A 72,089-nucleotide genomic window follows, 5' to 3' on the forward strand; every position below is an offset into this window, starting at 1 on the left:
ATAATCAGAAATATGGGGTGAGTAGCTTCTCAGAATCATCTTTTTTGAGTTAAAATAAGTTGTTAGAATCAGAAGCTGTTTGAAATAAGTTTGATCAAACAATCCAAAATAACTTTTCTAGAGCTAGAAGCTATAAGTTGGCTTAAAAAAAGTCCAAACAAACACCCCCAATATACATTTGCAATCCACTTGTTATTATGAAGGCCATGCTTCTCTACAAGGTTCTTCCTCTCTAATTCAAACATTTCTTGTGTACATTGCATTGACATGCATTTTTCAAAGCTATGAAGAAATCCCTCTATGTGGACATTAGAAAGGGCATTAATTTTAAGATGCCACTTACAAAATTGATGTCGAACAGTAGGCATAACTGTTTTGATTACTCTACGCATGGCCTTATCCCCGTCAGTGATTACAGACAAAGGCATTTTGTGATCCATTTTATCAAGAAATGTTTCTAACACCCATATGTATGCCTCTACTATCTTGGAAGCCAACAGTGCACACCCAAAAATAGTCACTTGAAAGTGGTTGCTCACACCTTGTAGTATCACAAAAAGTTCGTTGTACACATTTGTCCGATACGTAGTATCAAACATCAACACATTTCCAAAACACAAATAATTTGTTCAAGATCCATAGTCAGTCCAAAACAAATTATTTAATTGATTTTCTTCTCTACATCATATTTATAATAAAACCTTGGATCTTGCTCTGCTTTACCACATAAGTAAGCCAAAGCACATTCCACGTTACCATTGACAACTTGTGCTCTACGTTCAATCCCAAAATGGTTGTATATGTCTTTTTGTATGAACCCAACATTCTCATAGCCACTTGCTTGTTGTGCAACAAAGTCGATAATGTGACTTGTTCTCATACCAATACGATGCATTGCATTTCCTTGTGCCTTGTCAACACTCATAACATTCCAGTGTGAGCAAAGAAATTGAACACCAAGAGGCCCTAGCATGGAATGATTGCGCTCTTTGAAAAATTCATTCACTTCATATTTGGAAGTACTCCGATTGTTTTTGATACGAAAACAAGCATGACAACCAACTCTAGTTAATTATTTTGGTTCTCTTTTACGTTCTTCAACCCAAAGATGGATTGTCCATATCCTTCTTTTAAGCATACCCACTTCCTTGATATAACCATATTACTCTTGTTCTTATACAACTGATCCCTTCAAATACTAAAGCCTTTCACCTTAGCATACGAATTATAAAATCTTTCTCCATTTTCTTCCGAATCAAATGTTATTTCAAACACATCTTTTTCAGTTAATTCATCTAGACGCTTAACATCTCTATCAGTTGGAATATCATTAGAATTGACGATATCATCTTCATTACGAATATTATACTTACCATCATTAGTATCATATAATGTTATTCTTGTTTTGCTCAATGTTGTCTTCCATCTGCAATAAGCATAAACAAATTAATTAGGAAATAGCACATAAAAAATGGTAAGCACAATACTAGGTGGTAAAATAGTAAGTGGTAAGTTGAGTCACAAAGAGTTGCAAATAGAATGACAAGGAATTGTAAGTGTTGTGTTTTTGAATGGTAATTAAACTCCACTTACTATTCAATGAGCCTCCACTTACTATTTTATTATAACTTGCTTACTATTCAATTAAACCACTTACTACTTAATAATACTCCACTTACTACTTAATAATACTCAACTTACTACCCAATCAAATTTCGCTTACTACTTAATGATACTGAACTTACCACTATCTCACTTACTACTTAATGAGACTCCATTTACTATTTGTTAATACTCTATTACTGGTCATTAATTGTGTATTTGCTACTTCAACAAACTTGACTTACAACTCAATTAAACATGATTACTACTCAATAAGACCCTATTACTATTGATTCTTAAGTAGAATAATAAGTAGAATAAGAACAAATTATAAGTACGGTCACAATGAATGTTCAGTAATAAATAGAAATATGAATTTTAAATTATCAAACAAGACCTATGAATTTTAAATAAAATGTACAAATATAATAATTGATTAGAATTAACTTAGTACTCAATAAGACACCACTTCATTTTACTTAATTTACTACTCAATTAAATATGACTTACTACTTAATGAGACTCTACTTACTAATTTCATTAGACTTTACTTACTAGTTAATGTTACTTAACTTACTACTCATTGACACTCCATTGATTACTCCATCAAACTTGACTTACAACTTAAGCAAACATGACTTACTACTATATTAAACCCCACTTACTACTTCATTAGATTTTGTTTACTACTATATTAAATCCCACTTACTACTTAATGAGACTTTGCTTATTGCTCCATCAAATTTGACTTACTATTTCATCTGACTTCACTTACTACTTAATGAGACTCTGCTTATTGCTCCATCAAATTGATACATTAATATAAATTGCTGAATATATGTAAATTGAAATATTATTAAAAATAATTAAAATGATACATTAATATAAATTGATGACTATATGTAAATTGATAAATTAATATAAATTGATACATTATATAAAGAATAATAATGATACATTAATATAAATTAATAATGATACATTAATATAAAGAATAATAATGGTACATTAATATAAAGAAAAAATGAAATATTACTAAAAATAATTAAAATGAATAATAATAATAATAATAATAATAATAATAATAATAATAATAATAATAATAATAATAATAATAAAAAATTGGAAAAATTGATACATTAATATAAATTGATAAATTGATGACAAATTGATGAATATATGAAAATAATATGTAATGAAATCACAACATTAATATAAATTAGAACATGAATATTAATTTTAATGAATTAATATATTTAAAAAAATTAACAAAGAAAGAAGAGAAGAAGAAAAAAATTAAAAAAGAAAAGAAAATAAGGTGAAAAAGAAAAGAAAATAAAATAAAATAAAATGAAAAAGAAAAAAAAATGTATTATAAATGAAATCACAAATTTTATACCTTATAAGAGAAAAAATGACAATTATACAGCAAAAAACTATTTTACAGCTTATTTACCAAACACTACTTTGCTGCTTAAATTCATAATCCCACTGCTGCACCAAATAGGTTACCAGCTTATGCTCACAGCTGTAAGTTATAATCTATTAAACTATAATCTATAATCACTTTCCCACAGTTCTACCAAACGGGGCCAATACAATTTCAAAAGCCTAATTGATGTATAGAGTTTATTTCACTGCTTATTAGTAATATTCTTTGTCTGATTAGTTTTTTTTTTTAATTTGAAACTTATAATATTTATAGTGTCAATTATATAATGGTGTAAGATATTCATGTGCTCTTAAGAAATATCATAATTTTATTGATGTTTTTAAAAAAAAAAAGTGTTAATTATAATTGATATTAATAAAATATTTGACTACAATAATGCTAAAGACAAGAAAATAATATGTGATTTAAATTTATTTTATATGTAAATCTCACTATACAAGAACTAAATTTAGACCACATATTATTTTTTTCTTGATTTTTTTGTGTCTGAATTATTGGTCTAACTATAAGGAGCAGTTGAAAAATATTACGATAAGTAAAAAAATCAATAAGAGATTTCAAGGGACAACAAAAAAATTATTAGAATTTTGAAGAGATCAAACTAAATTTACTTAAAATTTAGAGGTAATATACTAATTATATTGTAAATACTCAAAATTATATAGGGGTATAAATAAAATTTTCTATATTTTGGGGAGAGGGGTTGGGGCCACTCCCGCTTCCTTAACAATTCCGCCCTTGACTCTTTCGGAATTATTAACTGAGACTGTAATGCCCTCAAATTTATAAACAATAAATTAAATAAGATAAATATATCCAACACATGATCTTATTTCGATCAACCAACTTCCTCGATTAGTATATCATTTCATAGAAGAAGTATACCAAAAAAAAAAAGTGTTCACATGCAATACATATTTACTCTCCCAAAAAAGATGAATCCATAGCATGTGTAACTATATAAAAGTGAAAGAAAAGAACAACATAATAGATGCCCTGAGGCTACAAATTTCAAGGCTTAAGCCTGATTACACAAAAAGACTGTCAAACCCAAATATATTAAGCCCTTGGCTTGCAATAACATCATACAAAAAGAGAGAGCCTCTTGCCCTCAATACATTCCACACCTTCAACTAGCCGGAATCACGACATCATTTTCTACACAAATCCACTAGGGTTGAGCACAAAGCCTAGTAGAAATATCTTAACAAAGTATATATGTTTTAAGCAATCTAATATAAATGAATGCAACGTCATGTCATGTTCAAATGTCAAAGTTTTCCATTTCTTTCGAAATCCATGCAATATTTCATTCAAGGTTCATTATCTTTATGAAAGTCAAGATTTAAACAATAGGGTGGTAAATATGACTCAAGTAATTTCCCAAGGCTAGTGTATGCAAGTAGGCGTATCAAACACTACCAAATCCTACCTTACTAGCTACTAACTAGAGGGCTTAGGCACCCATATACGCTTGTTTTTGGTCTTACACCAAGGACACTCAGACCAACTTAATTTTCAATTTACATTGCATAACTAGATTTACCAAACATATTTACCCCCAAAATGTTTTTAATAACAACAGTTGTTTTCTTAAAACAATGAATTTATTTCCAAGTCAAGATCGCAAGTAAACAATATTTCAAGATAATGCAAATGAATGAAATGAGAAATAATTACATATAAATATCTTCTTTGAATAATATCTCCATAATTCTCGCATTTATTCAAGTAAAGCTTCCATGGTTCAATAATTCTCAAAATCATAGTAAGGTACGAATTCATATGACATGTGACATTTCCTCATATTCACATTCAACGTCCATTCATCAATTTTCCAAATTTCCAAACATACACATCACATATTACTATAATTGTTCAACCAAAATTCTCATTCCTTTCATGAGTGCCTCAACAGCATAACATCCTAGGGAGGCTTTCTTCAATTTCTCAAGAGATTTAACATCAATTTCATGAATATTACACCAATTTCACTTTTTTCCAAATTTCCCAAAATCTAGGGTTTGATCAAAAGAGGGTTTTTCCTTTATTTTCAAAATAACTACAAGCATGCATCCCCAAACGGTTCATAGTTCACAAAATAATTTATCTTGGACCAAATCATGAGAAAGAAATTATTTCTCTAACATTTTTCTGGGTTTAACATCTCATAACCCAAACCCAAACTAGAAATTGTAGTGAAATGAACAAGATATGCTAAAACCGTATATATAACTCAAAGAATATCCCTACCTCAAGACTTTGAGAAGAAAAGTTGAAAAGCTCCAAAATTAATGGTGTTAAAATCCGTTCTCCACCATACACAACGTAGCCCTTGACGAGCTCTCCAAAATTAAAGAAGACACTAAGATCAAAATCTCAATCAATAATGAGAGATCAAGGAGTAAATGAAGTAGGTGGAGAGTCTTCTAGAGAGAGAGAAGAGAAAAGAGAGTAAGAGTTAATGTAGATAGAAAGTGTGAAGTGAAAAGCGATAGAAAAGTGTGTAAGACTCAATTTTTGAAGTGATTCGATACAATTTTCGGAGCAGACTGCGGACAGACCACTCGAGTGACCAAACTTGCGCTCGAGCGAACAATACCCACTTCCAGAATCTCCACTCCCTTTTGTAAAAGACCGTTCAAGCGATGAAAGCTTCGCTAGAGCAAAGAATGCATGCTCCTAGAAGTTCAGACTACAAAACGAGATACTGGAATGTCACGCCCCAATTTTTAATTACTCGGAATCATTACCAAAATCCTTTAATTTAGGTCCTTTTTTTTTTAAAACAAATATTTGTTACCCTTGAGTAATAGAAACATAATAGTACATGTTCTCTCTCATGATAAGTACAACAATAATAATAATACATGCCAAGCTCCCGCTACGGAGTTACGAATAAATAACTACGAACAGAAATGTATAATGAGATTACACATAAGAGATACATGAACTTCCTAATCCTCCAACCAATCAATCTGAATTCTCTTCTTGTAAAAAAATGAAACAACAAAGGGTGAGCACAATTTCCCAGTAGGAATCTCATAGCTCTAAAACAATAACCATCCTATAGATAGAAATGATAATGCATGCAGGGTGATACCATATAGTAAAGTAATGTTTTGTAATTTTAAAATATCATACGTAGAGTACCTTTTTCTCAAAATTTAATTGAACATTTAAAGAAAACCTTCAACTATCAAAAACTATCCCTTTTTATCAGAAAATCATAAATCCTTTTTGAAAACAACTATATTTAAGGAACAACATCATTTTAAATTTATTAACCCATTCCAAAATATTCCTCATTTAATTTCCATCTTAGCATTCCTCTTTTTATTCCCATTCTCCCCTTTTTCTAGCTACATTTATTATAACATCATAACCTCAAGTTCAAGTTCCCTTAATACTCCAAAACATCACATACATGCTATTTCCACCAATCTATTCATATTTGCTGTAACTCCTCAATGTAGAAACCCAAATCTCCTTTATAAACAATTATTATTATCCTACACTCAGCTCCTACTTGTCTAACAACTACATCACATCCACACTTGTATTATCAATTATGATTCAACAAATCACAAGGATAATAAATCCTTTTAATTCAATTGCTCAATTAATCACAAAACAAAACTCTTAGGTGCTGTTTGGTAACACTTACGTTTTCAGTTTTCTGTTTATATTTACAAAAATTTTAAAAACTCAAATAAAAACTTGTTTGATAAAATTTTTTATTTATAAATCAGTAGTCTTAGTTTATAAATTTGGCCAAAAAATGAAAACACAAAAAATGTGTTTCCATTTTGAGTTTTCAGTTTTTTTTTTTTTTTACCACCTAGCACTAGTCACCACCCGCCACCATTTTCCACCACCGTCTTCCGCCACCCACCACCCACCCCCAACCACCACTAGCCCACCACCCACCTGCCCCCCACTCGCCACCACCACCCACCCATCGCCGCCGCCGCCACCACCACCCGCCACCCACCTGCCACCACCACCCACTACCACTACCACCACCCACTCGCTACCACCTACCACCCACCACCGTCACCCACCCACCCACCACCCACCACCACCACCCGCCATCCGCAACCCACCCGCCACCACCACTATCACCCACCCACCCATCCACCCACCACCACCACCCGCTACCTACCCGCCACCACCACCCACCAACCACCGCCACCTGCCATCCGCCACCCATCTGCCACCCACCACCCGCCGCCACCACCACCCACTCGCTACCACCCACCACCCGCCACCGTTGCCCACTTACCCACCACCCACCGTCACCAATTTCCACCACCGTCTTCCGCCGCCACTTGCCACCACTTGCCATTTCTCACTCTTTTTTATATTTTTAAATTTTTTTAAACATTTTGTCAATTACCAAACGTGTTTGTAATTTATGTTTTTTTAAAAATAAACAAAAATCAGTTTATAAATTTTTTGTAAATATAAACTGAAAACGTAAACGTTACCAAACACGCCCTTAACTTTTCCTTATAGATACAAACAACCCGGTGAGTTCTTTATCACCAACCCCTTATCCAATTACCATTTCATTATCCATTCTTTTCAAATAATTTCTATATGTATTCCTATTCCATACCAATTTACACATCAAATGGTAACTTCACAAGTTCATCACAAGTCACATATCTCATCACTGACCTCAACATACTTCACAACACATTCCACCGTTTGCAGGCTTGATACGGCGGGATAGCGGGCACCCAATTCATAGCACATTCCACCTTTTGCCGGCTATTATACGGTGGGAAGTGAACTCCCAAAAATCATTTTCTCAAAAACCATATCTTTTTTTGAAAACCATTTTCAACTTTTTAAAACTATCCCCCACATTTGCCGGTTATTATACGGCAGGACATGGGCACCCAAAACATTTTTGAAAACCATCCGTTTTTACACTTTTGCTGGCTACAATACGGCAGAACTGTGTGGACACCCAAAAATTATTTTTCCACTTTTGCCGAATACAATACAGCAGGACTGTGTGGACACCCAAAAACATTTTTTCTACATTCATCCAGTGATAAGCCTAGACAGGGCAATTGGGCACCTTGAATTCAAACCACCTCCTACATTTACCGGCTATTAGATGAACGGTCGTGGGCACTGAAAAAACTATTTTTCAATTTTTAAAACCATCCCCCACACTTACCGACTATGATATGAATGGTCGTAGGCACCGAAAAACCATTTTTCAACTACCCACGCGTGTACCAACCACAACATAACACAACTCAACTCCACACAACACAACTCAACCAAACTCAACACAACCCAACTCAACTCAACACAACATTACCCAATACAATTCACATAACACACAACAAAATTCAACACTACCATTTCAACACAAAGCTCATATCATCCATACCATTAATAATTTCTTTTCCCCCAAGTTTAGTTTCATACTATAACATAATTAAAAACATCAACATTAAGAGTTCAATTGCAACTTTTACCTAAAATTTTCAAACTCTTTAACATTTCAATTAAACTTGTACATGTGTAATTTAAAACCTCAATTTCATGATTCTACTATTAATTGAAGTAAAACCATTAACCATCTTCGTGAGCCAAACTAGGATTTTTAAGAGAAATTAAGGCCTTTCACAATAACACATTTTATTCCAACCTTTCTAGTACTCTTACACCCAAACTCATGACCCAAGATCATAACCCAATAAGTAAACCCAACTCTCTTCAAACCCTAACCCCCAATCTCGTGATTCATCCCAATATGCATAAAAATAAAAACTTTTGTATTTATATAAAGAAAATACTACAAATCTATCTATAAACGAGGGTATTGAAAGAGAACTAGAAACCCCTACCTCTTGAAGCAAGAAATGAACCCAAAATTCACCAGCGACGAAACCACGAACTATTCGGATCAAAATGAAGCCCTTAACGAGATCTACACTCTTTCTCAAAGGACCAAGGTGAAAAGATTACTCTAGGTGAGTAGATCTAGAGATTTAAGTGAAAAAGTTTAAGTTTTAGAGAGAGAGAAGAGAACTCACGGTTTGAGAGAGAGGAAAGAGGAGAAAAAGTGAAATGAATATATGTTTGGAGCTTATTTATAGTAGCAAGGTAATAATAGAGTTTTAAAGGTAACAACTTTTTGACAAGAACAAACGCGAACAAACAAATCCAACAAGTTTAAATCGATTTATACTCCTCCAAAACTAAGATATAACAACACCAAAGATTCCCAAAATAAAAAAAAGATTCAAATACACTTTTCAAAAGTTTTAAAGGGTACAAGTGTTACAGGAAGGTCGATTTCACCGCTCGAGCGGCCAAAAGACCGCTCGAGCGGTCTCAACTTGAAGGTGAGACAAAGTAACTACAAAATATTAGCCAACCCACCCGGTTTCTCTCCCACCCCCAAAAGTACAAGATGACATCTTGGAACACACTAAGATGTGCCTACCGGAACAACCACAAGGAAAAATGGATAACAACACAAGACTCAAAAGGTTTAACAATGATGAAGACAACACAAAGAGACCGAGATTACCAATTAATGCACTCAATTTGCTTTAAAGGGTTCAGGACATCACAGAGACTCTTGGGCTAAAGCTGAACCATTTAAAATACATGGATTGTGTTGAGGGGATTCTCCACCTGGGTCATTACTAGGTGTTCATGGGTTGGTTTGGTTTGGATTGACAGTAAATTTGAAATTAATCCAATCATGATTGGTTTCAGGTTTTTGGATGCAGAACTAAATCAATTATGTACTAAAACCAACCCAAACCAACTGAATGTAGCTCGGGTTGAACCACAGTTTCAATATACAAAAAACAAATAAATCAATCAATAACAAATAATTAAAATAAATAAGTCTTTCATATTTAAACATAACATAAATAAAGAATAAAATATTATTTAATACATGTCAACAATCGTGAATAGTATAGCAAAATATAACTTAAACTTAAACACAACCAATACAAATTAAAATCCAACAAGATTTATTTATAATTTGTAAGAAATTATTAAATGTAACTAAGTCCATATAATAGACTAATTAGGTAAATACATGTTAATATAAATAAAATTTTCTGTTCCCTGTTTGTCTAAACCTAGAACCAACCAATGCTATCAGGTTAATGATTTAAACACCTGAAACCAAAACAATATACTCAAACACTGAACCAAACCAACCCAACAGCATCGAGTTGGTACGACTCTTTGATTTACTACACCTTAGTTATTGCTAACCTGCCTGACCCAAACCAGATTTGACTTTGGGAGCTAGCAGTTACACTGATTGTACCCTCATGACCATCATTCTACAAGACCAAATAGGTGGCCTCCAAGTTCTTCACCAGAATCAGTGGCTTGATGTGCCTCCCACCCCTGGTGCTCTTGTGGTCAACATTGCAGATCTTCTGGAGGCATATATCCATTCCTTTCAAACTTGATTATGTATTTCAATGGTCCCATTGCATTTATAATGAAGGCAATATTTGAATAGGAGTAGTTTTAAAAGAAGAATGGAAATATGATTTCAATTTTTCATGATTCTATATTTACAATTAGATAAAATAGGAACGTGATTTCTGATTACATACTCTACTTATAAATACCTAAAACTCATAATAATTTTTTTTTCTTAAATTTAGTAATTATACATGTCTGTGGCATACAGTTTTTTGACCATTGAGAGCTCATTTTGACCTTATAAAAAATTTATTTAGATATTTAATAATGTTCAATTGACGATAGCAACCTTTGGGTGTGCAATGTAATTGGTATTGACAAAAAAAGAGTTTTTAGTATTATGGAACCATGCGATCAAATGGATCCAATTTTACCACCGGGGCGGCAACAGTGGCGTAGAAAGACACTAACTTTCTACACGGTTGAGTAAGACTCGATTCCTGGGGACACAATTAGCGTCCTATTTATTTGTTTAAACTAACCATACTGTACTCTGTTTGTAACTCTGTCTCTTGTGTTGAGAGTTGGTGCATTCCTCCTTTATTGTGACGGTGGATTCCTTCCTTTTAAGTTGGAATAACTGTGGCCATAATACTGGGTTGTAGGAGTTATAATGATGCCTCCAAAGAATACCGCTTTTTTTGAGTTAAAAAAAAAAAAGGACCTAATTTTAATTTTGGGACCATGAATAAATGTTTTAATTATCTTTATTATATCCGAGTCTGGTGAATTTTAACCGTCTCGGACTTCATTCGAACTTTGGAGAGTTTTTGTCTGAGTGGAATGAGAGACTCCCCTGTTTACCTAGGTCTCTCGTCCTTCTCTTTTTCTCCCTCATTTCTGCCGAAACAGCAGGGAGACCAGCCCTCTCTTTCTCACTTTCGTTTCTCTCTCTGTCTCTCTCTCAAATACGTTATATGCATTTCATATTAGCTCATATGTGGGCATTTCAAGGTTGAATGTCGTGAAGTCGAAGAAGGGACTTTTGATCTCCTCAACGAGGGTTGCCTAAACATGCAAACGGATTCAAGATTGGAGCACTTTGGATTTTCGGGTTTGTGTATTCTTGGAGGTTTGAGGTAGGAATCATGACTAGCACCTCTTAATATGTGTTTATATGTGATTTTTAGTTTGATTTCATATAGAAAATTATATGTTCTTGAGGAAAATCAAACCAAGCTTTTGAGGTTTGCAGACTACTTGTTACATGTTAAACTTTTGTTCAAATCTAGTTTGTATGACGTGTATATTGATGCTTGGAATAGAAACATTTGATGTATTTGAAGAACCCATGTGTAGATTAATTATCTTCTAATTTAAGTGCTTGAAATTGGAAGAAATGATATGAATTGATTTAAGTTTGAAATCTTGCATGCAAAGTGCTTGAGTAAATGCCTAGATAAGGTGTCTTGCTGGTTTTGGGTCATGTGAGTGCAAACTTGATAGCTAAGTGTATGGTGCATTATAGGTGTTTGATGAAATGCCTAGGAGGATTTGTTTTGGTTGGAATTGGGTTATTGTGTACAATTTAGATGTTGTGTCTAAGGTTATGTTTAGGGTATTTGTTGGAATGCCTAGCATTGACTAAGTGTCTAGAAGTGAGTCATTGGGTGTAAATTAGGTGATGAGGTCATTGTTGTATAGAGTGTATTCACTATGTGCCTAAGAGAGGTAAATTCTAGTGAGATGTCTAGGTGATGTGTTATGTCCCTTTATTGTCAATTCCGGATACAAAACTTTGTGTTGTTAATTTTTCTGTGTTTTTGTTCTTCCTGCTCGAGCGGGGACATTGGCGCTCGAGCGGAGTTTGTGGTCTCTCAGTATTTTGACAGGTCTGTAAAAGTACTGGAGTGTGTGATTTTGCGCTCGAGCGGACCACTGTGTTGTCACACGCGTATTTTGTTGAAGCCGCTCGAGCGGGATGTTGGGCGCTCAAGCGGAGATCGCGGACTCAGGTTGCCTATTTATACCTGTTTAGGTTGATTTTAGGTTTTACTTTCCTAGATCTTATTCAAGAGTCCTAGGGTTTTGTTTGAAGTTTTCTTCTGAGGTTTTTGTGAGTTTTCCTTGATGTTTTGAGAAGAGTTCTTCGCTCATGATCTAAGATGTATACATCAAGGAGTTTGTTACTTTAAATTCAAGAGAGAGTTCTGTTCGGCGGATTCCAAAGATTCAAGCGTAGAGTTTCAAAAGGCGTTTGATTCTGTACGTAGCCGTTAATTCGACAAGTGAAATTGTGGATTCAACTTCAGGATTGATCAGTTCAAGACGAAGGGGTGGTGAAAGAGTTACAGAAGATTCGAAAACAAATTGATTGAGTTGGGTAATTTTTGTGTTATCTTTGTAATCTTTCTTTCTTCAGTAGTGGATTGATTAGTGGCGGTTCGCCCATGGTTTTTTATTACAATTGAAGGTTCTTCAATTGTGGTTTTTCCACGTAAAAATCATTTGTGTCGATTTATTGTTTATTCCGAAAAACAAACAATCTAAATCACTCTCGTAAGTGCTTGTTGATTTAGATTGAGTGTTTTGGATATTTGGGATTTGGAATATCTTAATCTTGATCTAATCACGAATCACTTAGGATTTTCAATTGGTATCAGAGCAGGTCACTCTTTTTTTTAAAAAATATAGGAGCGTGATTTTGTGTGACTAGTGATATTGATTCTATTTGTGAAGGTAACTCGACCCATAGACCTCCTTTACTTGATGGTACAAACTATTCTTATTGGAAAGCTCGTATGAGAGCGTTTTTAAAATCCATCGATGAGAAAGTTTGGCACAGCGTAATCTATGGGTGGAGTGAACCTACTGTCACCATTGATGGTGTTGATATTCCTAAACCCCTTGATAAATGGGACACAATTGATTACCAAAACTCGAGTTGGAACAGCAAGGCTCTCAACTCCCTGTTTTGCTCCGTCACACCTGAAGAGTTTCGTCGTATCTGCACGTGTGAGATAGCAAAAGAGGCTTGGGACATTCTTGAAACGATCCACGAAGGTACAACTTCGGTCAAAAGGTCAAAACTTCAACGTCTCACCTCCGCCTTTGAAACCCTTTTTATGCGCAATGATGAGATGTTTGATGATTTCTATGCAAAACTTAGTGATATCGTGAATTTCTATTTCACACTCGGGGAAAAAATCCCAGAAGCTAAAGTTGTTGGAAAAATTTTGAGGTCCTTACCCGAGAGGTTCCAATCAAAAGTGACAGCCATTGAGGAGGCACAGATTGTTGATACCCTCAAGCTTGATCAATTGGTTAGACACTTGCAGACTTATGAAGCCCACCAGATTTCAAAGAAAAAACAAAAAGACAGTGTGGCTTTCTCTAGTGCTCATGAGACTGCAAAAACTCCGGAAACTGAATTTGATTTAGAGTCTGAGATGACGGGTATGTTTACTAAACAGTTTAAAAAAAATTTGAAGAAAAAGTAGCCTAATTTCAGAGACCCTATGTCAAAAGACAAGAGTAATGAAAAACCCAAAACTTTTCCACCAAAATTTGCTCCAAAAACTGAAAAGAAGATTGTAAAGGGGCAAGGGATCAAGTGCTATGAATGTCAAGGGTTCGGTCATATTGCCCTTGGGTGCCCTTCGAAAAAGAATCGAAAGAAAGTCTACACTGTGACCTGGGATGATGAAAGCGGGTCGGAGCAAGAACCCAATGAACCTGAATCCGGTGAAGACGGGGATAGTGCTTTCATGGCATTTTGGTCCACTGTATCTCAACCGCTCACAAAACCAGCAGAATTAGCTCGAGGTCAGAACCTGCATAATGCTCCCACCTTTGATGGAAGCAACTACTTGTATTGGAAGATCAGAATGAGGGCGTATCTGAGAGCTTTCGATTCAGAAGGCTGGCAAGCCATTGAAGAGGATGTCGAAAGTGTTGACAATCCAAGCAATCAGAGAGGTTTGTCTACTATTCGTGGAGCAATTTCTGCTGAAGAACAGCAACGGGTTGTTCAATGCACAAAGGCTAAAGAGGCATGGGAAATTCTGAGCCAATTCCATGAAAGAGGAGATTCACCTTCACCACCATCCAGCAACTTTTCTGCCTTAGTTGCTCGTCTGGATGAAGTCAAGAAGAATGAGGAGCAAAAAGATGATGATGAAACATCTACATCTGAAGACAATGATGAGATTACCGATGATGATCTACAGCAAACTTACGAAAAGCTTTATGATGAATCTCTGAATCTGTCTAAAATCAATGACAAACTCACTCTCAAGCTCAAAGCATGCGAAAGTGAGAATGTCAAACTGAAAGGAGAGCTTGTAGCAACAAAGCAGAATATCATCAAGATCTCAAGTAACAGGCATGACTTATGTGGAAAACTTCTATCTTATGAAACTGAAAGGAATGAACTTCTGAAGGTGTATTCCACATATGAAGAGAAGCTTGAAAGCCTTGAGATGTCACAAGCTACATTGGAAGAGATAGTCTGTCAGAAAGATGAAGAACTCCGTGTTGCTAGAGCCACAATTGCCATGTGGAACAAAGGTTCCAAATCTCTAGAAGACATCCTCGGGTCTCAACAAATGGGTTGTGACAAAAGTGGGCTAGGCTATGGTACGACAGCTCACAAGGGACAGGCCTCTACCTCACAGAACCTGAAGACTCAAGCAAAGGGAAAGTTGAAGGTAGACCAGGAAGATTCCTCTCTTCATCTACCGAAAGTGGGTAAGATCAACAAAAGAGAGGTAAAACCTATTTTTATTTATCATCACTGTGGTAGGTATGGCCACATTCGTCCTTATTGCTATGAATTGTTTGGTAAGGTGTCTCAAAAGGGTAGTAATTCGAATACTTTTTGGGTTAGGAGACAACCTTACATGTCTAGGCGGAATACCAAGATTCATGAGGGTGTTCACAATGCCAAGACTTTGACCAAGACCAAAAAGATTTGGGTGAGGAAAGATGATTTGACTTGTTTAGTTGTTCACACTGCCCTAAAAGCACGTGACTCACACATGTGATATCTTGATAGTGGCTGTTCTCGTCACATGTCCAGTAACAAATTCTACTTCACCTCCCTTGAAAAATATGAAGGAGGAATTGTTACCTTTGGAGATGGCGGCACTTCTAGAGTCATTGGTAAAGGCTCTATAAGTGCTGCTGGTCTTCCCAAGCTCGAAAATGCACTTCTTGTTGATGGTCTGAAAGCAAATCTTTTGAGTATTAGTCAAATGTGTGATTCCCATCATGAAGTATTGTTTTCAAAAAATAAATGTGAAATTTTGGATAAAAAGGGAAATACTGTCTTGCGTGGGGTTCGCACATCTGATAATTGCTATGGGATTGTTACTACTAATGATCTCACTTGTCACTCTGCCATCATGAGTAACATTGATTTGTGGCATCAAAGATTAGGTCACATGAACTTCAAAGACCTAACTAAGATAGCCAACAAAGAGCTTGTGAGAGGAGTACCTAAACTGGGTAAGAATCTAAACCATGTGTGTGGACCATGTCAACTTGGGAAACAAACCCGTGCCCCTCATAAGAAGGTGAACAGCTTTACAACCAAACGGCCTCTTGAATTAGTTCACATGGACTTAATGGGACCTACTCGCACTGAAAGCATCGGAGGTAAAAGATACATTTTTTTAACTGTTGATGACTTTACTCGATTTTCGTGGGTAAATTTTTTAAGGGAAAAATCTGATACGTTTGATGCTTTCCAGGCCTTAGTCCTTAAAATTCAAAATGAACAGGGTGTTTCCATTGGGCGTATCGTTAGAATCCGAACTGATCATGGTCGTGAGTTTGAAAATAGTTCGTTTTCGGATTTTTGTGATATGCATGGAATTAAGCATGAATTTTCTGCACCTATTACTCCACAACAAAATGGAGTGGTTGAGAGGAAGAACAGAGTTCAAGAAATGGCTAGGGTCATGCTCCTTAGTAAGAAACTTCCTCCAAAGTTTTGGGCTGAAGCCCTAAATACTGCTGTCTATGTCATAAATCGCGTGTATTTAAGGCCCGGCACTTTACAAACTCCATATAAATTGTGGAAGGGATTGAAACCTAATGTAAAATACTTCAAAACCTTTGGGAGTAAGTGTTACATCTTCAAAGATAGAGAGCCTTTGGGCAAATTTGACTCCCGAAGTGATGAAGGTATTTTTCTAGGGTATTCAACCACCAGTAGGGCTTTTCGAGTCTATAACTTGCGAACTTCTTCTTTAATAGAATCTGTCAATGTGGTTATAGATGATACAGGGTCACCTACTCCAGCAACAAATAAGGATGACAATGGTGAGTCTCCAATCTTGGATACTGAACCACAAAATCAAGGAGAAGCTGCGGACCAATCACAAGAAATTGTTACAGCACCATCCTCACAGGTAAGTTCAAGTCCAAAGAGTGCTCAAAGGGACATCACTCCTGTTGCTTCTGTCACCGCAAGTCCTGAGCTTAAATCATCCAGAAGGGTGAAACTAAATCATCCAGCTCAACAGGTGATTGGAAGTGTCTCGGATCGAATGAAAACCCGAAGACAGATTCGGGATGAGGTATCACATATGTGTTATGTTTCATTAATTGAACCTAAGAACTTTAAAGAGGCCTTGCTAGATGATAGTTGGGTTAATGCTATGCATGAAGAATTAGGTCAATTTGAACATAACAAAGTTTGGACTCTAGTTCCCAGACCTAGAGACATGAATGTGATAGGTACCAAGTGGATCTTTAAAAATAAATCTGATGAGAATGGTACTGTTGTTAGGAATAAAGCCAGGTTAGTTGCTCAAGGCTACACACAAGTAGAAGGTGTTGACTATGATGAGACGTTTGCCCCAGTTGCACGTCTCGAATCTATTCGTATTTTGCTTGGTGTTACATGTTTTCTTGGCTTTAAATTGTTTCAAATGGATGTGAAAAGTGCCTTCCTGAATGGGTATTTGAAAGAAAAGGCATATGTTGAGCAACCAAAAGGGTTTGAGGACCCTAAATGTCCAAATCATGTCTACAAGTTAGACAAGGCTTTGTATGGGATTGAAACAAGCTCCTCGGGCTTGGTATGATAGACTTACTACATTTCTTCTTGATAATGACTTTCAAAGGGGTAGTGTGGATAAGACCTTATTTGTGAAACATACTAAGTCTCATATTCTTGTTGCTCAAATTTATGTTGATGATATTGTGTTTGGATCCACTGCTGAACATCTTGTGAAATATTTTTCGGATTGCATGACACATGAGTTTGAGATGAGCATGATGGGAGAATTGTCTTATTTTTTGGGTCTTCAAATTAAACAGTCTCATTCAGGTATGTTTGTTTCTCAGTCTAAGTATGCCAAAAATCTTGTGTCAAAGTTTGGTCTTAAGTCTGCCAAACATGCTCGCACTCCCATGAGCACCAGTCTTCACCTCTCCAAAGATTCCTCTGGTATTGATGTTGATCCTACCCTTTATAGGAGTATGATAGGGAGTCTTTTGTAGCTCACAGCCAGTCGTCCTGATATTGCTTTCAGTGTAGGTGTTTGTGCCCATTACCAAGCCAGGCCTAAAGAGTCTCATCTGCTTGCTGTCAAACGCATCATTAAATATGTTAATGGGACCTTGGGGTATGGGGTTCGGTTTTCTACTGATACTACAGCTGAAATTACTGATTTTTCTGATGCCGACTGGGCAGGGTGTGTGGAAGAGTACATCCGGGGGGTGTTTTTACCTTGGGAATAATCTGGTTTCCTGGCATAGTAAAAAGCAAAATGCCATCTCTCTTTCGACTGCTGAGGCTGAGTACATTGCTGCGGGAAGTAGTTGTGCACAAATGCTGTAGATGAAGCAAATGCTTCATGATTATGGGATAGAACAGAACACTCTCACTTTTTTCTGTGATAACACAAGTGCCATAAACATTTCAAAAAATCCTGTCCAACACTCTCGCACCAAACACATTGACATTCGTCATCATTTTATTCGAGAGTTAGTGGAAGAGGGCCTTGTTGTTCTTGAGCATGTTCCCACTGAGCATCAAAAAGCTGATATTTTTACAAAACCCCTTGATCTTTTTCGGTTTGAGTTCCTTAGAAAGACCTTGGGTGTCATGCTCGATCACTAGAGTGTTACTTGTTCCTTGAGTAGGTGTAAGTGTTTTGCCTTATATGCGCTTGGATGCCATAATCTCATTGTCATTGATATCTGTTTTTCTTGCATCCAACTTTTTTATGCACACTACTCATGTTGCTTACAAGATCTCATTGTTTACTGTTCATAGCTCATTTTGAATGCCCATGCTCATTAACTTCATGATCTCATTCTGTAAACATCCTTGAGATAAATTGCTTCAGGGGTTTCCGCACAAGTGATCAAAGTTCTCTATGGACCACTAACAATGTTTCTTGTACTTTTACAGTGGAATTGACCGATACTAGTATATCATGGGTGATGTTGAGTCTCTTAACCATCTACCATCTGTTTTCACTTCCACGATTTCTCCCTCAGTTCCTTGAAGTCCGGGCATTAGGAAAAGGCTACCTTAGAGGCACCAACCAGGCCATCTTTTATGATTTCATTCTTCTCTGGTTTGGTTTCCATACTCTTGAGCATGAATGCCACCAGTGAGTGCCCACAAGAAAGAAAAAGTGACTCATTGATTGAGGGGGAGCCTCCGCATTTACTCAACAAATATCCCGTGATTCCTAGTGGTTTGACTTTTCTCTGTGTTGTTAAGTTACTCTTGGTGGAGGTCCAGCTATCCGATCACTACGAGGATTAACTCTAGCTCAGTGGACTCTCATGGATTGCACACACACACTTTATTTTGTGAGCTCTCATGCTGGATTTTGAGTTGTACATTCTCATGTAGCTTATGATCACTGATTATATTTTATCTGCTTTGCTCATGATTTCCAGTGTCATTGTTTTTTAAACATTGCAAGTTTACAGAATTCATAAATTGCGGATTATTTCATCTTAGTATTCTTTTTGGCCAAATGTGATCATCTATTTTTGTTCCAGGCCTCTCTTCTAGATGTTGAGTATCTTGTTTTTATTTTTAAAAAAAAAAAAAATCTCCGCTCGAGCGTCTTTTTTCATGCTCGAGCGTATTTTTATGACCTGCAGCATTTTGTTCTTTGCTTTACAGTTCTGAGAGAGGTATTTTTGAGCTCGAGCGTCCTTCTTCGAGCTCGAGCGGGTGTCAGCTTGCCTTGCCTCACGCTCGAGCGTTAAACTTTACGCTCGAGCGGACCTATTTTGTATAAAACTCCCTCCCTCGACTCTTCAGGTCAATTTTTTCCCTCTTCTTCAGTTTCTTAGACCTAGGGCTTGGATTGTGGTCTTTGTGTGCTCGATTCCACCTTCTTTCTTCCTCTTCCTTGCCGATTTCATCTTTGGTAAGTGTTTCCCTCTCTTCTCCTCTGTTTCTTTCTGTAATTTCGGCACATATGGGGGTTGTTTTTCGTTTTTTTTTGGGTATTCTATGTCTTGTTGTTCTTTCCCTTCTCTCACACACATTCACTGCGTCGTAATGTTGTTTCTTTGTGGCTTTTATATTTTTTTGTATGTTTTGTTGTGTCATTAGTGCTAGGGTTTATTTATTTTTTTGCTTTTGTTGGGTTTGGGTTCGAATGTGCCAGACTGTGTGTATCTACAAGTATTGCTATGGTATCTCTTTGGTTTTGTTTTGCAAGGGTTTGGTTTCTCATCAGTGATCACGAGTGTTATTTGTTCTCCTCATTGGTGTTTGACATTGCTATTATGCCCTACATTAGTCATTTTGTATATGAGTCGCATCATACTGTAAGTGTCATACTTGTTTTCATTATTCTCAATCTCATTGTTACTACTGTTACTAATGTTCTGTGTTGTGCCTGTTTTGCTTTTTGGGTTTGTTTGGTTTTTGGATTTTAGTTGTATCTCACATCATCATGTCTGCCCCTAAGCGCCGAAAGGCCACAGTGTCACGTCCTGCTTTTAACACTGCTAGGTTTTAGACAGCCAAACAGGACAAATTGTTCCATAAATCTTTTGAGGCTCGAACTGTTCACCTAGAACGGAATGTCCAGCCTAACACTTTCGAGTCCATTCATATCCGTCCATTGTTTGACCCCCTAGGTGGTGATTTGGTGTTGTCTTTTTCTGGTCGTCAGAATCTCGACTGGGTTCGAGAATTCTACTGCAATATTCAGCAAATTAGTGACATTGAGCCTTCATTCACTACTTGGGTTCGGTCCAAATCCATTTCTGTCACCCCCGATCTCATTCGCAGACTTCTTAAGTTTGATCAAGTGTTCCCTAAACATTATCCTTTTCCAGTTCCCGGCCGTCCTACCTGTGATTTCAATAATGTGGCTGAGGTGTTATGTGGTGCTTCCCGTACTTGGCCTACGGGTGCATGGATTAAACAGCTTGAACTCCTTCCGGAGTTTAGACTGCTTAATCTTATTGTTTGTGCCAACATCCTTGTGACCACTCACTCATCCGAAATTAATCAACACCAAGGATTTGTTTTGTTCTGTCTCGCCCGTCACATGTCTATTGATCTAGCCCCACTGATTATTAAACAGATGATAGGTGTTTCTGGGAATAAACAGTTAGGACTTCCTTACGGTTGCTTGATCAACCGTCTTTTGTCCGAGCTGGAGGTCCGTGTCTTAGAGGATGATGAGTTTGCCTTCCCCTCCCGACCGTTCACTAAAAAGACCGTGTCCCAAAGTCGTGCTCATGTTAAGGGGGAGTCTTCTCGGGCCGGTACTTCTGCAGGTACCAGTGCTGGACTAGCTGAGGAGGCAGAGTTTGATGCTGCCGCAGCAGGTGGTGAGGAGGATGTTGTTCCACCTCGAGCTCTTCATGATCAACTACAGCATTTCGAGGAGGCTATGACCAGGCGGTTGAACTTTCTGGATGCACGTTTTGATGCTTTTGATGGCCGCCTTGGTCAGTTGGAGCAGACTGCATTTCAGACTACCACACAGCTGGCGCACATCATTTCCTTACTTCAGATTCAGCAGCCTCCACCTCCCCCTGATGCATGATCTTTGTGTTTTCTTCTTTGTTTCCCGGCCAAAAAGGGGGAGAGTATGGTGATAGTATTTTGTTTCTTGGTGATACATGGTAATTTTTGGAGTATTTTGTTTCTTGGTGATACATGGTAATTTTTGGACATTTGTGGTACATATTTTGATATTTGGATATTTTGTTCATGTTTGGATATGTTGGATACTTTGTTGATATTCGGATAGTTTGAATATTGTAGTTGGTGGATTATCATGGTTATCTTTCTGCGTATGTTTTGATATATTCTTATATAGTTCCACAAGTTTTGTTTTTTTCTGGCTTGTTGCTAGCTTTTTCACAGGTAAATGTTAGATGAAGATTGGATGGATGGATGGATTGAGACATGGCAAGATTGTTTGATTATAGAGTTTTTTTTTCCCCCTTGTTTTTAATCTTGTCTAGTGCATGTGTTTAAGGAAAATTGTTTAGAAAGGTTTTGTCTGGGAATTGACAAAGGGGGAGATTGTTAGGTCCCTTTATTGTCAATTCCGGATACAAAACTTTGTGTTGTTAATTTTTCTGTGTTTTTGTTCTTCCCGCTCGAGCGGAGTTTGTGGTCTCTCAGTATTTTGACAGGTCTGTAAAAGTACTGGAGTGTGTGATTTTGCGCTCAAGTGGAATCTCACGCGCTCGAGCGGACCACTGTGTTGTCACACGCGTATTTTGTTGAAGCCGCTCAAGCGGGATGTTGGGCGCTCGAGTGGAGATCGCGGACTCAGGTTGCCTATTTATACCTGTTTAGGTTGATTTTAGGTTTTACTTTCCTAGATCTTATTCAAGAGTCCTAGGGTTTTGTTTGAAGTTTTATTCTGAGGTTTTTGTGAGTTTTCCTTGATGTTTTGAGAAGAGTTCTTTGCTCATGATCTAAGATACATACATCAAGGAGTTTGTTACTTTAAATTCAAGAAAGAGTTCTCTTCGGTGGATTCCGAAGATTCAAGCGTAGAGTTTCAAAAGGCGTTTGATTCTGTACGTAGTCGTTAATTCGACAAGTGAAGTTGTGGATTCAACTTCAGGATTGATCAGTTCCGAGACGAAGGCGTGGTGAAAGAGTTACAGAAGATTCGAAGATAAATTGATTGAGTTGGGTAATTTGTGTGTTGTCTTTGTAATCTTTCTTTCTTCAGTAGTGGATTGATTAGTGGCGGTTCGCCCGTGGTTTTTTATTACAATTGAAGGTTCTTCAATTGTGGTTTTTCCACATAAAAATCGTTTGTGTCGATTTATTGTTTATTCCGAAAAACAAACAATTTAAATCACTCTCGTAAGTGCTTGTTGATTTAGATTGAGTGTTTTGGATATTTGGGATTTGGAATATCTTAATCTTGATCTAATCACGAATCACTTAGGATTTTCATGATGAATTTGACCCTTTGATTCCAAGTGTGTAATATCTCTTGTTGACTAAGTGGGTGTTTGGGAAGTGGCTATTTTTTAGGTTTTTTGACTATTTGGCTATTTTAATTGGCTATTTTAATTGGCTATTTTAGTTTTTGTGTTTGGGAAGATGGGATGAATTTTTTTTGTTGTTGTTGTATTGAAAAATATGTTTGAAATGATTGTGTAATGCAAAATGACCAAAGTGTCCCTACAAAAAAAATTTAAAAAAAGGATGTAGTCAATGCTGTGGCAATTAGTACACTGCCACCGCCCAGTTTGTTTCTAATAAATGAAAAAAAGTACATGTTAGGTTCAAAAAAAGTACAGGTTGGTCTGAGGTTGGTATGAGGCGGATGTGTAACCCAAGGGTAAAATAGTCTTTTTACCTGTTAGTGGCATCCAGCTGGACAGCCTCACTGCAGCCTCAGCTACAGTAAGGCTACTTTGCTTTTTTTGACAAACAGGCTAAAACAGCCTACCCCACAACTCTCCAAACACTGCCTAAGTACCTATGGATGGTAGAACTCTAGTTCAATGGTGTAAGGTGTTGAGTTGCTTGGACTTGAATACTTGACAATTAGCACTTTGGGTACTTGAGTTGGATAAGTCAATGAATATTTGGAGTTAGAGATTTTAGAGTGTTTGGTTGTGAGCTAGGTGGGTGGTTTAGCCTTGTATGATAATGTTGGTGGTTGGGCAAAAATGATTAGGCCTTGTGGGATTAGAATGGCTTGTACATTGAAGTTGGCTTTGGGCCTAGAATGATGGTGAGGCATACTTGTTCCCTCTTTAGAACCTTTGTTGGTTGTAGCCTTTGAGACTAGGTGAGTTTGTGTAGTTCATTATATGTTTGTTTTGTTACGTCATGCACTGTGTTTCCCTTGTGGGACATGGTCGGGAGCGTGCCGGTGGGTGTTATATAGATTGGAGAGGAAGCACTATAACTCTTGATTGAGTAATTATCCTCATGCATGAGGTTGAGGATGTGGTTATATTTAGTTGTGGAAACTTGGAATAGGGTGGGATGTGTGAAATATGAAGTTGGTCATCTAGGATGAATGAGGTTTTGTGAGCCTTGGGTAGTGGGGTATGTACGTCCTAAGGGATTGAGTCCCTAAGATTGAGTCTTGGGTAATCGACCCCCTAGGAGTGTATTGAGGTTTATAACGGATTAGGAGCTTAGTGCTTGGTATTAGTTGTAATAACCTTTTGTTAGTTTAACTATGTGGCATATAGTTCACAGGATTGATTATGTGGTTAGCTTACTTGAAACTATTCTTAAATAAATTACCAAATTGAGTAGATGCCTGCTTGTTGATATATATATATATATATTATACTCCCTCTGTGAGAATATTAGGTGTTATGTATATATGATAGTATATATATCCTGTATATATTAGGGATTGAGTCAATATTCTTGTTTCCTTTTCAGTTCTAGGGTTAGATTATTATATAAACTGATGTACTCTTGTATTACAAACAATGTTTTAAAAAGCTCTAGGGTCATTGAGGCGCTAAGGTCTCCTGGAGCTTAAGCGTGAGGCGCAAGGTGAGACGTGCGCCTCATTTTGGTGAGGCGCAAGTTGTTGAAGATAACTAAAATATCAATATAGGCGATGTTTTTAACACAACAAATATTCTTATAATTTCAAAAATATATATATATATATAGAACGACATTCAATATTTCAAAAATCATGAAAAATAACATTCATTCTTACTTTGCCCTATACTATTTATCTCTTTATCAATTTATTAACGTGATTCATTTCTCTTTTTTTTTTTTTTTTTTTTTTTTTTTTTTTTTAGATAAGGAACTCACACCATATAATACCTTAGTGGTTTTAATTTTAAATCGGAACCAAATTGCCTGATAGTTTCAGTCATTGGTCTGAAACTATTATAATTTACTACATTGAAAGGAATCCCAAAGCCATATATCCATTTTGCAATCCCAGAGCTTGTGTTTAATGCCTAGAGCTTTTTTTGACATGAAAATTAGGACTCAAAGCATGTGTTTACATTTTATATTAAAGGAATTGTAATTCCATATGGTTACACACACAAAGAATAAGGATGGAGCAAAATTTAAATGAAGCGCATGAGGCGTGCACCTCACACCTAAGCCTAAGGCGTGTGCCTCAAGCGCCTCAAATGCGCCTTTCCTACTGCGCCTCGCCTCAAGTTGTTTAAGGCGCCTCGGTGCATCTCGCACCTAAGTGCGCGCTTAGGCGCGCCTTTTAAAACACAAATTACCAACTCAATTGAATATACAGATTATTCATTTAGAAAACTTACATGGTATCAGAGCCACCTTTGTTTGAACCCTAAACCCGATACTCCAGTTTAGGGCTTCCATCTCTACCTCTGATTGATCGCCAGAGTCGTACCCTGTCTACATCTTCTGTTTAGACTTTGAATCTCAAAGTCGAAGTCGACTCTCTAATTTGCCGTCATTGTCCCTAGTTCACCGTGAGTCTTTGGTTCAAGTCATCTAAGGCTCGCGGTCTCACCCGAAGTTCTCTCATCCTTGGTTCTCCGCCTCGTGATCTCTTCACGAAACTCTAGCCTTGGTTCACGCAGTTAAAGAGGTGTCTGACTTTGTCCTCCTTCTCTCGACTTCAGTCTGTCTCTCTCCTTCGGCTTCTCTTGACTTCAGTCGGCTTCTTTTGACGTCAGTCGGTGGTCTCTGAGTCTGCTTGGATACACTTAAGCCCCTATTTTAGGTGTATTATGCTACCTCTCAATTTTCTGTTTATTACGCTTCACCCCATCAATTCTCTTCTCCTTTTTTGGTTTATTACAATGTCTTACACCAAAATCCAAACCATCAAATGCAAACTCACTGATGGCAATTATGCCTATTGGGCTAGTGTTATGATTTTTTTTTTTAATCAGAAAATAGGGCTATGTTTCTGTTTCTAGTTCTGTGTCCTCGTCCATCGGACCTGAAGAAGGAAGGACATTTGACTTCCTACGATACTTGTGATTGTGATAATGCCCAAGTTTTGACCTGGTTTCATAATTTTGTGGATGATCGTATTGGAATGATATTTTCCAAATACAATACTGCCAAGGAGGTGTGAGATTATTTATTAGGTGTTTATCAACAGTCTAACTTTGTCAAGCGATATGAGTAGGAAACAGCTATTTAGAGTGCTCGTTAGCAGGATCAAACTATTCAGGATTTCTATATTGAGATGACGGGTCTCTAGGATCAGTTGGCTTTCATGAAACCATCTAGCCTTAAGGTACTAGACGCTTATGTTGAGTTTTGAGGAGCAAAATCGTTTAGTGCAGTTCTTAACGGCTCTCTCCCTAGAGTAGGAGATTATCCGTGGTGGTATCCTTTACCGCTGTCCTATTTCCTTGGTGGATGCTATTGTTCGTGAGTTCCTCTCCGAGAAAACCCATCTTAAGATGGCCAGTCAGACTCTGTCTCTCTCTGTCTTCTTGGCTTTTGCTCAACCTCCTCTGTTATTGACCCCACCTTCTCATCAGTTTCAGACCACTATGAAGCCTAAGAAAGGGCTATTAGGTCTAGATGAGTGTGCTTTTTGGCATTAAAGGCGTCATTAGAAGTATAATTGTCCCAAGAAGGAACATCAACCTGCTCTGTCTTCTCAGCCACCTCAGACACAGTTCCGAGGTCCTGTTTTGAGTACTTTCTGGCCTTCTGTTGCTTACACCGCATTTGCTCTGGCTCTAGACCCTGACTTGGCTTCCTTGAGTGCTCAAATTGCTCAGCTTCAACATATCTTGTCTAACTCTCAGCCTTCCCCATCTGCCTCTTCTCTTACCTCTCTTCATTCAGGTTTGCTTGGGTCCTTTTTAGGTATCTCTTCTTCTATTTGGCTTTTTAATTCTGGTGTCTCTTGTCATATGACTCGAAGAACCATGGCCTAAAACCATGACATGAGGTCAATTTTGTTGGAACTAGTTGGTGAGTAGTTGGATCATGTTGAGCCCATGGATAAGAATTTAATCCAAGAACCATGGCCTGAAACCATTTTAGTGAAATCTTGTTGGTAGACTCTCTTAACAAAATGAAGAAAACCTGTGTCCCATTCAGACCAATCATAAATGACCACCCTTTTTCCCCATTTCCCTTTTTTCCTTTGGTTATTCAAGTGTAGGAGAATACTAGAGATGAGAAATGAGTTTCTACTTGATAAATTACACTTAGGTTAATTTAGATTTTGCATAATTGATATCTTGAGAATTGGGGTGTGACAACCTATGAAGCATGGATGCGGGTACGGGTACGGGTACGGGTACGAGTACGAGTACGAGTACCAGTACTAGTATGATACGGGTATGTTAATATGATAAAATTCAAAAAAAAATAAGAAACGGGTACGACTTAGGCTTGGTCATTTGTAAAAAAATATTTATTTTTAATTTAGAGTTATGAAGCACGGACACGGATACGAACACAGACATGGGACACAGCAATGTCCAAAAAATAGGGACACAGACACGGTGGGGCACACAGCGAATTTTATTTTATTTATTTTTATGTGTTATGTAGATTTATATTATATTCATCCTAAATCAAAATTAACAAGTACTAACATAGTAGCATTAATTCAATAAATGTAATCACTACATTTAAACAAATTAATAGATCATCCATTCACAAAAAAAGTCATAATAAACAATAACAAGAATCAAGATGAGAAGGAAAAAAATTCAACATTCAACAATATTCTTCACAAAAGCACTAAAAAAAATATTAAAAAAAAAAAAAAAATTTAGCCCCGTCGTGTCCCTATATGGATTTACTGATTTTGGAGTGTCCATGCTTTATAGATTTAGAGTAATGCAAAAATTGATTAAATGATTTAATTTGTTAAGATTCAACCTATAATTAAGATTTAATGCTAAAACTAAAGTTATAAATCAAAATTAAATGTCAATATATTAAATAACTTATAAACCATAGTTTAATTTTAAAATCATGTTGAGCATAAAACTGGAAATAAAAAAGAAGTCTAGTGAAAGGAATTTTATCTTTGTAAATATTGTTTTAACTGAGGTACGGTGCGTACACCAAAAATTAAGAAGAAAAAAATTGAGTACGTGTTTCGTGTATGCAGAAGTACCATACGCCGGTAAGTACTCGGTATAGGTACGGTATGTTTTTTGAAGTACCCTTGTTTGACAACATAATATTAGTGCTTACCAGGTTCGAATACTTAAGACCATGGGAAGTGGCTGAGTCCACTATTTGTGTTGGATTTATGCATAGTTGACACTCAGGATATTTTACATGTGTGTGATCCATGCTAGAAAGTGTATATAGGTTGAATTTTTTGAAGTGTAGAGATTGCCTATAAGATGAAATTCTTTTTTAAGTGTTAATTGCCATAATTATATGATAACATGCTTATGTGCTCAAGTGTTTACATGCTTGCATGATTAGACTAAGTGTTGAGAATTTATGGACTTGGCATGCTTCGGTAATTGTACCTTTGTGAACACTCTTGAACGATAACTATATGAATGTTGATAGAACCCCGTTAGTTTAATGCTTTCAATTGACTAATTTTGCATATTTAGAAGGAATGAATTAGAGTATATTGATAAAATCATCTATTTTGGTTACTTTTAAGTGATGGGAGGATGATAATCAAAGAGTGTGAATTTTATCAGTTTTATTGAACTATCTTGTTTTAGGTTGTATCGAGGGTCTCTTGAAATTTAATGTTTACAAATTGGTTGAGTGAGTGTAAGGAATGGAAGGAGATTTGGAATAATTGTCCGGAATTTAGAAATCTTAGTCATAAATGGGGATTTATTGTGAACGGGAATGTTACCATACTTTAACCAAGCCAAATCAATAATTTATAATTTTAGAGATTGATTGATAGATATCTAAGAAGTATGGACACAAACACGTGACATGACACGGATAGGATAGGATAGGACACGGACACGTCAACACGTTAATTTTCAAAAAATATAGGACACGACACGTGGACACACATGAAATATATATTTATTATATGCTATATATATATAAATATATCATTCAAAGATAATAAAAAATATAATATGACACTAATTACTATAAATTTATATGGTTTTTGTTTTACTATTGTATCTTAAGTTGTTTTATTCAAACTTATAATTTGTTTCATATGTGTTTAATCGATAGACACGTGTACTTAAGCGATTGACACGTGTGTCTTCCAAGTGTCCAGGTCCTTAAAAAAATTTAAAAAATAGGACACGTTTTGAAGAGTGTTAGACACGTGTCTTAAGAGTGTTGGTGTCCAACAAGGATACGTCACCTTCTTAGAAGTGTCTGTGCTTTTTAGATATATGTTTACCATATATGAATTTTCAAAAATTGGGTTGTTTTCAGGATTGCTAAATTTTGAGGGTTAAGAGTGATACATGAGACACTAGAATCCAACTACCTTGCGGTTGGGCTATAGGCGTCATGAGTCGTGTCATCCATTATCCATGCGCTTTGTAGGGTGTGGATGGGAATGTGATGGACAGGAGCATGATGGACAAAAATGTGGTAGATTTCACCTGGTAGCGACAGTAGGACTATCTACGTCATAAGCTGTGTCACGTTGTTAGCCATGCACTCGGCAGGGTGTGGATGGAAACGTGATGGACAGGAACATAATGGACGAGAACGTGGTGGTGGATACCACCTAGGAGGGGCGGTTAGGACTATTTGCATCATTAGCCGTGCACTCTGCCGGCTGTGGACGGGAATGTTATGGAGAGAAATGTGGACTCTGCCTAGTAATGGTGGTGGGACTACCTGTGTCATTAGCCGCGTTGTGTCATTAGCCGTGCATTCTGCAGGGTGTGGACGGGAACGCAGTAGTGAACAATATATGAGATTTTGGTTACACTTCTTATTTATTGTTCTTCTCTTTTTTTCAAGGCATTCAGCTGCCACTGTTAATCTTACCCACTGATTTTGAGAAGCATATCATATGCTTGTGTGAGTGTCTTGGAACATTTCACTCTTAAATATGGCTAAACTTTTAAACATGTTTTTGGAAAGAAGTAAAAATTAAAATAAAAGAAGCAATGTATGGTTGTCCCAAATCCTCTAGTTTATAATTTTTTTGAACTGCAAAATCTCATCATTTCTTTCTTTTGATATATAACTGCCACTGTTATTCTTCGGAAGACCAAACAGTCTCAAAAGGTGTAGAAAGTCTTTTCATTATTCTTTGGTATAATAGTTGTAGGAAGGCGGTTTTTGTTTTACCAATTAATGGCCTATGATGGTAACCCTAACCATGTATATTTTTTTTATGATAAATAAGTAACCCTAACCATGTTATTTACACACATTTGCTTTTTCTTAATTAAATCATGGCATTTGATGGAAGGAACTCTTCACCATTTACAACCATCCACAAAACCTTGAACTTCATTTTTGTAAAATTTTGCAATTCATGCCTCCATTGGCGAACTTACATATCAAATTGATTTGTATCCCTAACATACTCTTAGTCGGTATCCTGAGCAAAGACCACTCTATCCTTCAAAAACGCTGAATAGTTGCTCATTGGTCCTTTTGAATATTCATATGGCACTAGAGACCACTATTTAAAAAATGTTTGTTCCTTCTATGAATAATGAAGGCAGATTATTCTAAAGAAGCAATGTCATTAGCAATTAAGAAAACCGTTTTAATTTCTTATCATCTTGGGAGAAAATAAATTTGTAACTCTGATTGGCAGTGCACTATTGCCCTCCTGGTGAGAAGGAAATGGTGGTCACAAGCAAAAGGGAAGCAATTCAGACACAAGCTGAGCCTGGATATGATCAGAGAAAAGAATTGAAGGCTTTTGATGATTCAAAAGCCGGTGTAAAGGGGCTTGTAGATGCCGGGGTTACAAAAATCCCGCGCATATTCATCCATGAGAAAAGCATGCTTCAAGAGACTGATATGTCTGTTATCTCTCAGTTTAGTGTTCCAATCATAGACTTTGAAGGCATCAACAAAGGCGCAGCTCAACGTGGCAAAATCATCAACAATGTTAGAGATGCCTGTGAAAAGTGGGGATTCTTTCAGGTGGTTAATCATGGAATCCCAATGAGTATTATGGATGAAATGATTGATGGGGTTTGCAAATTTCATGAGCAAGATACAGAGGTGAAGAAACAATTCTATTCACGCGATGTTACGAGAAAGTTTATATATAATAGCAACTTTGATTTGTATCAATCATCGGCAGCTAAATGGAGGGACACCATTGCTTGTATTATGGCTCCTTACCCTCCTGATCCTGAAGAACTGCCTATCGTGTGCAGGTATGTGATTAGTCTAATATTCACATGTTTGGCAAAAAAAAAGGTTGAAATTAGTATTTTCGCGAGACAAATTTTTGGACATGTTTATGGGGAGTTCTTTTGATTTATATCCTTTTTTTCCCCACATTTTGTGATGAGCATCGATCTTTAGTTCCGAATTGCAATTGCTTTATGGAGGTCTACATGAGGATAACCAAGCAAAAGTTAGGAGTTCTCGTTCTCAACTCATGCTTGCATTTGACTCTCCCCAAACCCTGCAGTGGCAGGCACCTTTTGCACTTGGCCATTTAATCATTCAAGGATGTTACTCATAATGCAAACTTACTGATTCTTCTCTTTTTCTTTTTTGCTAGGTAATCAATAATTCAATCAATCAGAAATAAAATGTAGAGATTTCTTCAATATTTTTGTAGAGATTTGCTAAGATGAACACAACGGCCGATTGTCATGACCATTCTGGATGTGCTTCCAGGAACTTATTCTTGCCCTTAAATCTTCCTTACTTCCGAACAATCTATGCATTTGATAAATAGCCATCCATTACCTTCAAATAATTTATCACTTCAATCGGTCTTTGTTTGTTTGTTTTTGTCTTTTTTATTTTTTAAAAAGTAAAATTTTATTTTTGAACTACTAATACTAGAAGTGCTAAAATTATTTGTGATCCTATTTTTTAAACAAAAATTGGGGCCCAAGGAGACAACCTTGTATGCCTGCCCTCAAGGCCGACCCTATACCAAGTGGAGCTTCCCAAGCAATTTTTGTTAGAATAAATTCCATTAGAGGCTTGAATCCAAGTAACTTTACTAGTACTAGAAGTGCTAGAATACTTCGATCAATGGCTGAACGATATCGCAAAGCTTGAACAATTTCCCCACAGTCAAGATGAGTCAGGAGACTTAATGAATTTGTTTAACCTGTTTTACACCTCAACTTGTCAATACAGATAACCTTTAGAGAAGCCAAGTGTCTTTGAAGCACTATCTGTGATTTATTTATGTCTACTCAAGCTGCAGAGACCAAGGTTGTTAAAATCGGAATCCTACGTTGGATCGTCGGAAGTGTTTATAGGATCGGATCGTAGAATCGGATCGTAGAATCGGATCGAGGATTGTAAGGTCCTACCGAAAAAGACAAATTACATAATAATTTAATTTAAATAATTATTTCTTATAAAGTATACACAAAATGAACTTATATTTTATTAAAAAGAAGTGAAGATATTGTGAAAAATATAATACTCCATGTAAAATGTACATATAATATTATGCAATAGAAAACTCGATGGTAAAAGTTCTGTATTTTATCAAAAAAGAAGGTGAAGAAGAAGAAGAATTCTATAACAAAATACTTTACAATGTACAATAATGCATAAAAAGTGAAGAAAAAATATTTAACAAAATTGGATATGAAAATAGATTAAGAACTCAAAAGAGTAGCTTAGTCGAATGATAAGGCTGCTTGTTAGCATCCCTGGTGGAGCGGATTCGAGTCACAAAAATAATTTCTCCAGAAATTGAGATAAAGTTACAATCATCTTACCCTCCTTAGACTCCGCTAAAGCTAAGTTTGTTTTTCCGACTATTTAATTTTCTTAAATTACCGCAATATTTGAATATTTGTTTCCTAATTTGTTTTTCTTAGTCTATTTGATTCAATACTACTTAATTTTTATTATTTATTTTGACAACATAAATTGATATTTAGACAACAAATATAAAATTTACAACAAAATATGTCATACAATACAAAACAAGGCTTGTAAATTAGATCGGATAGGATCGGATTCGGATTGAGATTCCATGATCCTATAAGATCCCACTACCAGGATCGAAAGATCCTACCTATAAGGAGTTTTTTACACGATCCGGATCGATTACACTCAAATGGATCGTAAGATCGTAGGATCGTAAGATCCGGATCGAGATTCTGATAACCATGGCAGAGACATTGATAGAGTACTCCAAGTACACGATGAGATTGGGGCTCACTCTGCTAGAATTGCTCTCAGAGGCCCTTGGCCTTAACCCTGATTACCTGAAAGACATGGATTGCGCTGAGGGGCTTTTCGTCGCGGGTCATTACTACCCTGCATGCCCTGAACCAAAATTGACTTTGGGTACTGACAACCATGCTGATAGTGGCTTCATTACTGTACTTCTACAAGACCAAGTGGGTGGCCTCCAAACCCTTCACGACAATCAATGGGTTGACGTTACCCCTCTGCCTGGAGCTCTAGTAGTAAACATTGCTGATCTACTGCAGGCAAGTCTATACACACATACTGAACTTGATGATTTGTTTGTCTTGCTATTTCTTTGCATCACCGCTATATACACCGAATTTGTCCAGCCCGAATTTGCCCGAATGAGACTCTTCCTGGTAAGAGTTTTTCATTTTGGAAACTCGCGGGAGATTCTTCCCGAGAAGAGCTCATTTGGGCTGAACAAATTCGGTAGATGAATCATTAATTTCTTTGAGAGGGAGGGTATCACTTGCCTTCATATGACTCGAATCTACTCTCTTTTAATAGTTGTGGCCCCGAGGGTGTAACTTACACTCCGTTTGTTTTGGTCGAAAATATTGGAAAACTTTTCCTATGTTTGATTGCAACCATATAAACTGGCGTGTTATGGGTGCGGGTACGGATACTGGTACGGGTACAATACGGGTACGCTGATACGACAAGATCTTAAAAAAATAGGATACGGGTACGGCTGGAGTACATTAATAAATCTTTTATTTTTTTATAATTTATAGTTTGAAATTCAATCTACAAATCAAAGTTCAAAATTAAAAGGAGAAATTACAAAACCAATAGAAAAATCATAGTTTAACAATACCAATATCAAAGCAAAGTCTATAAACTATTTTAATGCCATTAAATAAGAGAAATTACAAAATAAAGTTTCATTCCAAAAGTAAGCAAAATTTAAACTTAAAACTTTAGTTTTCACTTCCATCAATTTCATCATTGAATAATACAACTTTCATCTCTGACACATCAAGTAAAGAACTCACTAATAAATTAAACGCATCCCTACCAATGTCTCATAGTTTAGTGTACTCCTGATGTATCCATGAAGTACCCATAGAGTACCCAACTGCCAAAGAATGTATAAAAAGTATTTGGTACGTATTTCAAGTGCCCGGTACGCATGCAGCCCTATCGATACGAATAGCAGTACCCAGTAAGTATCTGGTACAAGTACGGCAATATTTTCAGAGTACTCATGCTTCATAGTGTGCTAGTGGTTATGGTAGTTATTGATGCAGACCAAATTTTAGTAATATTATATTTTTATTTTTAAATCATAAGTTAATTTGGAATATTATATTTTTATTTTTATTTAAATTATTGGTTAATTAGGAATATTTAATTTAGTATAGATTTGTTTAGTTTCTTAATTTGATTTGATACAATTTTCCTATTCTATTTGCTTTGATTATTTTCATTTCCTGTTTTATTAGTTTTTGTTCTCCAAGTAGTAGGTTTATAAATAAGGTTGTAAGCCTTAGGGCTATTCAGTTTAAGTTTATATTTGATTAATAAAAATCGAAAGTTTTTCAATGTGGTTCGTTCTTAGAGAGAGAGTATCTGTAGTTCGGATTTGTTCGTGGTTCGATCTTGTTGTTTTCTCACCTTTTCGATTTGCTTCCCTGCATAGTGGTCGTGGTAGTGGTGGTGTTGGGTGATGGTAGTGGGGCAGTGGGGAGTGGTGGCTTTAGTGTTGGTGTTGACAACGGTGGACGGTTGAAAAGGTTTTCTACGCTATTAAGCTTGTTTTACATTTTTCAATGAAAACTTTTTGTGTTGACTTTTATTTTTTGTTAAACCAAACACTAGCAAATACGAAAAACATTTTCTACTAGAACAAATGGAGCATTAAAATCTATTTGATCGTAATTTCCTAGCCCAAAAATTAGGGGAGCATAAAGCGGATAGAGTAACCAGTGATGCCAAATGTGGGAAGTGTCAATATAAAAGACTTCATTTGCAATTTTTCTTGATATTGATGCCTCAAGTTATAATTGTTTGATTTATACATGTGCTGATAAAATGCTTAAGCATGTCCATGCTTTCTATTGAAATAATTCGTTCTTTAGCATTGACGTAGTAATTGCAGCAATGAACAATGATAGAAGCCTATGTATAAACAATGATTAGTTATATGCATGTATTCTTCTTGTTATTTTTTTTTTTTTTTTGAACATAAAGCATGTAATTATTTTAGTTTTTCATGTTTTCCATTATGCAGCTCATCACAAATGACAAGTTCAAAAGCAGCAACCACAGAGTACTAGCAAAAAATGTAGGTCCAAGAATCTCTGTGGCAAGTTTTCTTAGAACACATTTTTGTGAAGGGGTTACATCAAGAGTGTATGGGCCAATCGAAGAACTGCTATGAGAAGAAAATCCCCCAATCTATAGGGAGACCGCGATTAGAGAATTCATCACGCACTATTTTAAGAAAGGGCTCGATGGAACTTCCTCACTGTCACATTTCAAGTTGTGCAAGTAGGCTATAGAGATTGGGGGGTAGGTCTTGGTTTGGTTACAGTTAATCAATTCATAGAAGAGAAACAGTTATACTTGATGTTGATGCTGAAACAAGAAAAATATTTTGAATATGATTGGAACAAGTTTCATGTTTGATAGCTGCAAAACAAATGGCTTATGCATTTTGCAAATCAAATAGTTTTCTGCATATGTTTTGGATGATGTTAGTGCTCGTACTTTTTTAGGGGGGCAAATTATATATACCCCTTCGAGATTTAGCAAATTACAAATATCCCCTGAGGTTTGAGAAGTTACAGATACCCCCTGAAGGTACTATTTACATAACAAATTATGGGGCAAATTGTTATGAAAATATAAACCTCAGGGGGCAATTTGTTATAAAAATATAAACCTCAGGGGGGTATTTGTAATTTTTGAAACCTCAGGAGTATCTGTAATTTAGTTAAATCTCGAGAGAGGTATATGTAATTTGCCCTACTTTTTAGTAGATGAATACATCAATGCTATTGGGATGAATATTACCAACATATATTATCTTCTTTTTTTTTCCCAAATATAGTTTTGACTTAATTTATAATAAATAAATAAATAAGCATGCATCTCAGGACAAATTCTATCTCGTCATGTCCAAGTTATTGGAGGAAATTAAATACCGTGTATTTGTTTAAAAAATTGATGATTATCATGACCACAACAAAAAAAAAAATGATTTATATTTTCTTGGATATTCAATATTAACAGAACTGGTTGTCGTTTGGATTATGCTAGATTTTGTATTAGAAAAGTTGTCAGTTAAAAAAGAAAAGCAAAATTGTAAGAAGTTAGTCGACAATAATATTTTTACTGAAATAATAAAGGGCAAAATTAATTTGCCATTGTCTTTAGCTGGTAATAAAGATATACTATCTTGTGTTATGAACATTAGTATCAATTTGTCCATCAATTATTATTATTATTATTTTTCATATTATCATTATTCTTTATTATTATTCATTTTAATTATTTTTAGTAATATTTTATTTTTTTATTTTTAGTAATTCATTTATTCATTTGACAAATCCTTTCATTTTTTTCAATTTATATCATTTTTTTTAGTGATATTTCATTTTTAGTAAAATTATTTCATTTTTTTATTATAAATTAATTAGTGTCAATTAATAGATTAATTAGCATCAATTAATACTAAAATTTTTAATTAGTATCAATTAATATAAAATTATTTCATTAATGGCTAAAATGCTTAATTATTATTATGATTTTTTAATTAAAAAAACACTAAAAACTTCAACCAAAAAAAAAAACAAACCGCACTAAAATCCATCACCGGAGAGAGAACCGCAGTCGATCGACGACGAACCAACGCCGGATGACGACGGATGGTCGATCGTCACACAGTCGATCGTGACTCTAGGGTTTCAGATCGAGATCGCGATCGTGATCTAAAAGAGATCTGGTTTGCCTCTCGCCAGAAATTGCGAAGCTAGGGTTTCGATCTCTAAGAGAGAGAGAGCACTGGTTCGCGAGAGAGAGAGAAAGAAAGAGAAAGAGAGAGAGAGAGCACTGGCTAGCCTCTCGCCAGAAATCGCCTCTCTCTCTCTCTCTCTCACAGAGAATGAACAGTGATACTTGGTGGTTTATATAATGACAATTTGGTAATACTTCAAATTAGTAAAGGGCATTTAAGTAATTTTGCCCCTCAATTTTGTAGCTTCCCGCTTAAGCTGATGAGTTAAGCACCCCAAAGGCCACTCAGCAAAAAAGCTCTTTTTTGGCTTAATTTAAGCTACAAAAAGTGATTTTACGTTTTACCAAAAACACCAAGACAGCTTAAAATAATCTATAAGCTGATTTAAGTTGTTTATAAGCTCTACCAAACACCACTATTGTAGCTTTCATTAAAACATAGTGGACATCTGGGGGGACAATCGGCCAGGCGATCGGACATGGAAAATGAAATTTTTTTTTCCCTCTATTTCCCTAATTTGTTGCTTGAAATCACTGTCTTCTGGGATTATAAAACCTCAACTTGAATTCTGCAAACATGATGGTAAGGTTAATGATTGACCCAAAGAACACAACATAACTCTAATATTTTGCAAACCCATGTCAAGGAACAGAGACATTGTAATAACTGACTACAATTTGATAAACAAAAACATAGAATTTATGAACAGATTGAAGGAATTGAAGGAGATAAACGCACCTAATGTGAAAAAGAACGTGAAGATGGCAGAGAATATATTCCCAATAATCACAGAAATCGCAAATCCGAAGAAGTCTCTAACCTTTTCTACCAAATTCCCAAACGAAAATGAAGGAGATGCAGAGGACGAGAAAGGCAAAGAATGAGATGGGTATCCATAAACCTCCATCGATTACAAATCAAACAAGTGGGTCGCAGGTTTGATTCAAAGATGAGTCTAGTTCAAGCAAACCCAGCAAGATTTATGCGTGTATATGTGATTCAAAGATGGGTATCCATAAACCTCCATCGATTACAAATCAAACAAGTGGGTCGCAGGTTTGATTCAAAGATGAGTCTAGTTCAAGCAAACCCAGCAAGATTTATGCGTGTATATGTGATTCAAAGATGGGTATCCATAAACCTCCATCGATTACAAATCAAACAAGTGGGTCGCAGGTTTGATTCAAAGATGAGTCTAGTTCAAGCAAACCCAGCAAGATTTATGCGTGTATATGTGAATATTCACATACCACACATACACACATACGATTATATATATATAAGAAAAAAAGGAAGAAGAGGTAAAAGAAAAGGTTTTAGAGACTTGTTGTGTAAAAAGGAATTGGGGAACAACTTGGCTGTTTTTGTTTATTTTATGTGTAATCCGGACGACCAGGGGCGTAGACACCTCATTTTTAACTCACCTGCAAGATTCAGACGCTTGGTTTAATGCACTCAATGATGAAGATGAAGAAGAAAGAGAAAGGTAATGTTAAACGGTTTATTTCACTTTTAATCCCTAAATTTTATATTATTGTTTTATTTATTTTTAAATTATTAATTACAATTTATTTATATTCAGGCACTCTAATTAAAGATTATGGTACAAATTAATAACTAATGAATTTAATTTAATTGTCAAAAGGATTATTTTGAAATTTGAACAATTTAATTATATTAATTAAACACCCATCAAATTAGTTGTAAGGTGTGATTTGTTCAAAATAGTTTTTTATTTTATTTTTTTATATATAAAAAAAATAAGAATGTTTAGTTCTGTATGGTTTAAGTTTTTAAAATTTTAGCCAAAAAAATGTTGTTTAAATTTTAAAATAATTTTTTTGTCCATCAATGAAGCCTCAACGGTTATTGATTTGTCAGTTATCTTTAATTTTTTATTATTATAAATAATCAAATTTTATTAGAAAGCATCAAGATGATACAATGAATACAGAAAGAGGCCCACAAAAGGCTAAAACTAACCAATTAAATTTTCAACAAAATCAACATTTGTAGTTAACATGTTTCATGAAAATCACAATTTAAAAATAAAGTTGAATTTTGAAAAGGAAACTAAGGGGTTGGTTGGGATGAACTAAATAAGTACACTTTTTGAATTTTTAGATAAAAAAATAGAGAAAAAAAATATGGTTGTTTGTGATAACTTTTTATGAAAAAATATGTATTAAAATATTGTATAAAATAACTAAATTACAATATTACCCCTAAATATATAAATGCATACTGGCATCCCTTGTACCATTAAGCCAGTACTATATGCTGCATATTTCAGAACTGGACAGTGCCTCCAGTCCGAGCACAACACAGGACGGTGCTGTTCGGCCCGTGAGGGCCCACCACAGGTCCCGTTTTGATAATCGAAACCGTTCAATGTGTAGAACTTGTCGAGTACTATATTTTTGTAAAAAAATCACGTTAATCAGATATCGATAGCTATCTAATCGAATTAGTTTTTTGTCAACCGTTAATTTGTCCAACATTCATTTTTTTATACAAAACTGATTTGATCATATAGTTATTGATATCTGATCAATGTATTTTTTACATACATATAGAACTCGACAAGTTCTACACATTAAACGGTGCAGATTATCAAAACGGAGCCCGTGATAGGCCCCCACTGGCCGAACAGCACCGTCTTGTGTTGTGCACCACCTGCGTAATTTGTACCATCATTTGAGACTTTTTTTTTTTAAAAGCAGACATCACTTTAGACTGTACCATTGTCATGTCATAGAAAGTTGGCTCTTTTTTTTTTTTTTTTTGTGAATAGTGATAACTTTTTGACTTTTTATTTTTATTTTTTATAACATGCCAAATCAGCCCTAAATACTACCAATGTGTTTCCAAAACTGTACGGACATATATACTGGGGGTATTACACCCCACTGATGATAAGGAAAAAATAATAATAATAATTTTATTAAAAAAATTATAAATTTAATGATTAATATTTATAAAATTTTTCATTAATTTGTAATTATTTTTTTCACATCTCACTGTGATATTTCCCCTTTTTTTTATTATCATATGTACTATATATAGAAGGGAAATTTTACCAAAATATGATTTCTAATATTGCAATGCATATATGCATTGACATTTTTTTTTTCCCTGAAGAAATGAAGTGAACTCGATTGACTTGACTATCAACCATACTTTGGTAATCAAAACCCTAATCATTGTTTTGTGGTCTGTAGAACCATTGTATCTAGAATTCTCGTTCAAACATTTCTGAAGTTATAAGCTAGTTTTATCTTCACATAAGAAGACAAATAACACTCACCAAAAAAAAGAATAAAAATTAATATCATAACTTATCACATTTTGTTTTCTTGAAGAAGTGAAGTGAACTCGATTGACTTGACTATCAACCATACTTTGGTAATCAAAACCCTGGTCATTGTTTTGTGGTCTATAGAACCACTGTATCTAGAATTCTCGTTCAAACATTTCTGAACTTATAGGCTAGTTTTATCTTCACATAAGAAGACAAATAACACTCACCAAAAAAATGAATAAAAATTAATATCATAACTTATCATATTTTTTTTTTCTTGAAGAAGTGAAGTGAAGTGAACTCGCTTGACTTGACTATCAACCATACTTTGGTAATCAAAACCCTGGTCATTGTTTTGTGGTCTATAGAACCACTGTATCTAGAATTCTCGTTCAAACATTTCTGAACTTATAGGCTAGTTTTATCTTCACATAAGAAGACAAATAACACTCACCAAAAAAAAGAATAAAAATTAATATCATAACTTATCATTTTTTTTTTCTTGAAGAAGTGAAGTAAAGTGAACTCGCTTGACTTGACTATCAACCATACTTTGGTAATCAAAACCCTGATCATTGTTTTGTGGTCTGTAGAACCACTGTATCTAGAATTCTCGTTTAAACATTTCTAAACTTATAGGCTAGTTTTATCTTCACATAAGAAGACAAATAACACTCACCAAAAAAAAGAATAAAAATTAATATCATAACTTATCATATTTTTTTTTTCTTGAAGAAGTGAAGTGAAGTGAACTCGCTTGACTTGACTATCAACCATACTTTGGTAATCAAAACCTTGATCATTGTTTTGTGGTCTGTACAACCACTGTATCTAGAATTCTTGTTCAAACATTTTTGAACTTATAGACTAGTTTTATCTTCACATAAGAAGACAAATAACACTCACCCAAAAAAAAAAAAAGAATAAAAATTAATATCATAACTTATCATATTTTTTTTTTCTTGAAGAAGTGAAGTAAAGTGAACTCGCTTGACTTGACTATCAACCATACTTTGACAATCAAAACCCTGGTCATTGTTTTGTGGTCTATAGAACCACCGTATCTAGAATTCTCGTTCAAACATTTCTGAACTTATAGGCTAGTTTTATCTTCACATAAGAAGACAAATAACACTCAACCAAAAAAAAAAGAATAAAAATTAATATAATAACTTATCATATTTTTTTTTTCTTGAAGAAGTGAAGTAAAGTGAACTCGCTTGACTTGACTATCAACCATACTTTGGTAATCAAAACCCTGATCATTGTTTTGTGGTCTGTAGAACCACTGTATCTAGAATTCTCGTTTAAACATTTCTGAACTTATAGGCTAGTTTTATCTTCACATAAGAAGACAAATAACACTCACCAAAAAAAAGAATAAAAATTAATATCATAACTTATCATTTTTTTTTTTTTCTTGAAGAAGTGAAGTGAAGTGAAGTTGCTTGATTTGACTATCAACCATACTTTGGTAATCAAAACCTTGATCATTGTTTTGTGGTCTGTAGAACCACTGTATCTAGAATTCTCGTTTAAACATTTCTGAACTTATAGGCTAGTTTTATCTTTCACATAAGAAGACAAATAACACTCACCAAAAAAAAAAGAATAAAAATTAATATCATAACTTATCATTTTTTTTTTTTTTTCCTGAAGAAGTGAAGTGAACTCGATTGACTTGACTGTCAACCATACTTTGGTAATCAAAACCTTGATCATTGTTTTGTGGTCTGTACAACCACTGTATCATATTTTTTTTTTTTCTTGAAAAAGTGAAGTGAACTCGATTGACTTGACTATCCACCATACTTTGGTAATCAAAACCCTGATCATTGTTTTGTGGTCTGTAGAACCATTGTATCTAGAATTCTCGTTCAAACATTTTTGAACTTATAGGCTAGTTTTATCTTCACATAAGAAGACAAATAACATTCACCCAAAAAAAAAAAATTAATATCATAACTTATCATTTTTTTTTTTTTTCTTGAAGAAGTGAAGTGAACTCGATTGACTTGACTATCAACCATACTTTGATAATCAAAACCCTAATCATTTTTTTGTGGTATGTAGAACCACTATATCTAGAATTCTCGTTCAAACATTTTTGAACTTACAAGCTAGTTTTATCTTCACATAAGAAGACAAATAACACTCACCAAGAATAAAAATTAATATCATAACTTATCATGTTTTTTTTTCCCTGAAGAAGTGAAGTGAACTCGATTGACTTGACTATCAACCATCCTTTGGTAATCAAAACCCTGAACATTGTTTTGTGGTCTGTAGAAGCACTGTATCTAGAATTCTCGTTCAAACATTTATGAATTTATAGGCTAGTTTTATTTTCACATAAGAAAACAAATAATACTCGCCAAAAAAAAAAAAAAGAGTAAAAATTAATATCATAACTTATCATATTTTTTTATTATATTTTATTTATAATTTTTGTACTTTTACTTAAAATCTTATGACACATAATAATTATAAATGTGTCATATCAAATAATATATAAACATTATATAAAAAAATATGATAAATATAATATTATTTAAAAAATGTGACTATAAAAAGTTTTTAATAAGGTTCTCATTATAGAATTGTGAAACCTAAGTCAATTAATAAAAATTCTCTTGTTTGAATATCACATAAAAAAATATTAACAAATTAATAAATTTTAAAAAAATTATTAATTTATTTTTAATTCAATAAAAAATTTAGAAACTCAATCAAATTTAAATAAATTTTAATTGAATTTAGGCCACGTTTGTTTGACTGATTAGGTTTGATGGGATTATTAGTAAGAGGATTGTTAGTAAAAAGATTGTTAATGTGAGGATTGTTAGTGAGGAGATTAAATAAAAGTGTGTTTGTTTTGATGATAGTGTGCGAGATAATTAGTGATGGGATTGTTAAATTATTTTTATATAAAATAAAAAAATAAATTATTTCTATATTAAAAAAAAAAAACTAAAACAAATAGGTGCACTTTGTAAAAAAAAAAATTTAAAATTATTATATAAAATAAACTCAATCCTCTCACTATTTTTCTAATCCCACTCAAAATTTACCCAAGCTAATCCCCTTACAGAAGGGGATTACTAAGCCCCCTTCATTACTAATCCTATAACATTTTGTTGCATCCAAACAAGGGTTTGGTGGGCCTCGCAAATTGGTAATCCAATCCACCCTCTCAAACCTGCCATCAAACACGACCGATTTCTTTAAACGTAAAGAAGAAGAAAAATAAAACAAAGAAAAAAAAGTTGAGATTCCCTTTTTTTTTTTTTTTGACCCCCACCACCCCTAATGTATTGAAATTAGTTAATTTTTTATTTTTTATATTTTTTTTTTCTTTCTATCACTCACTAATATGTATCTGTAGAGATTGTGAGATCAAAAAAAAAAAATCTTTATCATTCTTATAAAACAAAATGTCATCATCAACTTACAAATCGATGGGAGCACGACTATCAACCAATCAGTGATAAGTACGATGAACCCAATCTGATGAAATCATCACAAATCATATGCAATCTACCCACTTTCCTTTTCTATCCATACTTTTTTATTATTATTATTATTATTTTAAATTCAATATTTGATTCACTCAATCGATTGATATGAAAGATGGAGTTGAATTAAAATTTAGGCAAAATCATATAAATTAATCTTAATACATTTTTTGTACATAGAAGATTATCCCTCCTTTTTTCTTTTTTTTTGTTTACTATTTTTAATTTTTTTTCCAAAATAACATGTACAGTATTACCATATATACAAATGATCCTTTGGACCTTCTTTAGATTTGATTAGCTTATAGATTTGTTTATCTTTGTGATCAAAATAAATTTTGTACGGACATTTGTTACAAGTGAAACTTTTGTTTCAATTTTTTTTTTTTTTTTTTTTTGAGAGGAGTTATTAATGAAAATAAATTTATTTTAGTTTAACATGTTTTTCAATTTTAAAAGTTCAAAAATATTTCTTGAACAAAAAGTTTAATCAATGGTCAATTATCAAAGTAATCATCATTTTCACCATTCTACTACCACCGCAACTATCACTTCCGCCACCACTGTTACTATTTTCACCACCTTACTATTACCATCACTAATAATATAACTAGTACACATTAATTTTAAAAACACAACCAAATATAAACAAACAAAAAAAATTAACGAAAAATATTTCCTTGAAAAAAATTATGTACGAAAATATTTTTGTAGGAAACAAAGGGAGGCTGTGTTTGGAAGGCCTTGCTTTAGCAAAGAAGAAATAGTGTAAATAAAGCTTCTATAGGCATCTTATCAACAACAAACACTTTTTAGAGGGACAACCTCATGTGTTATTTTAAAAATATTGAATAATTATATTTTAGGAGAGATAAAAAAGAGAAAGTAGGCTTACTTAGTGCACTTTCTTAAAAATTAAAAATTGATAATTGATAATTAAAAAACAGTATACTTTCACATAAATATCCACACAAAAAAAAAAAAATGAGAAAAAAGTCTTAAAAAAATCTTCATAAATTACACCAAACAAACAAGATGAGTAAGTAAGCTTGATAATGATTTAAACGGTCATGTTGTGTTTGATTGAGAGATGTAGAAAGAAAAATAAAAAAAGTTAGGTAAAATGTAAATAAAATATATTTATATTTCACATAATTTCATACACTTTTTCTCTGTTCTTTTTTGAATCTCTCTTTAAATTTTCTAACCAAATAACAAATAAACCTTCTAGAGAAGGGGGTGGAGGTGGAGGGAGGGGCCTTGAGTATGATTGAAAATGACATATCTCTTCACTCACACAACCCATGTTGCCTTCTCTTCCATTTTCCACAGATTTATAAGGTTTTGATCATCATATTTTCTAGAGTTTATTCCTTTTGTCTGGTCTTCTACAATTATTTAATATACTTGGGGACAATGTTCAACTTTAAAGGCTATGTGATAGGTTATAAGTCACAGCATAAATGCACCAATGTTACTGTTATTCAATGGCAAACACATCTATAAAGAGTGAACCAATATTGAGTTTACTTTTTGTCAAAGTTGCTTATATTGTTGACTTTTAAATTTAAAAAAAGTGGTCACAGAAATATCATATTGAAATAAAATTTTAAAAATAAAGTGTAAGTTACCCAAAGAGAAAGTATGGAATTCTTGCAAGAATATACTGTGTACCTTGCTCTTGTTAGGAAAAAGCTTCAAAATTTTGAAAATAAACAGTTTAATGTTTTTTAATAAAATGGTTTAAATTAAAGGATTCTGAGTTATGTCAGACGTTGATTGTAAATTGTTTGTTATCCAAATTGATTGTGCGTTATGTCAAACATTCAAAGATTCTAAGGCTTCATTTGGGAATAAATTATTTTAGTAACTTTTTCACTTTTTGACTAAAATATGAGATAAAAAAACTAATATGTTTGGGATGACTTTTTGATTTTTTACGAAAAGATGTGCAAAAATTAGAGAAAAAATGAAATCTTTAACTGTTTGGTATAAATTGTTGGCTTTTGGTATTTTTAGTAACTTTTTACTTTTAAGTTAAAAAGTGATGTTGTCAAATGAAGCCTAAATTACATCTCGAAATTGTAATTTATCTGCTAAAATTTAAATAACGAGACAAATATGACTGCTAGAATTTACTTAAACGACAAATATGACTTTGGAATTGCAACTTATCACGCTTCTCATCAATCTCATAAACTACTTTGGAAGAATTACTCATCAATCTCATAAACTACTTTGGAAGAATTACATGCAAGGTAAGAGTTAGGAACAAAATTTACAAACACATTGTGAGTGCAAGTACATCCGTAATGAGACACAAGTAGGAGTTGCAGAAAAAATTTACAAACACAATGGGAGTGCACGTGTCCATGATAGGATGCAAATGAAAACTTGTAGAGACGCAAGTGTCACTTGCACTCCTCTATACGTCAATAATTTTTTTCTCCAACTCCCATCTACATATAATATATCTTTATTATTTTCTCTGTATTAATTTCTTCATTTATGATTTTAGTTATTCAATGTTTTTTGTGAAAGTTAATATTATATAGAAGTATTTTGTGTATAAATAACAGTCCTATCCCTTGATTTGAAATAAATCCAAGCTAACAGACTCAATGTTTTTGGCATATGAGATCCAACTGCTCCAACAACTTGGTGTCAACCAGATCTGCATCAATTACCCATAACATTAAGAGAAGAAAAAAAAAAAAAAAAAAAAAAACATAATGAGCAATTTCATTTTCCTTATTTTATTTCCCCTGACAAATCAACTATGCAAACACAACCTACAGAGAAATTCTAACATCATGAAAAATATGAAACTGTGCAGTTCAGTTGGAATCCGCAACTTCTAAATATAAAATAGAAGAAGGGACTGACATCTCAGTATGAAACCAAAATCTGAACAAGCGAACCACAAAGCAAGGATATCCTTCTGCCTGCCAGCGTCATGTGAACTATGAACCTCAAAGGATGAAGCAAATCAGTCATGTTAACCAAACCCACCATTTGTACCCTAAAGGAAGTTCCTCTGGAAGGTTCCAGAAGAAAAACGGGATGCCAGACCCTGTGACATGTCTCCAGCATACAGTTTTACACTTTGCCGCCCAGCTGTCAAGTCCTTCTCACGATCCCAAGGCTTCCATGGATGTTGCCCCTCCCACTCCTCTTTTGCTCGCTCTTGCTTGGATTTCTTTTTAGAACTACTGCTAGTCCGAGCAGCCTCTCTGTGCTTTTCTACCAATGATTTCGGCCGTTTCCTTTTGTTATATTCATCCACCAATGCTGCGTCTGAATTTGTAATTTTATTTTCTTGATCCGTAGAAGCAAGTGCTGCAGCCTCGTTATAGGCCTCTAAGTAACTGCCATGTGAACCTAATGAGTTCCAAGAGTCCCGGATATCCCTCAAGTGCAAAATCAATAGGGGAAAAAAAATAAACTAAACATAAATATAATACGTACTTCATCTTTGCTTTTTGGGCTCTCTCTGATGGGTTATCTGTCCAAATACTGGTATCGCCACGTCCATCTTTAGAGGTCCAGCTAAACTTTGTTGTTTGTGTAGGCACACCAGGCTGAAGACAAAAAAAAACAATAGCGACTCAAGTTACCAACAAGCAAAAGGGAGCATTAACGTTAGAATGTCCGATCAAAAAACATTTCATGGTGTTTTGTAACACAAGTTCCTTTATTTTACAGTTTGATACAAGTATACTTTCATTTTGTTTAAAATATTCTTCAGATTACAAAAAGAATAACATTGCTATCATACGAGTATACTTCTAGTTCCGTGGGGAAGAAGAAAAGTGGAAAGGAAAATGGGAGGAGGGGAGGAGAGGGGTTTGGAAAAAAGTGAAAACAGTGAACAAACAAATAAGAGGGCTTACTTTTCTTTCTGGGGGTAACGTCGTCATCCATTCATCTCTTTTTGGCGGTCCCACTTTCACGTCCATTTCCTCCTTGAGTACCTTAAACTCCTCCTGTTCCTCCTTGAGTCTGATTTTCTCATCCATCACTTTTCGCTGTAAAAGAACAATATAGTCAAAAAAAAAATCCCAAAGTCAAATACTTATTGCAAAATTTACATAGGGTAGAGAATACAGCATCCACTCAGTTATCAAGCCACTAAAGCTGTGTTTGGTTGGGGAATTTAAGAATTGATTTGAAAAGGAAAATAGAAAAGGTAGATGAAATGTGAATAAAATATACCTACATTTCACCTAATTTCACAAACCAAACACAGTATAAAAGAAAAAGCAAATGAAAGGAGTCAGTAGTTATATGAGCATAAAAGAAAAAGCAATGAAAGGAGTCAGTAGTTATATGACGTTGTGTCTTTCTCCATATTTTCTAGCAAACAAGTGGGTTTTCCATGTTAAATTTCAGTAGTTATATATACCTAAGAAACTTGTTTGAAATTAACAAAATGCTAGAGGGCCTAAAATTTCTACCAAAAACTTGTTTGAAATTAACAAAATGCTAGAGTTTTTTATAAGCAAAACTGTATTAGAATAAAAAAAGTAGTGGCATCATTGTGACAGCATCAACAAATGATAGTGTGAGAACATGGCATGAAGATTTAAATCAAAGCATAGAAAGTTCTTTTATAAGTAAAACTGTATTAGCAAAAGAGTGGCATGAATGCTGTAAAACGATCAAAGCTTACCTCAAATCCAAAATAAAAAACTAAACATCAGCATGACGATACAATTTCCCAAAGAAAAAAATGAAGGATCCAGGAAATGACTCCTTAAGCCAAAACAACATAGAAACAACAAGAATTCCTTTCAAGCAAAGAGTGTTCAAGCAATAGGGTTTTAGTGGTTAAATTGAAGGCTAATGTGGAAAGGATTAGAGTTGATTGGATAGGGTTTTAGTGGTCAAACCAGCGTCATTAGAACTAGTTACAAGTATAACTTCTTACATTTTTGGCCTTGTGTTGATTGCTCATGTATACTAAGAGAAACATTAACATCTTTTAAGAGATATTAAAAACTAAACACTTAAAAGATATTAAAAAACTAAACACTTAAAAGATATTAATGTTTCTCTTAGTATACATGAGCAATCAACACAAGGCCAAAAATTAAGAAACTAGACTTGTAACCGGTTCTAATGATGTTGATTTGACCACTAAAACCCTATCCAATCAACTCTAATCCTTTCCACATTAGCCTTCAATTTAACCACTAAAACCCTAGTACTTGAACACTCTTTGCTTGAAAGGAATTCTTGTTGTTTCTATGTTGATCCTTCATTTTTTTCTTTGGAAAATTATATCTTCATGCAGATGTTTAGTTTTTTATTTTGGATTTGAGGTAAGCTTTGATCGTACAGCGTTCATGCCACTCTTTTGCTAATACAGTTTTACTTATAAAAGAACTATCTATGCTTTGATTTAAATCTCCATCCCATGTTCTCACACTATGATTTGTTGATGCTGTCACAATGATGCCACTACTTTTTTATTCTAATACAGTTTTGCAACGATATTCGATAGCAGAAGTTAATGGATCCAAATCCTAGGCAAGTGAACAATGTTTGTAAATATGCACATTGAAAACCTAAACACAATCTAATGAATAGTGATAACTTGCTGATCCAAGTAAATTCTAATCACAAAACTCTGGTGTATAAAAATAATTCATTTGGACCATTATATGACATCACTGCCGCAAGTTATGCTAACAAGGTCCGGATTTTGCTCTTGATAATATTATCATTACAAATAAGCTGAAATACAATAATTAGGAACCTGGTCACGCTGTGAAGAAAGTTCAAAGGAGAGTATGAAGTAAAAAATATATGCTCATCAATTAGTAAAGAATAGCTGCTCATAAATAAATAATGAATAGATGGAATAGAGGTGCCAAAAGAAACAATGAACAAGAAAAACAACCAAATCCCAGCATAGTGCTAATGACATACGAGTACCATAACTCGGAAACCATTTCAAAAATCACTAGGCAAAAATGTAATATATACAGTTACTTCATAAAAGGTACAACCTAGATATAGTACAAGGACATCATCATCAGTTTGCAAACTTTGTTAAAATATGAACATGGAAAGAGAGAAGACATGTTTTTTGCCCAAATAAGTTCACGGGTGAGATTCTGACTTCAGACACCAAAATTTAAAAAAATATGTAAATCATGTTGAACGACATTGTTATAACTTACATTTTTTTGTTTGTTGCACACATAACCTGACATCAATGTCATCACACAATAATATCTTAAATTTCTAGTTCAATTGGATTTGACAGCTATACTACAAACTACATCTACCTTCAATACAGTTTTATGGTGAAGTTGAATTACCCTTACCCAAGTGTCTATAAGCATCCAACACGGTAACTCATACATTTAGAAAAGTCAATGTAATATAAATGAGAGATGTTAGAGGGATCTCAGCTACTGCTGAGATGGTGAAACACTATCATTTTCCCAAGTCCCTGTTGCTTAAGCTAGATCAGTTCATGAAAGCACAAATTTGACCAAATTGTTGGTAGCACGATTCCAATACAGATTCAAAAAGAAAAAAAACAGATTTAATTCCAAAAATTATACAGACACAGACAGATTTATGAACAGATACTCCATTTAATTCAACAGATTTAATTCCAAAAATTATACAGACACATACAGATTTATGAACTGATACTCCATTTAATTCAACAGATTTAATTCCAAAAATTAACACATACATTAAATAAATAAATAAAACATACATTCCAAACAAACACAGACAGATCTGTTGCTACAAAAAAAAAAAAAAAATTATTAACAGATCTGATATGTTGCAAAATAAATCAAAGATCGGGGCGAGAGAGAGAGAGAGAGAGGCTTACCTGTGATGTGAGGTCGATCGGTGCGATGAGAGAGTTGGTCGATCGGTGTAGATGCAAAACCAGAGAGTAAGAGACTGTGAGATGACAGAGCGAGGGAGACAGATCAGAGACAGAGAGATCTGATATGTTGGAAAAAAACCAAAGATCGGGGAGAGAGAGAGAGACATAGACAGAGACTGAGATTCAGAGAGGGGCTTTACCTGTGAGGTGTGCGATGAGGTCGATCGGTCGATCTTGCGACGAGAGAGAGACTCGATCAGTGGGTGCATGCAGTGCAGATGAAAATCGCGAGAGTGAGAGTGAGAGTGAGAGTGAGAGTGAGAGAGAGAGACAGCCCGAGAGGAGATGGAGTGAGTGAGTTTGATTAGGCTTTATTTTTTTTGAGCATCAGATTTGAGGGGGAAAAAAAAGTGGTTTTTTTGAACGGACAGATTTAAAAAAAAAAGAAAAAAAAAAGAGAAAGAGAGAGTCCCACTCGATCAGTGTTTGTTTTTGAAGGATTATGAGTGAGATTGGACCATTACTTCTATCGATTAATAATTTATTATTTGTTTTATTTTTTTGTTTCAGATTATTAGTCTCACAAATATAAGACTATTTTATATAAGGGAGAAGGTGGGATAGAAACTATGAAATTGGTATCTCATGCGATTATTTTATGAAATGTTAATTTTACCCTCTATATTATTACTTAGCAAACAATTAAAAAATGATAAAATAGTCTTTTAAACATTTATAAATTATTTTTTTAGTGTTGTTAATTTAAAATTATATGTTAAATAAAAAATTTTAATTATAAATTATAAATTAAATTTAATTATAAATAATAGATTATAAATTATGGCCTTATAAATTAAATTTTTTTAGTGTTGTTAAAAAATTAAATTTACATATTAAATTAAATTATATTTTAGTGTTATTGATTTAAAATTATATATTAAATAAAAAATATAAATTATAAATTAAATTTATTTAAAAATAATAAATTATAAATTATGGCCTTATAAATTAAATTTTTTTAGTGTTGTTGAAAATTTAATTTATATATTAAATAAAATTATTTTTTATTGTCGTTAATTTAAAATTATATATTAAATAAAAAATATAAATTATAAATTTAATTCAATTGAAAATAATAAATTAAAATAATTAAAATATTGTGCAAAAAATAAAATAAAACAAATTTTTATTTAATCTAGCTAAAAATAATTAAAATATTAAAGGTATGTTTAATATTGTTGTTACTTAGTAAATAATTGAAAAGGATAAAATAGTCATTTGAGTATTTATCCTTCTCCATAATATCCCAAACAAATATTGAATAACTAAAAATAGTCCAATTTAGACATCTAATCCCATGACTAAACAAACATAGGATACAAATTTAGTCCAACCAAATAGTCCCTGGACAATGTATCTCAGGACTACTAGTCCGATGGATTACAATCCTCCCTTATCCAGTCCGTCCAAACAAACGCACCCCGAGAGTTTTATGCGGACGGGTGTGGGTCAGCCTGCAATCTGAAAATTAGATAAAATTCAAACCACACCATACCCTAATATGTTCGCGAAACAGCCCATACATGCACGGTTCAGATCGGGTATGGCAGTTTGTTCGCGAAACAACCCATACATGCATGGTTCAGATCGGGTATGGCGGTTTGGACGGGCCGGATGACCCTATGCCCAATCTTACCATCTATTACACCCCAAAACAAATGGGGCCTTAGAGATTATAACTTATCATTGTAAACAGAAGCTGGTAATTTGTTTGGTGAAACTGTGGAATTATGAATTTAAGTAGCAGAGTAGTGTTTGGTAAATAAGTTATAAAATAGTTTTTTGCTGTATAATTGTTATTTTTGTCCTTATAAAATATAAAATTTACGATTTTATTTATAATACATTCTTTTTCTTTTTCTTTTTCTTTTTCATTTTATTTTATTTTCTTTTCCTTTTCGCCTTATTTTCTTTTCTTTTTTTTTAATTTTTTTTCTTCTCTGCTTTCTTTGTTAATTTTTTTTAAATTTATAAATTCATTAAAATTAATATTCATGTTGTAATTTATATTAATGTTGTAATTTCATTACATATTATTTTTCATATATTCATTTTAATTATTTATATCTGTATTTCTTTTCTTTATTATTATTATTAATTGTGATTTTAGTATAAACATTATCAATTGCTCATCAATTATTAAAATTAGTATCAATTATTATTATTATTATTATTATTATTTTATTTTTTATTTTTTTTCATACTATTATTATTCATTTTAATTATTTTTAGTAATATTTCATTTTTTCATTTTTAGTAATTCATTTATTCATTTGACAAATCCTTTCATTTTTTTCAATTTATATCATTTTTTTTAGTGATATTATCATTATTTCATTATTTCTCATTTATGATTTTGCTAATATAAAAAGGAAATAAAAAATAATAGAAGACTATTATATATCATGAGATTAATTTACACATATTTTAAAACCATTCAACATGTTTTAAAAAAAAGAGATGTTATATATTATTTTTCTTTTGATTTTTTTTTAAAATTTTATTCTGCTAATACAAAAGAAAAAAAAAGAAAGAAAAAGAAAAAACAAAGAAGAGGAAGACTACTAAGTCATCAATGGACGGCCAGGCTTATCCAGTCCGCAAATATTATGTTAAAATCTTATATTTTAACGGATTTTTTGAACTTTGACTAGTCTACAGATTGGTATGGACTAGACCTATTTAAAAAATTAAAACACGTCACACCTATATGTCCAAATCTTATGAGCCAAAATCAAATCGAATCGGATTACATATTTTTCATTACACTTATATTATTAACTTCTACACATTTTTTATAACATATTTTTAATATTTTCATTAGTTATTTTTCTTATTTACTTTCCAACATAATTCAAGTATTTTGATTTTTTTTTCTTATACCTTTTTCCATCTCATATAATAATAATAATAAATCAAATAATGTATAATACCTACACCTGGAGGGAAAAAAACATAAAGAAAAAAATAAAACTTTTAAACATAAGAACAAAAAAAATCAAACTAAACATTAGACTTACTCATGCGAGCTCTTATGGGCTAGGGCGGCTCGGGTTACAAATCTTTGTCCAAACCCCTAAATCATTTTTTATGGGTTGGGATGGATTGGATACTCAAGTGGGTTGGGACGAGCCACGGGACGGGTTGTTGGGTAATATCGAATTTTTTGTTCGCAGGCTATTTGGGGACCCCTAACTACTATATATCACGAGATTAATTTATACATGTTTAAGAAAATAAAAGAAATCAATGTTATATATTTGATTAATTTCATCATTTAATTATTTTATCCGAAGGTTGGCTTAATCCGTCCATTACTGCACCCCCTAGGTGATTGAGTTATTTCATATATGGAAGGACTATTAATCCGACCTTTACTTTTCTAACATGCTATTTATTTTGTTAATCCAATGACTCAGGCCTTATTTGGCAAGTGACTTTTTTAGCCAAAAAGTCAAAAAATCACTAAAAAAATCAAAAAGTCAATAACTCATACAAAAAAGTCAAAGATTCTATTTCTCTTTACTTTTTGCACATCTTTTCGTAAAAAGTCAAAAAGTCTTCTCAAACATATTAGTTTTTTTTTAGTTCATATTTTAACCAAATAGCTAAAAAGTTACTAAATTAGCCTGTTCCCAAACCAAAGAGTAAGAGACTGTGAGATGACTGAGTAAGGGAGACAGATCAGAGACAGAGAGATCTGATATGTTGGAAAAAAACCAAAGATCGGGGAGAGAGAGACATAGACAAAGACTGAGATTCAGAGAGGGGCTTTACCTATGAGGCGTGTGATGAGGTCGATCGGTCAATCTTACGACGAGAGAGAGACTCGATCAGTGGGAGCATGCAGGGCAGATGAAAATCGCGAGAGTGAGAGAGATAGACCGAAAGGAGATAGAGTGAGTGAGTTTGATTAGGGTTTTTTTTTTTTTTTTTGAACGATCAGATTTGAAGGGAAAAAAAAATGGATTTTTTTGAACGGTCAGATTTAAAAAGAAAAAAAAAAGTTTTATGCGGTCGGGTTGGGCGGATGTAGGTCAAACCACAATCCGAAAACTAAAAAAAGGTTTTTTCTTCTCTTCTTTTTTTTGTTAATTTTTTTTATTTATTAATTCATTAAAATTAATATTCATGCTGTAATTTATATTAATGTTGTGATTTTATTACATATTATTTTTCATATATTCATTTTAATTATTTATATCTGTATTTCTTTTCTTTATTATTATTATTAATTGTGATTTTAGTATCAAAATTATCAATTGCTCATCAATTATTAAAATTAGTATCAATTATTATTATTATTATTATTATTATTATTAATTTGTTCATCAATTATTAAAATTAGTATCAATTATTATTATTATTCTTTATTATTATTCATTTTAATTATTTTTAGTAATATTTTATTTTTTCATTTTTAGTAATTCATTTATTCATTTGACAAATCCTTTCATTTTTTTTCAATTTATATCATTTTTTTAGTGATATTATCATTATTTCATTATTTCTCATTTATGATTTTGCTAATATAAAAAGGAAATAAAAAATAACAGAAGACTATTATATATCATGAGATTAATTTACACATTTTTAAAACCATTCAACATGTTTTAAAAAAAAAAAGAAGAGATGTTATATATTATTTTTCTTTTGATTTTTTTTTTAAATTTTATTTTGCTAATACAAAAGAAAAAAAAAATAAAAAGAAAAAACAAAGAAGAGAAGACTACTAAGTCATCAACGGACGACCAGGCTTATCCAGTCCGCAAATATGATGTTAAAATCTCATATTTTAACGGATTTCTTGGACTTTGACTAGTCAACAGATTGGTATGGACTAGACCTATTTAAAAAATTAAAACACATCACACCTATATGTCCAAATCTTATGAGCCAAAATCAAATCGAATCGGATTACATATTTTTCATTACACTTATATTATTAACTTCTACACACTTTTTATAACATGTTTTTAATATTTTCATTAGTTATTTTTCTTATTTACTTTCCAACATAATTCAAGTATTTTGATTTTTTTTTCTTATACCTTTTTCCATTTCATATAATAATAAAAAAAATCAAGTAATGTATAATACCTACACCTGGAGGGAAAAAAACATAAAGAAAAAAATAAAACTTTTAAACATAAGAACAAAAAAAATCAAGCTAAACATTAGACTTGCTCATGCGAGCTCTTATGGGCAAGGCAGGCTCTGATTACAAATCTTTGTCCAAACCCCTAAATCATTTTTTATGGGTTGGGATGGATTGGATACTGAAATGGGTTGGGACGAGCCATGGGACTGGTTGTTGGGTAATATCGATTTTTTTGTTCGTAGACTATTTGGAGACCCCTAACTACTATATATCATGAGATTAATTTATACATGTTTACGAAAATAAAAGAAATCAATGTTATATATTTAAAGGTTAATTTCATCATTTAATTAGGTTGGCTCAATCCATCCATTACTGCACCCTCTAGATGATTGAGTTATTTCACATAGGAAGGACTATTAGTCCGACTTTTACTTTATTTTGTTAATCCAATGACTCAATCCCACCAAACAAACCGCCCCAAAGTCATCGGCCAAGCCTGTAAAATTAGTTTGGACGAACCTATTAATGATTTTTGTGCTTGTTAAAGTTCATGGCCCTAGATCAGTTAGAAGCCCAATTCAAGGTATGACGGCATAATATAAGGATGCACATGTTAGAAAGTAGTTCAGGCCCAGCACGGCTGGACTCTACTAGGGCTCTTTTTGATTATTCCACATTTGAGGAAGGTCTGCTTGAAGGGGTCCTTCCACCATAGACACCTCAAAGAGGCGTACTATATCTAAGTTATGGCAACCATAAAGTATAATAACTAAATCACATAACTAAAATAACAACACTAGATTATAACCAAAATCACTTGAACTATAACAAAAAAATTTTTAGATCATAATTAAAATAATAATTATAATAAGTCAACATCACAATAAATATAATCAAAAACCTCTCCGGTTGTTAACATAGAATGTCACATTTTTGTGCTAAGACTTGTTGAAGACATTGGGTTAGGCTTGAAGTCAACCAACTTTTTCTGTATCTTACTTAAGGGTGTAAATTGGGCATGGCCCGGCTCGGGCCGGCCCATGTCGGGCCGCCTAGGCTTTTGCCAAATTTTGGACCGAGTTGGCGTTGGTGGGTTTAGAATTGGGCTCGGGCTTGGGTCAAGTCTGGCCAGATATGAACATTTTTAAATTTTTTTTTTTAAATTTTATTGTTTTATTCTTTTATCAAAAAATATGAGAAATATATTTGTCTATTATTAAATGAAAAATGGGAAGTGATGATGTTTGAATGGGGAAGATATTTCTTTGAAAAATGTTATAAGTTTCGATTTTTTTTACCAAATAATCTCACATTTATATGAAATATTTAATTATTTATTTGATAAAAAATTTAATACTCCTAATATTAACCGGTTTCTTTTGATGGTTGACCACCCCGGGGATGCTCATCCTCCTTATGATTGACCATTGGAAATGGTCTTTCTAATCATGGCAGATTATTTTTAAATTAAAAATGAATTTTTTATATATATATAATTTTGACATAATGATTTATTAATAAAATTAATTTTTATTACATAATTAAAAATTTTTAAAAATGAGATGTAATTTTTTAAATTAAAAAATATAAATGATATTTTAAGTAAATTTCAAAAATATATTTATAATTTACTCAAATACATAATTTACAAATACATCTCTGAATTTTGTTTAAAATGCGAATTGTCCCTTATGGTTTTAAAAATTACAAATATTTTTCTGTTAGAATTTTTTATTTAATAGAATTAATTGAAAAATTAAAATTTCTAACTATTCACCTATACAATAATAAAATTATCTGAATTATTAATTGAAATAAAATTTTAACAATATTAAAAATTGTTAATTAACTTGATGATTTATTAATAAAAAGATTTATTTATTATGAAATTAAAAATCTTAAAACGTATAATGTAATTTTTAAAATTATAAAAAATAATTTATAATTTAAATAAATTTCAGATGATGATGTATTTATAATTTACTCAGATGAAAAATATGCATAGAGAAAGAAAGAGAGATTTGTGTCATGCATAGAGAGAGAAAGGGGGGACCAGGATCTATATCGTCAGTAAGGAGGTTGTGGTGTGGTCTCGGTGAGATGGGGGCGCGCGAAAACAGCGCGGGAGCTGTTTCCCGATGCAGAGTGCAGCATTAACTCTCTGTCTATAATCCCTTTCTTTTTCCCACATTTTAGCTTTTGATTTTTTTTGGGTCCCTCCATCTTCTCAAATGTTCAACTCCTTTCCTTTCCCTTTTAGATTGGATTTGACACCCACCCACTTTACTATACACGTCTGGCTTACTCTCGTTCGTCAGTCACCACCATAAAAACTAATTTATTTTTATTTTTATTTTTTATTTTTATTTTTGAACAAATTACATATACCTCTCTCGATCAGGGTTGGTTTAAGATGTTCTAAAAAAGTGTACTTTTTTATTTATTGGCTTATATGGGTTGGGTTTTGGTTGGGTTTGATGTGATTTGTTAGAGAGGTGATATGATTTAAATAAGATGATGTGACTTAAATAGGATAGTGACTTTTTGACTTTTTGTATTATTTAGTAGATGCCAAACTTTACAGATACTTTCTTGAATATTAAGAAATTACAGATACCCCCTTGAGATTTATATTTTCATAACAAATTGTCCCATGAAGTTTATATTTTCATAACAATTTATCCCTTAATTTGTTATGCAAATAGTACCTTCAGGGAGTATCTGTAATTTTTCAAATCTCAAGAGAGAATCTGTAATTTTACTAAACTTCAAGGGGGTATATGTAATTTGTCCTTATTTTTTTTGTGAACGACACAAAAAATTGATTTTTCAGCTTTTTAAAAAAAAATTAGGAGAAAGCAACAATTGAATAAAAAATACTTGGAAAAATTATAGAAAAAATAAAAATTCAAAAATTTGACTCTTAGGCCTCGTTTGGCAAGTGACTATTTTAGTCAAAAAGTTATTAAAAAAGTCAAAAAGCCAACAACTTATATCCAAAAGTCAAAGATTCTATTTTCTCTCTACTTTTTGTACATTTTTTTGTAAAAAATTAAAAAGTCATCCCAAACATACTAATTTTTTTACATCATATTTTAGCCAAAAAGTTAAAAAATTACTAAAAAAGTATGTTCCCAAACGAGGCTTTAGAGTATCTGTAATTTTGTGTCGTTCAAAGTTTATATTTTCATAACAATTTATCCCTTAATTTGTTATGCAAATAGTACCTTCAGGGAGTATCTGTAATTTTTCAAATCTCAAGAGAGTATCTGTAATTTTACTAAACTTCAAGGGGGTATATGTAATTTGTCCTTATTTTTTTTGTGAACGACACAAAAAATTGATTTTTCAGCTTTTTAAAAAAAAATTAGGAGAAAGCAACAATTGAATAAAAAATACTTGGAAAAATTATAGAAAAAATAAAAATTCAAAAATTTGACTCTTAGGCCTCGTTTGGCAAGTGACTATTTTAGTCAAAAAATTATTAAAAAAGTCAAAAAGCCAACAACTTATATCCAAAAGTCAAAGATTCTATTTTCTCTCTACTTTTTGCACATTTTTTTGTAAAAAATTAAAAAGTCATCCCAAACATACTAATTTTTTTACATCATATTTTAGCCAAAAAGTTAAAAAATTACTAAAAAAGTATGTTCCCAAACGAGGCTTTATAACAAAATAAATATTAAGTTTTTAATTTTATCAATTTCAATTTTAAACTTCTAAATTATTTTTAATTTAAACTAATTTTCTATTTTTGTTAAATAAAATAGACAACGAATGGGTAAAGTTATATGGGGTGTTTTGGCAACATAGTAAAAAGTCAGATATTTTGATTTTTTGACTTTTTTAGGTCAAATCAGCTTTCTATTTTTTTTTCACATAAAAAAGTCACAAAAAATTAAAAAATTAATTTTTTACCAATTTCTCAAAACACTACTATATAAGTAAAATGAAGTTTTTAGTGAGAAGAGCTCAGAGAGCTCTAAGTAATCAATTTAAATTTTTTAATTTTTTAATTTAAAAAATATTTAATAAATCAGACACTCAAATACTTTTCTTTTTTAAATAAAAAATGCATTTTTAAGCCTAAAATTATCCTTCTTATGATCAAACAACAGAGGAGTTTTCTAATTAAGAAAAAATAATTAATAATTAATAAATCATACATTAAAAAAGGAGTTTTCAAATTTAAAATAATTTAATAAATCACACACTCAACACTCAAAAAAAGAGTTTTTCAATTAAAAAAAATTAATAAATCAGACACTCAATCATAAAATATTTTCTATTAAAATATTTTAAATTCTTCACCATTAAGCAGAAAATGATTTATATAATTAAAATTTCGTAACATGTTCTTTTTTTTCCCCACCATAGTCATTACTACTCAACGTATATATCAAATCTCATTATTTTCACACACATTAAATGTTAATAGGGTTTCTTTAATTTTTTTAATTTTTAATTTTTTTTAATAATGAAAATACTACATTTTAATTATACATTAAGTGTCTGTTACATTTTAATTAGTTCATAATTAAATTCAAAAGTTTTATATTAAACCCTTAAATTATGCCCCCACCATAATTACCATGTCAAATTACCTCCTTAATTTATGTTTATCATACCAAAATTATTTTCAAAATTGCTTTCCTAAGATTGCATTAATGCATGATTTTGACACATTCATGCACATACATATGGAAAATAATTAATTCTAACGTAAAATTTAAATATTATTGATTCTTTAACAAATATAATAGTTATTCTAAATATCAATAAACAATTATCTAATTATTTATATCTATTATTATATAATATAAATAAAAACATTGTGGCCTTTTTGACGTTAAAAATCTCCATATAATGTTTTTATGTTTTTAAAATTTTTTAATACTTAAAATATATGTCATTTTGTGATTAGTTTAAAATCTAATTTTTAAATCCTCTTAATCATTGTCATTAATATATTACTATTATTTTCTTAAATTTTGTGATTTTAAAACGGGCAATGATATAATTACTATTTTTAGTTTCAATGATTATGGTATGAAATTTATATCTATATCAATACTTCTATCTAAAATTAAATTAAAATATTATTGGTTAATTTTTAATTCATCTTAATCATTACCAATAATATATTAGTATTGTTTTCTTAAATTTTGTGATTTTCAAAACATGCAATGATATAATTACTATTTTTATTTTCAACAATTATGGTATGAAATCTATATCTATATCTATACTTCTATCTATACTATTATATAAAAAATATTATTGGGTCAATAAATTTAAAAGTCTAATCCAATTTTTTAAAAAATACACATGTCATAAATTCATTGGTTATTTCACTTTAATTATAATTATTAATATTTTTAGTTATTATGGTAATATATTCAAATTTCATAATTATCATCTTTCAAATTATTAAATGCATGATTCTTTTATGATATTGATATGAAAAATAAATCAGAATTTTAAACTATAATAATAATAATAGAATGCTACGTCACCAAATTTAGTTTATTTCTAGTACAATAGTAAATATGAACAATAATGATACATCAACCTAATTTTGAAACAAAAATGCTAGAGGCCCCAAAAATTCTACCAAAAGTTTTACCAAATGTCTCACATGGGTGTGGGACCCACATGGGACCCACATTGTGTGGGTCCCACACCCATGTGAGACATTTGGTAAAACTTTTGGTAGAATATTTGGGGTCTCTAGCATTACTCATTTTGAAACTCTAATGATATGGGAGGAAATAACAAAAAAAAAAAAAAAACCAAAGAGTTAAAACATCTCCATCACTGTGAGGCCACACTTAGAGCTCCTATACATTTTTCAAATAGGAATCTATAAAATACATATGAATCATGACCTATCAATGGTAATTTTCAAATTTTATTATGTAGAGTTTTATTCAGTTTGCTTGTTTTCATTTTTTAAAAAATACTTTTCAAAAAAAATCTATTTTCTTATTTTTCGTATTTTTTTATTTTTACTATTTTTTTTAATATTTTAAACAATTTTTTTTACTTTTTAGACACACCTAACATAAATACACCTAAAAAGTTAAAAAAATGATAAAAAAAAATCTTTTAAAAATTCACTAAATGCAAAAAATACAAGAATTCAGTACATTTTTTGTATTTTTATGTATTTATTAATTTTTTAAAATATTTTTTCACAAATTTTTTACTTTTTAGATACATCTAACTAAGGTGCATCTAAAAAAGTAAAAAAAAAATGTTTAAAATTTAAAAAATATTCACTAAAAACAAAAGAATACGAAAATAAAAAAACTCAGTTTTCAAAAAACTTAATCCAAAAAACTCAAGCCAAACACATTGATTTTTTTTTTTTTTTTTTTTTGGGTTCGAATTTTACATTTAAATTTTTTTTTAAAAAGAAAATAATATACAAGTTCACTTTGTAGACCCATTTTTTAGACCTAATAATGTATTAGTGATATGATTAATTGATAATTAAAGAATATATGAGAGAAAATGTTGCTTTTAATATTCTAATTGATTGGCATATCATTGAGTTTTGAAATTGGGTCTAACTTCTTTTTTTTTTATGTAAAATTTAAAAATCTAAGAAATATATTGGGCACATAAAGCTATATATCTAATTTTAAATCTTTAAATGGAAAGTCCAAAACCAAATTTTATAAGCCACATGTCATTTGAAATTTGAAAATTTGGAATATTTAAAATATAAAATTTAGTAATTCTGTGGTAATTGTATTTGGTAGTATCTGATGTAACACCATAAAGACAATAATTACATATATCATGTGACGCCCATCAAATAATGTGAGGAATTACAATACATGGAACTAAAATCTGATATTAAAATATGTTCATATAATATTACACATTTTAAAAATCTACATATAAAGTGTGAAAACTATCCTTAACATAAGTTGTAATAGATTCCATTATTTAATGTTATTCGCAATTGAATAACCTATAAAGTCTAAATAATTTGGTCTAAAAAATAAAATAAAATAAAATAAGCCTAAACTAAAGTTTTTATCAATAGGCTAGGCTTTAAACACTAGAATGGCTCAATTAGAAAAGTTAAGTTTGTGAGCTAATTCATTACATTCTTTTTATATGCAAATTTGTTTTATTTATTTATTTAATAGATTAATTTTAAAAGTGACATATAATTCAAACAATAAGAATTGTTTAGTGGTACACACTGAGAAATATTATTTTATGAGAAAATTGATTCGTAAATAGTTGAAGAGGTATTAGCATAATTTATTTTTTATAATATGAAAACTAAATATATATATTAATTTTAAAATTGAGAAAGCATTCGTCTTAATGGTGAAGTCATACTAAAAGAATGGCTTTGGGGTGGGCTAAGTGCTAGATCACCCTCACTCAAGTTTCAACTTTAAATTTTCTTTTTAATGGTTGACTTAATTACAATCGATATATTTGAAGAGAGACCTTGCAGTTATGCTTAACAAGGTGAAGATTAAATTGACGGGTAACTGAGAAAAGGGACTATTCCCTTTGTTGTCTCAGCTATTTTATTTTGTAAATCAATTTAAAAGTTAACAGACGCATTTGATGTGCTTTATTATTGGATGAACATAAGGTAAGTTACAAATTACAAAATTTCATGTCATAATTTATTTATGTTTTATCGTAAGTGTATTTTTTATAATGGGAGCAGCTTGCTCTAATTCTTAATTAAACTAGACGGTGTTGTTCGGTTCGCGGGGGTTCACTACGGATTCCGTTTTAATAATCCGAACCGTTCAATGTGTAGAACTCGTTGAGTACTATATGCCGTAAAAAATAATTTTGATCGGATATCGAAAACTATCTCATCTTATCAGTTTTTTGTCAATCGTTAATTTGTTCACCGCCATTTCTTGTTATTATAAAAAACTGATTTGATCACGTAGCTATCGATATCCAATCAACGTGATTTTTTACTAGCACATAGAATTCGACAAGTTCTACACATTAAATGGTTCGGATTATCAAAATAAGAACCGTGGTAGACTCCCACGAGCTGAACAGCACCGTCCAGTCCGATTAAGAACTGAAGGCAAATTGCTTCCTTTTATAATTTATTCTATTTTTTGCCTTTATATTTTATTATTTATATTATAACACATTTTTGTTTTTAATATGTAGAAAACGCTATTAATGACAAGACTATAATAATAATAATGGTAAGTATTATGAAAATAATTTTTAAAAAAATTGATTTTAAATCTCTTTTATCTCTATATTTTAAAATATTTTTAATTATTATTTTATACTAATATTATTTTTTAATTATTTGTGTGATACCATGTATAACGGCTGGGAGGAACTAAAGAAGGAGCTCAAGGAAAGAAGCAGTTCTTGCCGGCGAACGTTGCATGGCTCGCACCTAATGCGGACCAATAAGGCGCTTTTAAGTCTTTTTAGGCTTCGTTTGTTTTCAGAAGGAAAATGGAAGGGATTGATAGGGAGGGCATTAAGTAAAATTATGTTTACTTTTATGATAGTTGTTAGTGTAGGAATTACTAAATTATTTTTATATAAAATAATAAAACAAATAAAAAAATATAAAAAATTAAACATTAATGTTTAAAAAAAATTCTCAATGTGTAAAAAATAAAAAAAAATTTCTAATCCCCTTACTATTTTTCTAATACCACCTTCACCTCCTCCATCTCAATCCCCTTTCCAACCTCCATCTTAATTCCCTCCTCCATCCTAATATCTTCTCCAACTCTACAAACAAACACAACACTAAATAACTCCACCTTCATCCTAATCCCTCTCCATCCATTACACTCCAAAACAAACGGGGCCTTGTATAGTTGGCTTGAGGAAATTAGGCAGCTATTCCCACTCCGCCTAGATATAGTGGTAAATTCAAGCATAAAAGGTGATAATTAGCTCAAGAAAATGATAAACGATAAAAAGCTAGTGATCAGGGATAGAATCAATCTGCACGCTAGGATGACTACGAGATTGAAGTTCTGATCAAAGATTCTGAAAGAAGACAGGCTTGAAAGCAAGGCCTTGAGCCTTTCTTCTGGCGAGCAAGAATTGAATGACTTTTCGTGAAAGCACTAGGATCCGGATCTGTCTTTTAGACTTTGGACTAGCAAGTGACATTCTCTTATTTTTCGTGATGTTTTAAATAAATATATTTTTTAATTTTTTTTTATTTAAAAAGTATAGAAAAATAAAGAGAGTGGTTAGACAAGTAGATATGAGATGTTGATAGATGTTATCCAAATAAATATTTGTAGGAAAAAAAATACACTTTTTAAATTTACTCCAAACACCTACTTAATCAGAATTAACAAGACCTCCTCTTGTTCTTGTTGTTTGGGTCTCCCTTGGTTTGCTAGAATAGATGGAGAGCCTTTTTTTTTAAAGGCTAAAAAGGCACTCATCAGTCATCTCGATCCATTTCCTATTCTGATTTGCCGCCCATTAAGAGAATAGGTCCCGTTAACACTAGTTAAACTAAGGCACCTTTTGGGAAGTCAAAGCTGGGCTATTTTAGCCATGTCACGACAAAAGTGACTGTTTTAGCCACATGCCGACAAAACCCTCATAATCACTTGGCTAAAACCATTGCATCGGTAAATTTACGAAAATACCCCCCATGAGAGAGGGGCATCACCTCAGCATTTCCCACAGACAAAAGCTTCATCACTTCCAAAGAACACCTTTTCCCAGAAAAGGAACTAATGGACGTTGAAAAAAAAAATTAAAAACATTTTTTTGGTTTTTGTTAAAATATTTTATAAAAATAAATTCAAACTCTATTTATAAAAATATTTTTAAAAATTTTAATATTTTTGTTATGTATTTAGTTATGATTTGAGTGTAGAGTTGTAAAAGTAGTATGGAGTTTCAAGTTATGTATTTGGTTATGAATTGTAAAAATAATTTACTAATAAAATTTTATTTTATGTGTTTGGTTACGATTTGAGTGTAGAGTTGTTTTTAAATTAAAAATATTAACATTTTAAATTATTTAAATTTTTTGAATATTTAAATTATTTAAATATTTTTGTTAAAATAATTTTTTGAATATTTAAATTTTTTGCAAAATAAATTTGTTAGATTATTTACATTATTTAAATATTTAAAATAACATTAAAATTAAAATAAAATTCAAATTCAAATTAAATTAAATTAAATATTTAAAAGTAAATTAAAATTAAATTATTTAAAATACACATCCTAATAAAATAAAACCTCACTTTTTATCATTTCACCGAAAATAAAAATAAAAATAAAAATAAAAAACACATGAAAAAATATTTGCAAAAAAAAAAAAGAACTTAAAATACATAAATTATTAACAATAATTTATTAATTGAGTTTTATTTTACGTGTTTGTTCACGATTTGAGTATAAAGTTATTTTTAAATTTAAAATATTAACATTTTAAATTATTTTTATTTTTTGAATATTTAAATTAGTTAAATTTGTTTGTTAAAATAATTTTTTGAATATTTAAATTATTAAAATTTTTATGATGTAATTTTTTTGAATATTTATTTTAAATTTTTTCCAAGGTAAATTTTTTAGAATATTTACATTATTTAAATATTTAAAATACAAAAAAAATATAAATAAAATTAAAATAAAATTTTAATTAAGTTTTGTTTTATATATTTAGTTACAATCTGAGTATAGAGTTGTTTTTAAATTAAAAATATTAACATTTTAAATTATTTAAAGAACGTAAATTAAAGAACAAGAATTAATTAATGTATAAAAAAATATAAATGACAAAAACATAAATTTTAAAAAAATAAAAAAAATTTAAGCAAAAAATAAATAAAAAATATTTTACCAAACTACGCCAAAATAAAACCCAAAATAAACAAACAGAAAATAAAAAAATTTAAGCAGAATACCCAAATCGAAACCCCCCCCAAAAAAAAAAAAAAAAAAGTAGCAAAAAACGGCAAATCAAAACTGAAAATAAGAGAAAAATAAAAAACAAATAAAAAAAAAAACAACATTGGTGGACCGTTTGGGAAGCTGACGTGGATGCCAAAATCTTTGAATTACAGGTACATGTGGATCAAGGGCACCTCACCAAAAAGCCAAAAAGTCCTTCCCAAACCAGGCTTTTTAGCCCCAGGCTAAAATAGTCAAAAAAGGCAAAAAGTCAAAAAGCCAACCCACTTCCTAAACGGAGGCTAAATGAAAAAAGAATTTTAAACACGTTATATGGATTTGCGTTGAGTTTAATGATTAAAATATTATTTTTTTTATCGTTTATACTTAACAAAAATAAGTGAATGGCTTATATTGAAAATAAATCAAAACATTATAATTTAAATTGACAAAACTGACCGCTTAGAGATCGTTTGGGAATAAGCTTTTTTTAGTGATTTTTAATTTTTTTTTACTAAAATATAAGATGAAAAGAACTAATATGTTTGGGATTATGTTTTGATTTTTTCATGGAAATATATGTAAAAAATAGAGTGTGGACATTAATATTTGATTTTTGGGTATTGGTTGATTTTTTAACTTTTTAGTGACTTTTGACATTTAAGTTTTTTTTGTTAGTTGCCAAACCACCCCTTAGAGTTTGTTATAGGACTAAACTTTGAGGGTTTTTTTTTTTTTTCCTTCTCTCTTCAAAGAAGCCTAGGATCCCATATTTATCCACCCAGAATTTTCTAAGTGGATAGTTGTGTGTTAGATATTAAATTTGTATAGTGTGAGATTTATGTGTAGAATATCCCGTTTGGGAACTTACCTTTTTAGTCAAAAAGTCAACAACTCATACCAAAAAGTCAAAGATTCCCTTTCTCTCTACTTTTTGCACATCTTTTCATAATTAGTCAAAAAGTCATCCCAAATATATAAGTTTTTTTTACCTATTTTTTTTAAGCCAAATAGCCAAAAAGTTACTAAATTAGCCTGTTCTCAAATGAGGCCTAAATCACAAAATGATAATTTTAGATAATTTTTAAGTAATTAAGTCTAATTTATTTTATTTTTTATTTTTATAATTGTCCCAAACGATTTTAAGCACACCACACTGATGCTGAGAATCATATGAAATAAAAGAAAACATTTCATCAATTGATTTTGGACAATTACATATGTAACTATATTTTAGATTTTATATCATTTTGATCATTAAAATTTTAATTAAGACTATTTTGACTCTCAATTTACGATTTTGTCCCAATTTGATCTAATCGTTTACAATTATTAGAATTTTTTTTAATGAAAAATGCACGCATAAACGACATGTGTCATGTTTTTAAAACAAAATTATAAATTTGATCAACTCATTGAGTTAGCTTTAACCAACCCAATAATCATATTTTGTGAAAAACCCAGCTGACGTTATCAATTGGATGAAATTAACACAAAATTAAAAATTAAAATTAAGTTAATTAAAAATATAAAATTCAAAATGATACGAGAGGCAAAATATAAACATTACCAATATAATTTGCCATTATTTTTATTTTTATTTTATTTTTATCAAAAATTGATGATTTATCTCAATTTGCACTTAAAAGTAGTATGACTAGGTGATTAGCTTTCATTTTATTTGTATTTTCTTAGAAGCCCTATAAAACTTTTATTGGCTTTATGAGGCTTCACCCTAGAAATGGTGGCAATCTACTATCTCCAATTAATAGCATGAATTTGGATATTCATTTACTCTTATTTAAAAATAGATAAATGTAGGCTTCCATCTATTTCTTTAGCTTGAATTTTCTTCCAACCTCAATTTCTACACTTGTTAATCTTTCCATTCCATAGCTATTGTAAATATAATATAGCTTATCGTGTTGTTGGATGGTGGGTAAAGCTTGTCTATCCCTTCCTTGAAATATCCTTGTGATAAGAAGGGGTAACAAGGATGGGCATCCTTTAAAAATGCTCTTTTGGTGTTTGTTTTTGGGCTTATTGCATAAAACAGGGTTGTTCCCATTTTTCTTGTATGGCTAGATGAATAAATCAGTCGGCCGACTATGTTTTCATTCGGCCAGATGGTTTAGTCATACGGTATAGCGATTTTGGTTTAGACCCGATCCATTTGATATTCTGGATTCGGGTTTCTTGGTCTTGCATGGTTGTTTTTGTCTTATTCCTCTTTTCCCTCCTTGAGTTTGGCTATCGGGTTGTATTGGTTGTGTTTGGAACAGGTTGGTACATTGTTTTCGAAAACCTTGTTGCCCATAATTTTGTTCTTACGCTCGAGCGTCAATTCCTATGCTCGAGCGGCCTTTGTGAACTCTCAGTACTTTTACAGGCTTGCAAAACTGCTAGGAGAGTGTATTCTATGCTTGAGCGGTCGTGCACTTGAGCAGCCATTCTTGCGTTGGAGCGATGGTCTTCTGCCTATAAAACTACTGGAAGTATGTATTCTACGCTCGAGCATTACTTCCTGCGCTCGAGCAGTGATGTCCTTTTTCGTTGTGTCTTAGTGCTCGAGCGTCACTTTTTGCGCTTGAGCGGACTGTGCGTATATCAATTCGTAAAGGTCATTTTTTACATTACTTTTTCATCTCCCTCTCTCTCTCTCTCTCTCTCTCTCAAAACACTTCAAAACCCTAAATCTAGAGCAACTCTCTCTAGAACTTGCTCTCTCTCTACAAATACACTAAGATCTATCCATTTCTCCACCCTACTCCCTTTGTTAAAAAGGTAGAGCTCACCTAGAGTTTCGTTTTTATCCGAATAAAGTTGGATTTCGGCTTCCTTGGGGTTTCTCCACTCTTTCCTTGGTCTTCTAGCTTCAAGGTAGGGATTCTCTACACTCTTCTATGATTTTTAACTTAACTATTTATTTTTCATAACAATATTATGATTTCGGAGGATTTTGAACAAATCTAGGGTTTTGATTTAAAATCAAAAGAGGGGTTTTCAAATGGTTGTATGGAAAATGGTTATGGGAATGAGGTTGAGTTATGAGCAAATAGTTGATTTTGACCCTTGGGTTGGATTTAAAAAAAAAAAAAAGAAAAGGGATTTTGCCCTAAATGTCTCAAATATTTATTTTGTATAAATAAATGGAATTGATGTTGGAAATATGAAATTAGATAGATATTAATATGGATGGTGGAGTTAGATATGTATTATCGCTCACATCTTGAATTTTGGAAAGTTTATCTGTATTGAAGATTTTATATTTGTTTAGAAATATCTATTTTGGGCTATTGGTGGAGGATAGTTATGATTGTTGTAAAAATTGCATGAGAATTAGGTGAATTGAAATTAATTTCTCATCCACATGCATTGAACATGTGTTGCTCATTTAATACATTGTAAATATATATGATTTTGATAAAAATGGGTGATTGTTGGAAAGAGGTGTGCATCACCAAATTAAGTTGGCTTGTGTGTCTAGGGGTGAAAGTCTCGAAAAACACGCGTATACATGGGTGTCGATTCCCGCAGACAAAATATTCGTAAAATGGCAAAGTAGTGCTTGTATAGACTACGTTTACATGGGTGTCGTTTGATGGTTTCCTGCGGACGAAATATCCGTGAAACGTTGTACCAGTTTAAGAATTTCCCCCCTTGTTTCCTATGATTAAGGACATGATTTGAGAATTGTGATATAATTTGAGTATGGCATGATTTTGAGAAAAAAATGTAAATCGTTTTGACATGGGCATTGCATATGCATTTCATTCTTATATCTTTGTCAAGATTCATATATTGTGTTAGATTATTTCTACTGGGCTTAGACTCACCTTATTTGGCGAAAATCATTTTTAGGCGCTGGGGATATGCCTCCACCAAGGACTTAGCATAGGAGAACTGTGGAGCTGAGGCTCAGTGTTGTTTTTGTTTGTTATTTAATTTTGTACAAGCCTAGGGCTTTATATGTACTGAGCTTAAGACTCAATTTTGATGTACCCAAGTATTGACGTGGAAAGGTGTAAGCCTTTAGGGCATATGATTATCTGTTCAACTTTTATTTGTTTTCTCAATCTTGTAACACATGCTGTAGATTCAGGATGTACTGTTTATGAATATATATCGCATGTGTCACTTTTTGTATATCACACTCTAGTTTATGAAAGCTTACCAACTCATATATGTTGTCACTTTTCAATTGTTATGAGGTGGGTACATTGTAATTATTTCGGGGCGTTACATATAACCAGATAACTTTTTCTAGACAGAACAGAGTAAAACATGGCAATTCCTGAGGGATGATCTCCTGAACCTGTAGCTTCCACCATCTCTTTTTAGTTATCTTGGATTAACATCATGATTTGTTAGATTCAGCTTCTATTGGTTGAGTCAATTCATTGTTGTACATAATTTCCAACCCTACTTCTTTCTATTCATTCATTGATGCATTAATTTCCAACCTCACGTCTTTTATTCAAAGGTCTATTGTAATAACTTCCAACCTCTGTTTCTTTCTATCCATTTGCTATGTATGTCTCCCAATCACCACTTCTTTCTATCACTTTTATTTCTATGCTTTCCATACTTGTTCAGAGCATCACGTTTTCTTTTTATCATATCCATGCTAATCAAACTCTCATGTTGATAAAAAAAGTTTTTGCATTAGAGAACTTAAAAGGAAAAAAAAAGTCAAACCAATGAATTGGGACATAATCGAATCAGGTCCTTATTCTCTTCCCTCCGTTACATCAAAACACTCTGCCGCCAGGGATGCACTATTCTCCTCCTCAAGCCAAAGCAAGCACTCGCTGGAAAGGGTATGGCTGAAACCTTAGTGGGAGACAAAAGCTCTCTCATCCCCCAAGTAGTCGCATATTTGAAGAGATGTCTAGCCTGGAATGAAAATAAAGTCGGATACTCAATCTCATCAGTAGGACGAGTCTGATCATGTCCAAATTGCCGCCTGAACCTAAAGGGCAAATAAAAGACGCAATGTGTCAGGCCAATCAGTTGCATACTCGGTTGGCAGAACATCCTACACGTCATTAAAGGCAAGTCAAGCCAAGGGCATCATCAAGCAATGTCAGTTGGAGATCTGCTGCTCATCTAGTCACACCA

At 32.6% G+C, this 72,089-nt stretch overlaps 1 protein-coding gene and 1 pseudogene across 3 annotated transcripts; one reads left to right on the forward strand and one right to left on the reverse strand.

Moving 5' to 3' along the window:
- Nucleotides 1-11,300: 11,300 nt before the first annotated feature.
- Nucleotides 11,301-35,960, forward strand: LOC145816051 (1-aminocyclopropane-1-carboxylate oxidase homolog 1-like; annotated as a pseudogene). Its single transcript, XR_014358543.1, has 4 exons — nt 11,301-11,625; nt 30,664-31,241; nt 33,185-33,502; nt 35,497-35,960. The product of XR_014358543.1 is annotated as a 1-aminocyclopropane-1-carboxylate oxidase homolog 1-like (transcript).
- Nucleotides 35,961-46,769: 10,809 nt separating this feature from the next.
- On the reverse strand, nt 46,770-51,392 carry LOC114289134 (uncharacterized). Of its 2 annotated transcripts, XM_082912274.1 has the most exons (5): nt 51,100-51,392; nt 50,900-50,973; nt 47,934-48,068; nt 47,509-47,621; nt 46,770-47,408 (listed from the first exon to the last, which is right to left on the reverse strand). In XM_082912274.1, the coding sequence occupies exons 3-5, from the start codon at nt 48,057-48,059 to the stop codon at nt 47,063-47,065; spliced, it is 585 nt and encodes a 194-aa protein (XP_082768400.1). In that variant the 5' UTR covers nt 48,060-48,068; nt 50,900-50,973; nt 51,100-51,392; the 3' UTR covers nt 46,770-47,062. The 2 variants fall into 2 exon arrangements, with proteins under 2 accessions (XP_082768400.1, XP_082768401.1); XM_082912275.1 differs by lacking the exons at nt 50,900-50,973; nt 51,100-51,392 and adding an exon at nt 48,260-48,281.
- Nucleotides 51,393-72,089: the final 20,697 nt, after the last annotated feature.

The sequence above is a fragment of the Camellia sinensis genome, unplaced genomic scaffold, assembly GCF_055761805.1.
Source record: "Camellia sinensis isolate YWXY unplaced genomic scaffold, ASM5576180v1 Unanchor3, whole genome shotgun sequence".
Taxonomy (NCBI): Eukaryota; Viridiplantae; Streptophyta; class Magnoliopsida; order Ericales; family Theaceae; genus Camellia; species Camellia sinensis.

What these genes read in the sequence shown, in the direction of transcription:
- LOC114289134 (XM_082912274.1), bottom strand. Translation starts at nt 48,059, where the DNA reads ATGGATGAGAAAATCAGACTCAAGGAGGAACAGGAGGAGTTTAAGGTA. An exon ending in CGTTACCCCCAGAAAGAAAA is followed by an intron (nt 47,622 to 47,933) that starts GTAAGCCCTCTT and finishes TTTTGTCTTCAG; the next exon opens with CCTGGTGTGCCTACACAAAC. An exon ending in GCCCAAAAAGCAAAGATGAA is followed by an intron (nt 47,409 to 47,508) that starts GTACGTATTATA and finishes TTCACATGGCAG; the next exon opens with TTACTTAGAGGCCTATAACG.